Here is a 72,089-nt window from a genome sequence, read left to right as displayed (position 1 = left end):
CAGTGACAATCCACTGGAAGATGCAGAACTCACGTTCTACACTGACGGTAGTTGTCATAGACAGTCAGACTCGGGAGACTTGTGTACTGGATACGCAGTCGTAGATGACCAAGACACCATAGAAGCGGAACCGCTAGGTCCACCTCACTCAGCCCAGGTTGCTGAACTGGTCGCCCTAACCAGAGCATGTGAATTGGCTAAGGGTAAGTCAGCCAATATCTACACCGATTCTAGATACGCCTTCGGGGTAGTACATGATTTCGGAGCCCTATGGCGCCTCAGAAATTTCATGACGGCAGCTGGTACACCGATAGCGCATGCAGCATATATAAAAAGGCTTCTAACAGCGATACAGGAACCCGACAGAGTGGCTGTTATCAAATGTAAAGCACATACATATAGTCAAGACCCAGTGTCACTTGGTAACAGCCGAGCAGACGAAGCAGCTAAGCTTGCAGCTGCTACCCCCATACAGACAGACACCACACAACTGATGGTATTTAATACCATCAACACACAGAAGTTGTGTGAGATGCAGAATTTGTGTTCCACACAGGAAAGAGCAGTCTGGAAGGCAAAGGGATATGGCCAGGAGTCCTCAGGGCTCTGGACGGATGGACATGGTAAACCAGTGGCCCCCAGAGCATATCTTCCATGTCTGGCTGAGGCAGCTCATGGGTTGACTCATCTAGGCAAGGAGGGAATGTGCAAATTGGTAAGAGCATACTGGTGCGCCCCAGGATTCTCCTCTCATGCGGGTAAAAGAGCAATGTCATGCCTTACCTGTCTGAGAAAGAATATTGGAAAAGCAATACCTACAGAACCATCCCATATCCCACCTGCCGGCGGCCCTTTCCAGGTAATACAAATTGACTTCATTCAATTACCCCCATGTCGAAATTTGAAATATGTACTTGTTTGTATAGATGTTTTCTCGAATTGGGTCGAAGCATTTCCAGCAGCTACAAATACCGCTATGTTTACAGCTAAGAAAATTGTGCAGGAATTTGTATGTAGATATGGTATCCCTAGAATCATTGAAAGTGATAGGGGTACCCATTTTACCGGTGATGTCTTTCAAGGAATGTGTAAATTAATGGGTATTGATAGCAAGCTGCACACTCCGTACCGTCCACAGGCGAGTGCGAAGGTCGAAAGAGTGAACAGCACTATTAAAAATAAATTGAGTAAAGTAATGGCAGAGACAGGATTGACGTGGCCAGAAGCTTTACCCATTGTTTTGTATAGCATCAGAACCACTCCCAGGTCCCCTCTTAACCTGTCCCCTTTTGAAATTCTGTTTGGTCGACAACCGCATGTCATGATTAACCCTCAGGATGATTTGAAATGTAACAATGAAGTAACTGTAAAGTACTTGATTAACATGAGTAAGCAGTTGAGGAATCAAAATGATAATCTGAAGTTGGTGATTCCTGATTTACCAGATAGTAATTGTCATGACATTGAACCTGGGGATTATGTAATGATACGAAATTTTCTACGCTCAGGTTGTCTTATTGATAGATGGGAAGGACCATACCAGGTCTTATTGACTAGCACCACAGCATTGAAGGTTGCTGAGAGAGAGACTTGGGTCCATTCATCCCACTGCAAAAAGGTTGCTGATCCAGAGAGGTCCCGTGATAAGGAACAGACGGTAGAGGTTGTATCACTGGAGTGTCTGTTCCAGGAGGACTGAGGCGGCACCTGAGCCTTGAAGACCGAAAGCAGTTGTTGACTCCCTTCCCCCTTTTATTGTTTTTCTCCACTTCCCATCCCCTCTCCCTTAAAATTTATTTTTCCCCCTTCTCATTCTTCTCTATTTCCTCCTCGAAGATGGACTTGCCCCAAGAGACTGTGATCCGGATTTTGATGTTAACCATGATGTTGACCAGAGCAGTCTGTTCCGGCGAGAGTACCATAGAGGTCGAGAGAGGTTCTGGAATGGGTTCCGATTATGATGATGGAGGCGTAGTTTTCCAAGATCAACCAAACCAACAAGCAAAGGCGAGTATCAGAAAACGATCCGATAGAAGAAATTGTGATGGATTGTTAGCTGAAGAAAACTGTATCTGTAGGCTCTGTGACAATTTGATTGAGGATGGGTGCATAAAGAAATGCCAATCCAGTTTTAATATCCATATGGACCGGCATCCATTGAGTGACTATCACTCCTTAGTGGGTAACGTATTAAACCAAACAGATTGTTGGGTATGCTCTCAAGTACCTCAGGGTCATAGCAAATCAGGGCTAGTACCATTTCCTTTAACGTTAGGGGAGGTACTTGAGCTAAGTGGTGGGAGACCGGTGGACCGGAGGTTTAACATCTCCAGCCCTCCTAGTTTGAAGCTCCACCAATACCATGTGGATAGGTCCCTCTTATGTTTTAATATCTCCAATCCCCGTAAGCCGGGAAATTGGGAAGTGTCATGGAGCAACCTTACCATGACCTTCTCACACAGAGCAGATAGAATGCCTACAGATACAGAGCTTGTACGCCACATAGCCAGTAGAGGAAAATCTTTCCGGTATAGATACACCCTAGGAAATAGAATTACTAGAGTTGGAGAAGTATCACCAGGATACTGTGCACATATCGTACAGTCTGATACGTGCATTAAGCAGATGGAAGAATTAGGGTCAGGAGATTTCACATGGAAGGTTTGTAATATGGTAATGTCCTTCTCCGTCCCATATGTTCTCCCCGATGATGCATATTTCATATGCGGGAGAAAGGCGTACAAGTGGCTTGCCCCAAACTCTGAAGGATTGTGTTATATTGGAAAGGTATTGCCTGAAGTGATGACTGTTACACATGACAAAATGAAGGACATACACCGTAGTGCCCAAGCTCCTTATACTCACACTCATTACGAGCACCGAGTTAAAAGACAACTGTCAGAAAGGTTAGAGCATCCGGCCTCTGATCTTATCCATGAATCCACCGGGATTCAGGTTCTGGTAGCGTTAGATTTCACTCGCACCGCTCGGGGAGTGATGAATTATAGATACATTTCCGCACTCGCCAATTTGTTAGATAACATCACTGAAATGTATGATGACACGTTCAGATACACTGGAAGAGAACTTCAAGCTTATAAAACAGAACTAGTTCAGCATAGGATGGTTCTTAATTATCTTACAGCAGTAACAGGCGGATATTGTGTTACACTGGCAACACAGTACGGCATAAAGTGTTGCACGTATATCACAAATAGCACCGAGGATCCGGTAGAGGTCATAGACCAAAAGATGGACGATATTCTCCAATTGAAGTGGGAATTTCGTCGAAAACACAATCTCACCCTTGCTGCTGTAGGTAATGAGCTGACTAGTTGGGTGTCATGGTTGAACCCGCGAAATTGGTTCTCCGGTTTAGGAGACTGGGCTCAAGGAGTCATAATGGATGTTGGAAAGTTTCTCCTATGTATTTTAGGTGTTGTTATATCGATTGGATTGATATTTAGATGCGGGCAGGCTTTAATGAGGTGCAAACAAAGTACAAGAGTGATGAGCTTGAGGAGTGAGGAAACTGTAATTAACCTGGATTTGATTTATGACCCAATGATAGAAACCAGGATGTGATGAAAAATGCGATTATACGGTCCGTTTCTTTCACCTGTTTTTCTGCTTTCTTCCAAGATACAAAGACCCCCTTGGACGAGGAAGTTGACGAGACGCTATACAGACAACAGACAAGCACCAAAGATGAAGTTTTGATAACCTATGATATGGACACTTGATGAACTTTGCCATGGATCCCCAGTTTCCCTAGTATTTTTAAACTCACGCTAGCCCAACATTTTTGTAAATCTGATGGCACTGACAAAGCTATTTGCTCATGCCCAAGGAGCAATACAGCGCAAAGAAGACGACTCTCAACAGATACCGAACAAAACTTCAACGACAGATGTACATTTACCTGACATAGAATATCATTGCATTTTCCATAAGTGTTCTTCATCCTCATCTCTACAACCCTCAGGTAATAACACACATAGTATAGGGAATACAGGCACAGATATCAGCAATCACATATTCCCCCATTCATGTATCATCAACTAAAATGTGCTCCCCATTTTGTTCAAAAGCCGAAAAGAGCTCGGTAAAGTTTGACAGCCCATCCACAGACCTGTACCACGGGATAAGAAGGAATTCAAATGTATACTTCGCAATACCTCGAAGCTTGATTTACCACACGTACGGCACGATGATACATGACCCTCCAAACATGGACTCATACACACATGCTTCTGCTTTCTCACTAGGTCATACCCTCTTCACACCTACTCCTCTCTTCTTCCTTACCCAACCATGGAAATGAATTAACCCCTGACTTATATTTTTCTCCCTTTTTGTTTTGAAGATGGCAGTTATTATTGACTGCCAAAGGGTGGACTGTCAAAGTCAGAAAAATATCCCTATACACGCTGCCATATTTGCACCTCACGCTGGTCCGCGCTGCGCATGCGTGCGCTTTCCCGTGATAGCGCATACCCGCTGATGCGTGCACCCGCTCGCATCGGTATGCGTATTTACGGTAAGGAGTATGTAGTCGTAGCGTGCGACCCAATCGTTACATATTTTCACAATTAATGTAGTTTGTAGACCATGATCCCTTTGATAGAGTCTGAAAGTTTGGTTAATATGGAATGTCCCTGAGCGGAGGAATCCCTCTTTGTATTGTGCTAAGGGTCTAACAGGAATCATACAGCAGTGTTTGGTACCCATCGGAAGAGTATTTAAATAGCAATATTCCGGTGTTGGTTTGGAGCGTATTAAATCGCTCGTGCGGATAGTTATGGACATAAGAAGTTTATGTCCATTTCTATTATTTACTCATACTCAGGTATGCGGCGGGAAACCTAGTTTCCCACCCACCTGAGCCGTTTGAAATCGTCACAGCCCACCTGTATGAATCACCCTATGACCTTTTGTTATAGTACGAAGCCGAATTCCTGCGTCCAATGGACAATGAGGTTGTAGGGACCATTAGATTGCATTGTGTGAGTAGCATAAAAGACGGGCCTGTGGCATCCAGCTTTCACTTCTCATCAAACGGTTCTCATTGCTGATAATCGGGAAGCTGGATGTCCAGAAGCGCATGCGATCATACCCTTTTGTGCGTAAGTTTTTCTCCGTAATCATATTGTCTTACTGTGAGCCAATCTCTCTCTCTCTCCGTCTCTCTCTATCTCTCTCTCTCCATTCTCTTTCTCTCGTATCTCCCATTGACTAGTATTGTATTGTATTAGATTGGTATTGTATTGTATTTCTAGTGTAGCTATTTTGGTTAGGAAGTCTCTGTTATATTGTAGTGTATCATTTGTACTGTGATTCTTTTTGCAAGTATAATAGTTATAATACAGATAATAGGCTTTGGACCCTAAACCAGTATCTGTGTATTTCCTATAGTTTTAAGTGTTCACTTGAGCGTCGGTGACGCTCAAGCAGCTTTGTAGTTAGTCAGGTTACACAAGGTTGCACTTACACCCTGTATTCACATTAAGGTATTCTGTGTATTTCATTGATAAAAGGTTTAGACATAAAGGTATAGCGTTGTGAGCGTCTGCGCCGCTGGTGATCTCCTCGTGGTCTCGAGCGTCCGCTACGCCATAGCGAATCATTACTCTAGTCATCACCAATAACGTGTTGTCCTGTGATCACTGGGCCGTGAGCGAACGTGACGCTTGAGCGTCTCGCCTTCGGCTGAGCGATCGTTACGCAACCAGCGTACCCTTACGGTACTTCTTAAGTAAACAGCGTACAGTGTTCTTAGACCTCATAAAGGGTTGTTTATACGACAAAGGAATTTAACATTGTCAATTGGATCAGCAATCAGGCTGAGCTCAGCAGGACTGTAGATTGGTAGAAACAGTATCACATGATCAAATCCAACATGGCTGCGCCCATGCTGATTCTTGGAGGGAAACCTGGCTTGTGATTCTATATGGAACTTTCACAGTAATGGCGGCAGCGGCCGCAGGACCCTGAGAATGTCAAGACTGCACAGCATCTTTCAGCGCCAGCGACAGAAGCCTCAGCGGGCGGGAGGCGCCGCACGGACCTGCAGTGCTTTACATAGTAATCGCGGAAGGAGGCCGCGGCTGACAGGAGACGCCACACAGATCCATCCACACGCTGGAAGCACAGCAAAGGCGGCATAGGCCGCAACTGTCAGGGGATGCCATGCAGAGCCGTCCAAATGCTGAGAGTCCGGTAATGGCGGCGGAGGCCGCAATGAGCTTGAAACGCCATTCCATTGAGAGTTCCCTGCAATAGCACCTGCAGACTAATAGGGAGGAAATATAAAGTAAGGACATTAACAACATGACTGAGACCCGGCCCTGGAACAGTGAGCCAGCCTCAGAAGACACCTGAAAGGTAAAAAACAATGTCCAGTAGTCCGGATCGTGACACAGTCAATTAGAAACAAATTATCCAAAACAGAACTTCAATTAGTCAAAATTGGTATAGCTGCACACTGATGTTGGAAGCTGCGTTTTAGTGAGACAATAAATCTCAATGTGATGCGGTGGAGAAGGTGCTTTAATGAAAGTAATTTACCAGGACTGTTAGGGTAGAAGAACGTTATGGCTTTATATTATATCACTCACACTGATGGAAGAAACGGTTAGCCTCCAATTCCAGTTCCTTATATATCAGGATCAGCACTGCGGCTGGGAGCGGACCCCGCAGTGAATGCCGGCGGTTAATCCCAAGATGTATAGCTCAAACTCCATGCATTTTGGAGTGTGGAGGCCGGCAAAGACCGCGGCTGTCAGTCATGCTCTGGTGCAGTATCGAGTAGCAGCCCGCCAGGTATTGCTCTGAGTATAAGCCAGAGAGATGTAAATGCTTCGGCGGGGGGCAGGCACTGATGACCGTGGCAGTACTGGTTCCCAGAGGGCACACTGCAGGGTCCAGACTCTCCTGTTAGTTTCAAGCGGCTCAATGGAGAGAATAGTTACTCACGCTCTGTGCCGCTGGGAGAGAGCAGCCCGTCGGGTGTTTCTCTCAGTATTGCAGCCAAACAGGCACCAGAGTGGCCACACTGGTGGTAGTGAGTGATTTCCATCCACTGGGAGTTGGTTTGCGACAAGCCTCTATCCTTAACACGTATCAACGCACAGCAGATGTAATTTATCCAAAGGCAGGTATATTAACACTGTATTGCAATAGACCTATTCAATCACACATTGTTGTGACAATTCTAAATACTTTTGTCGTATAAACAACCCTTTATGAAGTCTAAGAACACTGTACGCTGTTTGCTTAAGAAGTACCGTAAGGGTACGCTATTTGCGTAACGATCGCTCCGCCGTAGGCGAGACGCTCAAGCGTCACGTTCGCTCACGGCCCAGTGATCACAGGACACGTTATTGGTTATGACTAGAGTAATGATTCGCTATGGCGTAGCATACGCTCGAGACCACGAGGAGGTCACCAGCGGCGCAGACGCTCACAACGCTATACCTTTATGTTTAAACCTTATACCAATGAAATACACAGAATAACTTAATGTGAATACAGGGTGTAAGTGCAACCTTGTGTAACCTGACTAACTACAAAGCTGCTTGAGCGTCACCGACGCTCAAGTGAACACTTAACACTATAGAAAATACACAGATACTGGTTTAGGTTCCAAAGCCTATTAACTGTATTATATCTAATATTTGTAAAAGGGGATAACAGTACAAATGATACACTACAATATAACAGAGACTTCCTAACCACAGAACTAAACAATAAATACAAAAAGACAATACTACACTGACCTAAATGCAATACAATACAATACTATCTAATACAATACAATACTAGCCTAGTCTAGGGGAGATATGAGAGAACAGAACAGGGAGAGAGAGAGAGAGAGAGAGAGAGATGAGAGAAATTGGCTCACAGAAAGACAATGATTACGGAGAGAAACTTACGCACAAAGGGTATGATCGCCTGCGCCTCGATATCCAGCTCCCGGCTATCAGCAGATAACCGTTGATGAGAGAGTGAGCTGGATGTGGTCGGCCTGCCTATTTATGCCCCACACACAATGCAATCTCCTGGTCCTACAATCCCATTGTCCATTGGCCGAAGGAATTCGGCCCTGCATCATAACAAAAGGTCATAGGGTGATTCATACAGGTGGGCTGTGACGATTTCCAACAGCTCAGGTGGGTGGGAAACTGGGTTTCCCGCCGCATACCTGAGTATGTGTAAATAATAGAAATGGACATAAACTTCTTATGTCCATAACTATTCGCACGAGCGATTAATACGCTCCAAACCAACACCGGAATATTACTAATTAAATACTCTTCCGATGGGTACCAAACACTGCTGTATGATTCCTGTCAGACCCTTCGTACAATACAAAGAGGGATTCCTTTAACCAGGGACCTTCTATTTTAACCAAACTTTCAGAATCTATCAAGGGGACCATGATCTACAAACTACATTAATTGTGAACATTTGTAACGAATGAGTCGCACGCTACGACTACATAAACTCTACCGTAAATACGCATACCGCGCCTGCGAGTGCACGCTATCGCGGGTATGCGCCTTCACGGGAGAGCGTACGCATGCGCAGCGCGGACCAGTGTGCGGTGCAAATATGGCAACGTGCATAGAGACATTTTTCTGACTTTGACAGTCCACCCTTTGGCAGTCAATAATAACTGCCACCTTCTAAAATATTTAAGGAGAAAAATGTAAGTCAGGGGTTAATTGATTTCCATGGTTGGGTAGGGGAGAAGAGTGGAGTAGGTGTGAAGAGGGTATGACCTAGTGAGAAAGCAGAAGCATGTGTGTATGAGTCCATGTTTGGAGGGTCATGTATCATCGTGCCGTACGTGTGGTAAATCAAGCTTCGAGGTATTGCGAAGTATACATTTGAATTCCTTCTTATCCTGTGGTACAGGTCTGTGGATGGGCTGTCAAACTCTACCGAGCTCATTTCGGCTGTGGTTGTAACAAAATGGGGATGCACATTTTAGTTGATGATACATGAATGGGGGAGGTATGTGGTTGCTGATATCTGTGCCTGTATTCCCTATCGTCTATGTGTGTCGTTACCTGAGGGTTGTAGGGATGAAGATAAAGAACACTTACGAAAAATGCAATGATATTCTATGTCAGGGAAATGTACATCTGTTGTTGAAGTTGTGTTCGGTATCTGTTGAGAGTCGTCTTCTTTGCGCTGTTTTGCTCCTTAGGCATGAGCAACAAGCTTTGTCAGTGCCATCAGATTTACAAAAATGTTGGGCTAGCGTGAGTTTAAAAATACTAGGGAAACTGGGGATCCATGGCAAAGTTCATCAAGTGTCCATATTTAAAGTTGTCAAATCTTCTTCTTTGATGCTTGTCTGTTGTCTGTATAGCGTCTCGTCAACTTCCTCGTCCAAGGGGGTCTTTGTATCTTGGGGAAAAGCAGAAAAACAGGTGAAAGAAACGGACCGTATAATCGCATTTTCATCACATTCTGGTTTCTATCATTGGGTCATAAATCAAATCCAGGTTAATTACAGTTTCCTCGCTCCTCAAGCTCATCACTCTTGTACTTTGTTTGCACCTCATTAAAGCCTGCCCGCATCTAAATATCAATCCAATCGATATAATGACACCCAAGATACATAGTAGAAACTTTCCAACATCCATTATGACTCCTTGAGCCCAGTCTCCTAAACCGGAGAACCAATTTCGCGGGTTCAACCATGACACCCAACCAGTCAGCTCATTACCTACAGCAGCAAGGGTGAGATTGTGTTTTCGACGAAATTCCCACTTCAATTGGAGAATATCATCCATCTTTTGGTCTATGACCTCTACCGGATCCTCGGTGCTATTTGTGATATACGTGCAACACTTTATGCCGTACTGTGTTGCCAATGTAACACAATATCCGCCTGTTACTGCTGTAAGATAATTAAGAACCATCCTATGCTGAACTAGTTCTGTTTTGTAAGCTTGAAGTTCTCTTCCAGTGTATCTAAACGTGTCATCATACATTTCAGTGATATTATCTAACAAATTGGCGAGTGCGGAAATGTATCTATAATTCATCACACCTCGAGCGGTACGAGTGAAATCTAACGCTACCAGAACCTGAATCCCGGTGGATTCATGGATAAGATCAGAGGCCGGATGCTCTAACCTTTCTGACAGTTGTCTTTTAACTCGGTGCTCGTAATGAGTGTGAGTATAAGGAGCTTGGGCACCACGGTGTATGTCCTTCATTTTGTCATGTGTAACAGTCATCACTTCAGGCAATACTTTTCCAATATAACACAATCCTTCAGAGTTTGGGGCAAGCCACTTGTACGCCTTTCTCCCGCATATGAAATATGCGTCATCGGGGAGAACATAAGGGACGGAGAAGGACATGACCATGTTACAAACCTTCCAGGTGAAATCTCCTGACCCTAATTCTTCCATCTGCTTAATGCACGTATCAGTTTGTACGATATGTGCACAGTATCCTGGTGATACCTCTCCAACTCTAGTAATCCTATTTCCTAAGGTATATCGATACCGAAAAGATTTTCCTCTACTGGCTATATGGCGTACGAGCTCTGTATCTGTAGGCATTCTATCTGCTCTGTGTGAAAAGGTCATGGTGTGGTTACTCCATGACACTTCCCAATTTCCCGGTTTTCTGGGATTGGAGATGTTAAAACATATGAGGGACCTATCCACATGGTATTGGTGGAGCTTCAAACTAGGAGGGCTGGAGATGTTAAACCTCCGGTCCACCGGTCTCCCACCACTTAGCTCAAGTACCTCCCCTAACGTTAAAGGAAATGGTACTAGCCCTGATTTGCTGTGACCCTGAGGTACTTGAGAGCATACCCAACAATCTGTTTGGTTTAACACGTTACCCACTAAGGAGTGATAGTCACTCAATGGATGCTGGTCCATATGGATATTAAAACTAGATTGGCATTTCTTTATGCACCCATCTTCAACCAGATTATCACAGAGCCTACAGATACAATTTTCTTCAGCTAACAATCCATCACAATTTCTTCTATCGGATCGTTTTCTGATACTCGCCTTTGCTTGTTGGTTTGGTTGATCTTGGAAAACTACGCCTCCATCATCATAATCGGAACCCATTCCAGAACCTCTTTCGACCTCTATGGTACTCTCGCCGGAACAGACTGCTCTGGTCAACATCATGGTTAACATCAAAATCCGGATCACAGTCTCTTGGGGCAAGTCCATCTTTGAGGAGGAAATAGAGAAGAATGAGAAGGGGGAAAAAGAAATTCTAAGGGAGAGGGGATGGGAAGTGGAGAAAAACAATAAAAGGGAGAAGGGAGTCGACAACTGCTTTCGGTCTTCAAGGCTCAGGTGCCGCCTCAGTCCTCCTGGAACAGACACTCCAGTGATACAACCTCTACCGTCTGTTCCTTATCACGGGACTTCTCTGGATCGGCAACCTTTTTGCAGTGGGATGAATGGACCCAAGTCTCTCTCTCAGCAACCTTCAATGCTGTGGTGCTAGTCAATAAGACCTGGTATGGTCCTTCCCATCTATCAATAAGACAACCTGAGCGTAGAAAATTTCGTATCATTACATAATCCCCAGGTTCAATGTCATGACAATTACTATCTGGTAAATCAGGAATCACCAACTTCAGATTATCATTTTGACTCCTCAACTGCTTACCCATGTTAATCAAGTACTTTACAGTTACTTCATTGTTACATTTCAAATCATCCTGAGGGTTAATCATGACATGCGGTTGTCGACCAAACAAGATTTCAAAAGGAGACAGATTAAGGGGGGACCTGGGAGTGGTTCTGATGCTATACAAAACAATGGGTAAAGCTTCTGGCCACGTCAATCCTGTCTCTGTCATTACTTTACTCAATTTATTTTTAATAGTGCTGTTCACTCTTTCGACCTTCGCACTCGCCTGTGGACGGCACGGAGTGTGCAGCTTGCTATCAATACCCATTAATTTACACATTCCTTGAAAGACATCACCTGTAAAATGGGTACCCCTATCACTTTCAATGATTCTAGGGATACCATATCTACATACAAATTCCTGCACAATTTTCTTAGCTGTAAACATAGCGGTATTTGTAGCTGCTGGAAAAGCTTCGACCCAATTCGAGAAAACATCTATACAAACAAGTACATATTTCAAATTTCGACATGGGGGTAATTGAATGAAGTCAATTTGTATTACCTGGAAAGGGCCGCCGGCAGGTGGGATATGGGATGGTTCTGTAGGTATTGCTTTTCCAACATTCTTTCTCAGACAGGTAAGGCATGACATTGCTCTTTTACTCGCATGAGAGGAGAATCCTGGGGCGCACCAGTATGCTCTTACCAATTTGCACATCCCCTCCTTGCCTAGATGAGTCAGCCCGTGAGCTGCTTCAGCCAGACATGGAAGGTATGCCCTGGGGGCCACCGGTTTACCATGTCCATCCGTCCAGAGCCCTGAGGACTCCTGGCCATATCCCTTTGCCTTCCAGACTGCTCTCTCCTGTGTGGAACACAAATTCTGCATCTCACACAACTTTTGTGTGTTGATGGTATTAAATACCATCAATTGTGTGGTGTCTGTCTGTATGGGGGTAGCAGCTGCAAGCTTTGCGGCTTCGTCTGCTCGGCTGTTACCAAGGGATACTGGGTCTTGGCTATATGTATGTGCTTTACATTTGATAACAGCCACTCTGTCGGGTTCCTGTATCGCTGTTAGAAGCCTTTTTATATGAGCTGCATGCGCTATCGGTGTGCCAGCTGCCGTCATGAAATTTCTGAGCCGCCATAGGGCTCCGAAATCATGGACTACCCCGAACGCGTATCTGGAATCGGTGTAGATATTGGCTGACTTACCCTTAGCCAATTCACATGCTCTGGTTAGGGCGACCAGTTCAGCAACCTGGGCTGAGTGAGGTGGGCCTAGCGGTTCCGCTTCTATGGTGTCTTGGTCATCTACGACTGCGTATCCAGTACACAAGTCTCCCGAGTCTGACTGTCTGTGACAACTACCGTCCGTGTAGAACGTGAGTTCTGCATCTTCCAGTGGATTGTCACTGATGTCAGGCCTTGCGGTAAAATTTTGGGTCAAATATTCCATACAATCATGTGTATCTTCCTTTGCATTAAATCCTCCTTCCCCATCACTCTCACCTTCCACCCTTTGTGTCTGACCAGGCACACCTGGGAGAAATGTTGCAGGGTTTAATGCACTGCATCTCCTTATGGTGATGTTTACTGGGGCCATTAATGCCAATTCCCATCTCGTAAACCTTGCTGATGAGACGTGTCTGGTTTGGGCAGAATTCAATAAGGCAGATACCGCATGCGGTGTATGGATTGTGAGGTTGTGGCCTAGCACGACATCTTCGCTTTTTGTCACTAGCAATGCTATCGCCGCAACGCTACGCAAGCATGTGCGGAGGGATCGCGCTACCGTATCTAGCTGAGCGCTGTAATATGCAACTGGCCTGCTGGCATCACCGTGTTTTTGTGTTAGTACACCTGCTGCGCACCCAGCACTTTCTGTTCCGTATAGTTCAAAGGGTTTCCCATAGTCTGGCATACCTAGTGCTGGTGCCTGCGTTAGACACTGTTTGAGTCTCTCAAATGCTGTTTCGGATTCGTCTGTATGCGAAATCCGATCAGGTTTGTTTGAGGAGACCATTTCCTGCAAAGGTAGCGCCAATATGGAAAACCCTGGGATCCAATTACGGCAATACCCACACATTCCTAGAAACGTCCTGATCTGTTGTTGGGTTTGTGGCAGTGTCATGTCTCTAATGGCTTGGATTCTATCAGCGGTCAGGTGTCTCAGTCCTTGTGTTAGACAGTGTCCCAAATATTTTACCTTAGTTTGGCATAATTGTAACTTGTCTTTGGAAACCTTGTGACCTGTGTCTGAAAGATGAAACAGGAGCTGTTTCGTATCCTTCAGGGATGCCTCCAATGAATCAGAACACAGTAGTAGATCATCCACGTACTGTATCAACACTGATCCACTCTCCGGTTGGAAAGACTGTAAACAATCATGCAAAGCCTGAGAAAATATACTTGGACTATCTATGAAACCTTGGGGTAACCGAGTCCACGTGTATTGGACTCCTCTGTATGTGAATGCAAACAAATATTGGCTGTCAGGGTGCAGAGGTACCGAAAAGAATGCGGAGCAGAGGTCAATAACAGTGAAAAATTTGGCAGTGGGAGGAATTTGCATTAGGATGACAGCTGGATTAGGCACTACGGGGAACTGACTCTCAACTATTTTGTTAATCCCCCTTAGATCCTGCACTAGCCTGTAACCCCTCCCCCCACTCTTTTTAACAGGGAAGATGGGACTATTTGCTGTGCTGGACGTTCTTACTAGAATGCCCTGTTGTAGCAAGCGCTCTATTACTGGGAAAACTCCTAACTCCACCTCTGGCTTCAGAGGATACTGTGGGATTTTTGGAGCTATCCTACCATCTTTTACTTGTACAACTACTGGAGCTACGTTTGCCATTAATCCAGTGTCCTGTCCATCTTTTGTCCAAAGTGACTCTGGTATCTGAGATGTCATCTCTTCTACTTGGGATGGGTTCCTATTTGTCATAATGGAATGTGACATTAATTTTGATGGGGAGTCTAACATGTCTCGTACTTCCTGAGCGTGATTCTCAGGGATGTCCAAGAATACACCTTCAGGAGTACAATAAATGACGCAACCCATTTTACATAGTAAGTCTCTTCCCAGGAGATTAGTTGGTGCCGATGCAGCCAGCAAAAAGGAATGCTTGGTATGCAAAGGCCCTATTGTAATCTCGGCTGGTTTGCTAACAGGGTAGTGCTGGACTACTCCTGTTACTCCCATGGCTGGAATTGTCCTACCAGTGGTTCTCATGCCCATTGTCGAATTTATCACTGACTTGGCCGCCCCTGTGTCTACAAGAAAGTTTAAAGTTTTACCAGCTACATTGATTGCAATTTCTGGTTCGCTTCCAAGACTAGCAATCAACTTAACTGGGTGCAGATTACAGGTATGGCCACACCCCTATTGGGTATGCTGACCTCCCTGAATCCTGCTGGCAGCGACTATTTGTGCGGGGGTTAGCTGGGAACTACCAGAGGCATGCCAATCTCTGTTCGGGGGATATCTTTTTGTTTCCCCTGTATGTGGCTCAACACTCCGCCTCTGTGGACCCTGCTCCCATTGTCGTGTGTTGTGTTGTTGTCTAGGGGGTTGAAAAGATCTTTGTACATTCTTTGTTCTACATTCTCGTGCATAGTGTCCCGGTCTGTTACAAGAAAAACATGTTATTACACTTGCCTTACCCACAGGATTCGGTGGTACATACGCAGGCTGCCTTGTGGTCAGCGCCTGTATACTTACGGACATCAACTTATCACTTTGCGATTCCCTGTGCCTAGTGATGTTTCTGTCGTGATCAATAGCAGCCTCTCTCAATGTGGACACTGACAGACCTCGCCAGCATGGTTGCGTGGTCTGTACCCTAGCTTTTAATGTTTCTTTCAAACCATCCATCAGTACAGATACTGCTACTTCTCGATGGTTTGGGTTGGTCTTAATGTCTTCTATACCAGTGTACTTTGCTATTTCTAATAGTGCCCGGTGAAAATATTCTGTTGCCGTTTCGGACTCCTTTTGCTTAATGGAAAATATTTTATTCCATTTAACAACGGCAGGGAAATACTCCTTTAGCTGTAAATTTATCCTTTTTACATTATCCTTGTTGTACACGTCTGTAAGCGGTACATCTTTATCCAATGCACAGTCAGCTAAAAATTGAGTTGCGTCAACATTGGAAGGTAAACAAGCTCTTAGCAGTATCTGCCAATCCTTGTTGTTGGGTTCTACAGTGTTACCTAGATCCCTGATGTATTTTTGGCTAGCAACTAAATCCTTCCTGGGGTCAGGAAATTCGGACACTATTGTTCTTAATTCCATTCTGGAAAATGGAGTGTACATGGCAATGTTCCTTATGGGAGTGGCTCCAGACACATCTGTTTTTCCATTGGGAACTGCTATTACCCTTACAGGAGCAATTCTAACAGCCTCTTCCTGTGTAGATTCTACTGCTTGTTGTGGTACAATTGTTTCAGTGTAGTGCATGGTGCCGTACTTACCCGTTGACACGACCTCACCTATCCCTCCGCTAGGGGCTTTCACTAATCTCGTGGGTGTCGCTGTGCCTACTGTGGTCTCTGCTATGGTGGCTGCAAGAGAGAGAGCTGAAATTGTTGCTGAATCGTCTTCTTGATCACACTCCTGAGGAAGGTTCAAAACAGGGTACATCTTGCACGGGTTAATACTTGCATGAGTTATTTGGTTAACATCATTAACATTTACAGGGTTACTAAGAGTTTGTGTTTTACAACCCAGTGCGTTTCTCTCCGCAATCAACTTCTCTCCTGCAATGTATGGTGGAGGAGGAGCTGTGGCTATCAGCTTCCTGACTGCCCCAGATCCTGCCGCCAGAGCCAAACCTCTCTGTATCTCACCTTCCTGGTGCCATAACTGTAAATAATCATGATGTTGAATTCGTCTCTTTGCTGATTTTACGAGACATATCCTCCTCCTTAAATTTTGTAACACTTCTGGACTAAAGCTACCTATTCTTGGGAATTTGTCCCTGTCTTGTACAGTCATTCTCTCCCATTCATCACATAAAGATTCGGTGTGACTTCCATATTTTTCACACATTACATATCGTGCCGACCCAACTGGTCGGTTCACAGAATCAACCTGAACCAGGGTTGATCGCCCCCTACCTGAGCAACTGGCCCCCATAGTCTGCAGGTGTTGCTTAGTCCTCCTTGGATCTCTGTATCAAGGTTTTCAGCAAGCCTTTTCAGACAACCAAATTACTCCACAGTAGGCCGGCGGTGGCGGTTTACCGAGTACCCCACTCACTCGCCCACCTCGACCAATACGACCTGATCACACCGACGTGGTGCTGGCGTACTCGATACAGGGCCCCTATGGAACCTTCAGTTTACTGGAACATATGAGGGTTACCCGCAGGACACTTACTCTTTCCAGTAAAGTTGGGGTTGTTAGATAGTTCCTGAGTGACCAGCGAACTTCCCTTCCAAAAATAAAAAATTACACAAATCACGTCAGAATGTACAAATAGCGTTTGTGACCACTTTACTCTAATGGTATTAGGTCAGATTACTAACTACTGCACACAATTACGTGCGGTCCAATCGTTCAGTACACAAGCACTACTTGTTATGTACTGAAAGATCAATGGAATCGATGTTTCCGGCCGCGATTCCTTCAGCAAGAGCTTATGGCCTATATGGGTTCTGCACCAACACCCCAGGCGTTGTGCCACTGGACTTTTATAGCGGACCTTTTAGTACCTTGTGACCTCCTGGTCTTGTTACCTTATGGTCCGCTATACTCTAATGCTCAAATATTATTTAACCAGGGATGCCTCCCTAGCCACCGTATATGTCACTTACACGTATGTCCCTTGACGAGTACCCGGCTTTCCTTTTGGTTCCACCTTAAAGTTGTATAAACTTATGTATACAAAACCACACTCACTCAACACATGTACACTTTGTTTCTATATCTATTTCTGCGCAGAAATTTTTCTTCAGGCCAGCAGTGTTACCAATTAGGAGCAGGATCTGTTAAACTAAATGTCAGATTTTTTCAAAAAATAGATTTGCGTTATTTACCGCTTCGCGTTATCTACCGCTGTGCGTTACTTATCGCCTTTGCGCTAATTCAACTTTTCGTGATTTTGAGCTACGTGGGCGTAACCAGACGCTACGTTGCGTAATGTACGCTGCGTGCGTCTGCCTTTGGATTGCGTACGCTAGTCTTTGTTATAGACACGTGTACGCAATATAAAGATCCACCGTAACACAATTTCTATTTTTATCAATGTAAATGATCCCTGATCATCTACCGCAATCCACACTGACTGCCTTGTATCTCAGACAAGCCGTGTGTTTGTTCTATACTTTAACTATCACCTCTACTATGAAATAACAGCAAATCTCTTTTTAGCACTTTCTATCAACTATAAAAATTGGCAAACAGGAATAGTGATATACGAAATTGAAACAGAAAATGCAGATATATGTATGCGTGCGTGTATACGCAAGACAGAAGAGAAATAAAACAGTTTTAAAAGACACAAGCGTTTTGTTCTTACTTCCGGTTCCCGGATTCCTTCAGCACTCTTTATCTAAGCGAAGCAGACGCTTATCCCGTCAGCACTGGGAGACAACCTCCCACCCTTTGCTGGGGGGATAATGTCTGCTGATCTACCTAGTGCAGATATGAGAAGGATAGGATGAGCCCCCAATTGACAATTCTAAATACTTTTGTCGTATAAACAACCCTTTATGAAGTCTAAGAACACTGTACGCTGTTTGCTTAAGAAGTACCGTAAGGGTACGCTATTTGCGTAACGATCGCTCCGCCGTAGGCGAGACGCTCAAGCGTCACGTTCGCTCACGGCCCAGTGATCACAGGACACGTTATTGGTTATGACTAGAGTAATGATTCGCTATGGCGTAGCATACGCTCGAGACCACGAGGAGGTCACCAGCGGCGCAGACGCTCACAACGCTATACCTTTATGTTTAAACCTTATACCAATGAAATACACAGAATAACTTAATGTGAATACAGGGTGTAAGTGCAACCTTGTGTAACCTGACTAACTACAAAGCTGCTTGAGCGTCACCGACGCTCAAGTGAACACTTAACACTATAGAAAATACACAGATACTGGTTTAGGTTCCAAAGCCTATTAACTGTATTATATCTAATATTTGTAAAAGGGGATAACAGTACAAATGATACACTACAATATAACAGAGACTTCCTAACCACAGAACTAAACAATAAATACAAAAAGACAATACTACACTGACCTAAATGCAATACAATACAATACTATCTAATACAATACAATACTAGCCTAGTCTAGGGGAGATATGAGAGAACAGAACAGGGAGAGAGAGAGAGAGAGAGAGAGAGATGAGAGAAATTGGCTCACAGAAAGACAATGATTACGGAGAGAAACTTACGCACAAAGGGTATGATCGCCTGCGCCTCGATATCCAGCTCCCGGCTATCAGCAGATAACCGTTGATGAGAGAGTGAGCTGGATGTGGTCGGCCTGCCTATTTATGCCCCACACACAATGCAATCTCCTGGTCCTACAATCCCATTGTCCATTGGCCGAAGGAATTCGGCCCTGCATCATAACAAAAGGTCATAGGGTGATTCATACAGGTGGGCTGTGACGATTTCCAACAGCTCAGGTGGGTGGGAAACTGGGTTTCCCGCCGCATACCTGAGTATGTGTAAATAATAGAAATGGACATAAACTTCTTATGTCCATAACTATTCGCACGAGCGATTAATACGCTCCAAACCAACACCGGAATATTACTAATTAAATACTCTTCCGATGGGTACCAAACACTGCTGTATGATTCCTGTCAGACCCTTCGTACAATACAAAGAGGGATTCCTTTAACCAGGGACCTTCTATTTTAACCAAACTTTCAGAATCTATCAAGGGGACCATGATCTACAAACTACATTAATTGTGAACATTTGTAACGAATGAGTCGCACGCTACGACTACATAAACTCTACCGTAAATACGCATACCGCGCCTGCGAGTGCACGCTATCGCGGGTATGCGCCTTCACGGGAGAGCGTACGCATGCGCAGCGCGGACCAGTGTGCGGTGCAAATATGGCAACGTGCATAGAGACATTTTTCTGACTTTGACAGTTGATATACCTATACAAGTGATGGGTGTTGTATGTTCTTTTACCATAAAAATGTGGACATGCAGCATGTCGATATCTTTAGCATACAGTACACAGAAAGGAGAGGTGCTGGTATCCCCCAGCACACTAATACCTATAACAATACTTGAATCTTCATGGTAATAGAATTTCAGAGATGTTTGTTACATGAATTTGCATATACATGGGAAGCTGCTGAGCCACAAGAAGGCTTCTCTAGTGTCAGCAGTCCTACACTACCTAATAGCAGTGCACACATAGGGCCATGTGATTTGTCTACAGTAAGGCCTCCTGATAAAGGCTCATACAAAAATACATCCAGATTTAGGGCTAGCTTACCTGAGAGCCACCCCTAAGATCTCCGATTAGCACTACAAAGACCAGCATGCCTTCCAAATGCTGCTCCCATTCAATGCCTTCTCATACATGCAAACAGTGGTAGCAGCTCAATCACTCTAGATATACTTATCAGGTGCTAGAAAAGGGGAGTGGTCACAGCAAACAGAATGGGGGTGCACTCCCCCCCCCCCCCCTCTCCCCCCGGTATCTCACCAGCACACTAATACCTGTAACAATACTTGATCAAAAGATTTTGACATACATGTTAATAATGACCACGTTGGAATTCACCATGTGAACACTGACAAAATGTCAACATAGTTAGTATGTTGACAACACCAGGGACGTGCAGTCAGGGGAGGCAGTGCCTCCCCTATCATCAATGATTAAAATAATACAAAAATATACATATGACACATATTCAGTGTCACATGTATCTTCTTTATATTATTCTAATCATTTTAGATTCTTAAACTAGTTTGGGAGGCACTGATAGCTAGTGCCTCCCGCTGACAGTGGGAACAGGGACAGAGCGGGGGGGCGGGGCCAAACACTGGGCTGTAAAATCCCATTTAAAAAAACACTGCCCCTGCCAGCCCCTGCCAGCAAAGCACATGTGATTGTACAGCGGATCCAGTGCTGGATCAGCTGGTCCAATCACAGAGCGGGACAAGGAAGGGACTCAGAGCTCTCCCTTCCACCACTGAGCACCCGGTGACAACATCCGCCTCCTCGCCTCTCCCTGTTTACCGCCTGCACACCCCGGCTGAGTTGCGGCTCCCGGCACTGGAAAGCTTTGTCCTATCCCCCTGCTGCGGGATCCACCGGCCGCTCCGCTCGTTAGCAGTACTCATTATCAGGTACGGTATCTCTCTCTCTCCTTTCCCCCCTCCTGTGGATTACTTCATTTGTATCATTTTAATTTTTTACAGGTACCCCTATTGGATTCTACAGGACAAGTGGAGGTGATCGGCGTGGGATGTAGGTAAGTAATCTCTCATTTTTACAGGTACCCCTATTGGATTCTACATGAACAAGTGGACGTGATTCCCGGCGTTGGATGTAGGTAAGTATGTGTAAGTGTGTTTGAATACATTTTTACTATCACGGTGTGTGTGGTGTGTTTTTATGTGGGTATTTTTTTGTTGTTGTAGAACTACAGGTACCTGCTGGCCCGTTATTTTCCCGCATGCTAGTACTTGAGGTTCTCCAAGTACCAGCAAGCGGGGGAGGCTTGCTTGGCCTTGTAGTTCCACAACAAAAAAAATAAGAATTTACTTACCGATAATTCTATTTCTCGGAGTCCGTAGTGGATGCTGGGGTTCCTGAAAGGACCATGGGGAATAGCGGCTCCGCAGGAGACAGGGCACAAAAAGTAAAACTTTAGGATCAGGTGGTGTGCACTGGCTCCTCCCCCTATGACCCTCCTCCAAGCCTCAGTTAGGTACTGTGCCCGGACGAGCGTACACAATAAGGAAGGATTTATGAATCCCTGGTAAGACTCATACCAGCCACACCAATCACACTGTACAACCTGTGATCTGAACCCAGTTAACAGTATGATAACAGCGGAGCCTCTGAAAGGATGGCTCACAACAATAATAACCCGATTTTTGTAACTATGTACAAGTAATGCAGATAATCCGCACTTGGGATGGGCGCCCAGCATCCACTACGGACTCCGAGAAATAGAATTATCGGTAAGTAAATTCTTATTTTCTCTATCGTCCTAGTGGATGCTGGGGTTCCTGAAAGGACCATGGGGATTATACCAAAGCTCCCAAACGGGCGGGAGAGTGCGGATGACTCTGCAGCACCGAATGAGAGAACTCCAGGTCCTCCTTAGCCAGGGTATCAAATTTGTAGGATTTTACAAACGTGTTTGACCCTGACTAAATAGCCGCTCGGCAAAGTTGTAAAGCCGAGACCCCTCGGGCAGCCGCCCAAGATGAGCCCACCTTCCTTGTGGAATGGGCATTTACATATTTTGGCTGTGGCAGGCCTGCCACAGAATGTGCAAGCTGAATTGTATTACACATCCAACTAGCAAAAGTCTGCTTAAAAGCAAGAGCACCCAGTTTGTTGGGTGCATACAGGATAACAGCAAGTCAGTTTTCCTGACTCCAGCCGTCCTGGAACCTATATTTTCAGGGCCCTGACCACATCTAGCAACTTGGAGTCCTCCAAGTCCCTAGTAGGCGCAAGACACCCCAATAAGCTGGTTCAGGTGAAACACTGACACCACCTTAGGGAGAGAACTGGGGACGAGTCCGCAGCTCTGCCCTGTCCGAATGGACAAACAGATATGGGCTTTTTTGAGAAAAAAACCCACCAATTTGACACTCGCCTGGTCCAGGCCAGGTCCAAGAGCATGTTCACTTTTCATGTGAGATGCTTCAAATCCACAGATTTGACTGGTTTTAAACCAATGTGTTTTGAGGAATCCCAGAACTACGTTGAGATCCCACAGTGCCACTGGAGGCACAAAAGGGGGTTGTATATGCAATACTCCCTTGACAAACTTCTGGACTTCAGGAACTGAAGCCAATTCTTTCTGGAAGAAAAATCGACAGGGCCGAAATTTGAACCTTAATGGACCCCAATTTGAGGCCCATAGACACTCCTGTTTGCAAGAAATGCAGGAATCGACCGAGTTGAAATTTCTTCGTGGGGCCTTCCTGGCCTCACACCACGCAACATATTTTCGCCACATGTGGTGATAATGTTGTGCGGTCACCTCCTTTCTGGCTTTGACCAGGGTAGGAATGACCTCTTCCTGAATGCCTTTTCCCTTAGGATCCGGCGTTCCACCGCCATGCCGTCAAACGCAGCTGCGGTAAGTCTTGGAACAGACATGGTACTTGCTGAAACAAGTCCCTTCTTAGCGGCAGAGGCCATAAGTCCTCTGTGAGCATCTCTTGAAGTTCCGGGTACCAAGTCCTTCTTGGCCAATCCGGAGCCATGAGTATAGTTCTTACTCCTCTACGTCTTATAATTCTCAGTACCTTAGGTATGAAAAGCAGAGGATGGAACACATACACCGACTGGTACACCCACGGTGTTACCAGAACGTCCACAGCTATTGCCTGAGGGTCTCTTAACCTGGCGCAATACCTGTCCCGTTTTTTGTTCAGACGGGACGCCATCATGTCCACCTTTGGTAATTCCCAACGGTTTACAATCATGTGGAAAACTTCCCCATGAAGTTCCCACTCTGCCGGGTTGAGGTCGTGCCTACTGAGGAAGTCTGCTTCCCAGTTTCCATTCCCGGAATGAAACACTGCTGACAGTGCTATCACATGATTTTCCGCCCAGCGAAAAATCCTTGCAGTTTTTGCCACTGCCCTCCTGCTTCTTGTGCCGCCCTGTCTATTTACGTGGGCGACTGCCGTGATGTTTTATCCCACTGGATCAATACCGGCTGACCTTGAAGCAGAGGTCTTGCTAAGCTTAGAGCATTATAATTTTACCCTTAGCTATATTTATGTGGAGAAAAATCTCCAGACTTGATCACACTCCCTGGAAATTTTTTCCTTGTGTGACTGCTCCCCAGCCTCTCGGGCTGGCCTCCGTGGTCACCAACATCCAAAACTGAATGCCGAATCTGCGGCCCTCTAGAAGATGAGCACTCTGTAACCACCACAGGAGAGACACCCTTGTCCTTGGATATAGGGTTATCCGCTGATGCATCTGAAGATGCCATCCGGACCATTTGTCCAGCAGATCCCACTGAAAAGTTCTTGCATGAAATCTGCCGACTGGAATTGCTTCGAAGGAAGTCACCATTTTTTTACCATGGCCCTTGTGCAATGATGCACTGATTTTAGGAGGTTCCTGACTAGCTCGGATAACTCCCTGGCTTTCTCTTCCGGGAGAAACACCTTTTTCTGGACTGTGTCCAGAATCATCCCTAAGCACAGGAGACTTGTTGTCGGGATCAGCTGCGATTTTGGAATATTTAGAATCCACCCCTGCTGTTGTAACAGTATCCGAGATAGTGCTACTCCGACCTCCAACTGTTCCCTGGACTTTGCCCTTATCAGGAGATCGTCCAAGTAAGGGATAATTAAGACGCCTTTTCTTCGAAGAAGAACCATCATTTCGGCCATTACCTTGGTAAAGACCCGGGGTGCCGTAGACAATCCAAACGGCAGCGTCTGAAACTGATAGTTCTGTACCACGAACCTGAGGTACCCTTAGTGATAAGAGCAAATTTGGGACATGGAGGTAAGCATCCCTGATGTCTCGGGACACCAGATAGTCCCCTTCTTCCCGGTTCGTTATCACTGCTCTGAGTGACTCCATCTTGATTTGAACCTTTGTAAGTGTTCAAATTTTTTTAGATTTAGAATAGGTCTCACCTAGCCTTCTGGCTTCAGTACCACAATATAGTGTGGAATAATACCCCTTTTCTTGTTGTAGGAGGGGTAATTTAATTATCACCTGCTGGGAATACAGCTCGTGAATTTTTTCCCATACTGCCTCCTTGTCGGAGGGAGACCTTGGTAAAGCAGACTTCAGGAGCCTGCGCAGGGGAAACGTCTCGACATTCCAAACTGTACCCCTGGGATACTACTTGTAGGATCCAGGGGTCCTGTACGGTCTCAGCGTCATGCTGAGAGCTTGTCAGAAGCGGTGGAACGCTTCTGTTCCTGGGAATGGGCTGCCTGCTGCAGTCTTCTTCCCTTTCCTCTATCCCTGGGCAGATATGACTCTTATAGGGACGAAAGGACTGAAGCTGAAAAGACGGTGTCTTTTTCTGCAGAGATGTGACTTAGGGTAAAAACGGTGGATTTTCCAGCAGTTGCCGTGGCCACCAGGTCCGATGGACCGACCCCAAATAACTCCTCTTCCTTTATACGGCAATACACCTTTGTGCCGTTTGGAATCTGCATCACCTGACCACTGTCGTGTCCATAAACATCTTCTGGCAGATATGGACATCGCACTTACTCTTGATGCCAGAGTGCAAATATCCCTCTGTGCATCTCGCATATATACAAATACATCCTTTAAATGCTCTATAGTCAATAAAATACTGTCCCTGTCAAGGGTATCAATATTTTTAGTCAGGGAATCCGACCAAGCCACCCCAGCTCTGCACATCCAGGCTGAGGCGATCGCTGGTCGCAGTATAACACCAGTATGTGTGTATATACTTTTTATGATATTTTTCCAGCCTCCTGTCAGCTGGCTCCTTGAGGACGGCCCTATCTATAGACGGTACCGCCACTTGTTCTGATAAGCGTGTGAGCGCCTTATCCACCCTAAGGGGTGTTTCCCAACGCGCCCTAACTTCTGGCGGGAAAGGGTATACCGCCCATATTTTCTATCGGGGGGAACCCACGCATCATCACACACTTCATTTAATTTATCTGATTCAGGAAAAACTACGGTAGTTTTTTCACATCCCACATAATACCCTCTTTTGTGGTACTTGTAGTATCAGAAATATGTAACACCTCCTTCATTGCCCTTAACGTGTGGCCCTAATAAGGAATACGTTTGTTTATTCACCGTCGACACTGGATTCAGTGTCCCTGTCTGTTTCTGTGTCGACCGACTAAAGTAAACGGGCGTTTTAAAACCCCTGACGGTGTTTTTGAGACGTCTGGACCGGTACTAATTGTTTGTCGGCCGTCTCATGTCGTCAACCGACCTTGGCGCGTGTTGACATTATCACGTAATTCCCTAAATAAGCCATCCATTCCGGTGTCGACTCCCTAGAGAGTGACATCACCATTACAGGCAATTGCTCCGCCTCCTCACCAACATCGTCCTCATACATGTCGACACACACGTACCGACACACAGCACACACACAGGGAATGCTCTGATAGAGGACAGGACCTACTAGCCCTTTGGAGAGACAGAGGGAGAGTTTGCCAGCACACACCAAAAACGCTATAATTATATAGGGACAACCTTATATAAGTGTTTTCCCTTATAGCATCTTTTTTATATATTTCTAACGCCAAATTAGTGCCCCCCCCTCTCTGTTTTAACCCTGTTTCTGTAGTGCAGTGCAGGGGAGAGCCTGGGAGCCTTCCCTCCAGCCTTTCTGTGAGGGAAAATGGCGCTGTGTGCTGAGGAGATAGGCCCCGCCCCTTTTTCGGCGGCCTCGTCTCCCGCTCTTAACGGATTCTGGCAGGGGTTAAATATCTCCATATAGCCCCCGGAGGCTATATGTGAGGTATTTTTAGCCAAAAAAGGTTTTCATTTGCCTCCCAGGGCGCCCCCCTCCCAGCGCCCTGCACCCTCAGTGACTGCCGTGTGAAGTGTGCTGAGAGGAAATGGCGCACAGCTGCAGTGCTGTGCGCTACCTTAAGAAGACTGAGGAGTCTTCTGCCGCCGATTCTGGACCTCTTCTCGTTTCAGCATCTGCAAGGGGGCCGGCGGCGAGGCTCCGGTGACCATCCAGGCTGTACCTGTGATCGTCCCTCTGGAGCTAATGTCCAGTAGCCAAAGAAGCCAATCCATCCTGCACGCAGGTGAGTTCACTTCTTCTCCCCTAAGTCCCTCGTTGCAGTGATCCTGTTGCCAGCAGGACTCACTGTAAAATAAAAAACCTAAGCTAAACTTTTCTAAGCAGCTCAGGAGAGCCACCTAGATTGCACCCTTCTCGGCCGGGCACAAAAATCTAACTGAGGCTTGGAGGAGGGTCATAGGGGGAGGAGCCAGTGCACACCACCTGATCCTAAAGTTTTACTTTTTGTGCCCTGTCTCCTGCGGAGCCGCTATTCCCCATGGTCCTTTCAGGAACCCCAGCATCCACTAGGACGATAGAGAAACTATGTTTTTTTACACACTTATGGCTATCAGCCTGGCACCCACTGCCCAGGGGTGCTGGGGACAGTCTCGGGCTTCACCCCTGGCCCTTGGGTGCTTGGAGGGGGTCCCCACTCCTCCAGGGAACCCCAGCCAGGGGTGACTAGTTGGGGGGGGGGGGGGTAATGCCACGGCCGCAGGGACCTACATAAATGCGTCCCCCGGCTGTGGCATTATGTCCCTGGCTAGTGGAGCCCGGTGCTGGTTTTAAAAATAAGGGGGACCCCTACATCTTTTGTCCCCCGTATTTTTGGAACCAAGACTGGACTAAGAGCCCGGTGCTGGTTGTCTAAATATGGGGAACCCCTGTCCAATTTCCCCCCCAGTATTTAAACTACCAAAACAACCAGGACCGGCTGAAAGAGCCTGAGGCTGTTTATCCTTAGGAGGGGGGACCTCTCGCATTTTTTTTATTTTTTTTTAACCCATTCAGACCCTTCTCCATTAAGTTAATGGAAGCCCTGGACAACAAAATTGCATTTATGTCCTCCTCCCACTCCCTTCCCAGTCGCAAACAATATTTTTTTTTCTATAAAAATGTACAATATATCACAAGTATGATGAGCAGGCAGGCAGCAGGCATTGGCGGCATCGGACTGAGATGCAAATTAGTGGCGGAGGGCTGGGTCAGTTGATGGTGGGCGAGTTTGTAAGCCATTGGCGGTGGCAGCGGGCATCGGCTCAGAGGCAGTAGCGGGCATTGGTTCGGCGGCGGTAGGGGTCATCGGCAGGATTTGGCAGAAAGTATGGCTGTAGTGCCTTACCAGCCACTGACCTCACCGCACGCCACTGGACAACACATCCCTGGTAGTCTAGTGATGTCTTACCTGGTACGGCAGCTCATCGAATGGTGCTTTTGGTGGTGAGTAATATATATCTCTAATCGGGGCAGAAAGCCTGGCTGCTCCCAAGTACTTTTCAGGCCATGCAACCTTAGAAAAAAATACTGAAAAAATAGTACTTAAAGCGCCTCCATGGCCACACTGCAGCTCAGCACACAGCAGCTTGTGCTGGGCTGAGGAGAAAAGCTGTAGCTGCTGCCAGGTAAGGGAGTGGTGGTGGTGGTGGGGGGGGGGGGGCACTGGGCCCATCCATCAGACCTGGCTTGGGGTAATTAGTACCCTCCCCCTCTTGGCGCCACTGTCTCTAATCTCTATCACTCCCCTTAGTGCCTAACCCTAAACTACCTTCCTGCAACCTAATCCATGCCATGTCAACCTACTGATCATGTCAACTTAATGCATGTCGACCAATAGCGGTCGATCTAAAGACCGGATACCCCTGTAGCCCAACCGTAACCCTCCAGACCCGCAGACTAACATTCCTGTCCCTCCAGAATGTTGACACTTCACAAGTCAACACTGTAAATATGCTGACATTACGCAGGTGCCGATATGTTCAAATGATGTGTGAAATTATGTTTATGCAGCAGGGGGCGTCTTGTGTTTGGAACACACTTGCCTACCTGACCCTCTCCATGAGGGAGAAAATGCTCTGTTCCTGGACTTTCCTGGTAATGTATGATTGCCATCACCTGTGATGAGCTAGTTAATTGATAAGAAAGGTGTTTCACCACAGGTGATGGCAATCACACATTACCAGGAAAGTCCAGGAACAGAGCATTTTCTCCCTCATGGAGAGGGTCAGGTAAGCAAGTATGGTTTGGAAGGACATCGGAATGTGATGGTTTGAAACTATCAATGTTTTTTTATTTGATCATACCTCTCAACAAAATGCTGTTCCTGGACTTCATTCAATTTATGATTACCATCTCCTGTGGTGAAACACCTTTTTTTATCAATTAACTATTTCAACACAGGTGACAGCAATCTTAAATTAAGCGAGAAGTCCAGGAATATGGCATTTGGCCCTCCTGGAATGGGTTATGTTGGGAGGTATGCAGGGACAAGCTTTGCACTTAATATCACTTGCCTCCTGAATACACAATGCCTCATGAAAATGTTATAGTGGATGCAGTTCCGTTCTTACTTTCTAAGGAGTGTAAATGTTTTTTCCTTTTTTATTTCAGACGTTCAGTTATGCAGAGCTTTGCTTGGGATTTTTTTTATTTATTTTATTACCAAATGCTTTTAATGAAATAGTGTAATCTGTCGGCCTTGTCATCATGTCATTAAATTATTCTACAATGGTCCTTTCTGGGAATGTAGATAAACGTATAAAGACAGATAGATCACTTTTTACCACTATTATAATACACAAGTCAAGGTAACCTATAAACTCCTGTGAATTGTATCGATATGTTAAACGTTGTACTTGTTGATGTCTAGTCGATATAACGGCCACCATCATACATTGTTATGGATGTTAGAAGTCACTTTGGATCTCCATCCTGCCATCTCATTGACTTTTATTCAGTGCTAGTGTTTTTACCATTCGATAGCAGCATTCCGATGTTTGCTGCCATCGAATAGTAAACATTTTATGGTGGTCCAATGTTTACTCCGGGTCCCGCCCCCATTCCCATTTCCGGCCAGCCACGCTGCAGTGGTTTTGTGCATGCGCAAACAGGTTTTTTTGTGCATGCACAAATCATATGAATTTCTTTTTCAACCAAATTATTTTGATGTGATCGTTAGTCACCATCGCATCAATAGATTTGATGGTGGAAGCCCAGTGGTAGGCTTCCGATGTTTATTTATTTATTTACAGTTTCTTATATAGCGCAGCCAGGGGCGAATTTCCCATTAGGCACGTGCCTAGGGGTGGCACTTGTTTGGGGGCGGTACTTGGATGCTTGTGTTGGTACTGTCAGCTCAAAAAGTACCAGCACTGCAAAATATTTCCACTGTACTGTACCATATACCATCCTGAATGGAGTGCAAACAGGTAAGACATGCACATATTGCCCCTGCAAGCTGTTCTACTTAGGTAATATGTATTCATAATTGAAAAAAATAAATGTCATAGTATCTTTTTTATTATTCTATTAAATTGGCTATCATCAAATGAGAGCTTATAACCAATCAATAAAAATAATAAAAGTAGACAGGCACAGGGGGAGGCGTTACTGTTGTGCCTAGGGGCACCCTCACCCATAACTCCACCCCTGAGCGCAGCATATTCCATACCTCCCAACTTTTACTAGGAAGCAAGAGGCACCCCCGCGCAACCCGAAAAGGGGTGTGACAGTGTGGGATGAGCGTTGCCTCTGCCAAGTGGGCGAGGTTGAGCACCACAGACCCGTTGTCGGCATATTGGGGGCGTGCCCAGCGCTCCCTGAGCAGCTGGGCAGCCACCTGCTCCTCTCCCAGCATTGAATAGATGCCATGCGCGTGCGCACGGCATCTATTCAGTGATCACCGGCTGCTTTGCAGAGCAGCGGGTGATCAAAGCCTCCCCCAACTGCCCCCCCCCCCCCCCCGCCCACGGGACACTGCGATCCGCGGGATGGACAGCGGGACAGTGTCCGAATAGCGGGACTGTCCTGCTGAAATCGGGACAGTTGGGAGTAATGATATTCCGTTGCGCTTTACAATTGGAATCAACAGTGATAAGACAAACTGGTTAATAACAGACTGACATGTTTATTCCTAGTCTTGCGTAAATAGATTCCTCCTGACAGCTTCTATGATCCGCTGCTGCCCGCGATGGGCCTTCTGTGTCATCCGCATCACATTTTATCAGGCGGGGGCTTGGCATTGCAAGGAAGGCTGCGCTGGCGCTCTATTTGTATCATAAGTCAATAATTCAGAATAGAATAAAAATAAATACAGTGGTATAGTGTAGTTGGAAACTAAAGTGGGATCAATGCAGTGATGAAAAATACACCCTGATGACTACAGCTAGAAAAACTCCAATACACAGAGCAATAACGATACACTGACAATTACACCTCTCGCAACAATGTTACATCATGCCCACCACGAACTTGGCGACATAGCTCGGTCATGGCAACATGTTTTGTAAAAGAGACACTCGTCACGACATTACAAGTCTCTATGGTACAATGAGCCGACGTCAGAGAGCTCAACAGCGAATGAACGACGTTGCTTGCTAGTCACGTGCTTTGTTCTCTTCCTGGATCTCCTCTTTTCGACCTTCGCCGGTATCATGGAGGAGTACACCCGGGAACCCTGGTAAGCGAGGTTCCCTCCTGCCATGTGACCCCCGGCCAATTCCTTCTGCCAGCGGTAGGGGAAAGTGGGCAAAGCTTTTTACATGGGCACAGACAGTGACCGTGATCTAGGGGTGACTCCGCAGTGTCACCATTGGTGCAGTCCTAGGGCTCGCCGGTAATGTGCTGCTTGTGGGGGATGTCAGGCTGATGGCGATACATGTCTTTGTTACATGTCATTCGGTACATACATAGTTGCCAGGTTTAAAGCTTTTTCCCATGGAAACGTGAACAGCAGATACAGATAGTGCACCTGTCATGCTCTGGTTCCACTGCCAGTCTGTGTTATTTATATAAGCATTAGAACTACTAGTTATTCCTCCACTTCTTAAACATCTACAAATGTATTTTATATATTGTTGCCCTTATTTATCAATGAGTGATAAATTTCACTGTGAGTGATAAATTGAACCAGCCAATCAGCTCTAGACAGTTTGTTCGCAAAATGATAGGAGCGGATTGGCTGGTGAAATTTATCACTAATTTATAAATAAGGGCATGCATTTCTTTCTGAGTGCTTCTCTGGGCAATGGTGGAACTAGTGAGTGGTGGGCCCAGGTGCAACAAAATGCTTTGCCCCCCAACTCCCCTGTGGTGGGTCCAATACTAACAGAACAATGGCGTACTCTAATAAATAAAACTAGAAGCCTCCAGCTTCTGAGCCAAGTGCGATGATGCTCACAGATGCCGTCATCACCTGTCAGTAGCCGTGGCTACAATACAACAAACAATACATATATAAAACATACAATAATCTATCAAAATAAACAAAAATACAATATTGCAAAATGATAAATAATGACGTCCAAAGAATACCTAGTAACATCTATAATAAGAATATGTAATGATGATACAGTATAATAGATGTTTCTATGATATGCTGCATGTTTTTTAGGCATTATCTATATAATTATAACAATGTATTATTATTTATTATTATTATTATGGATGGATGATTATTATGGATTTTTTGGGATGTCATTATGTATCATTTTGTGAGATCAGTGTTTGCAATTTTTATATCTTGACGACGAGGTATTAAAACATCGAAACTTTGATATCAATCGCTTTGTTCTGATTTTCTTTATTCATCTGAGTGCCGACATTGTGATGGGTGTATATATGTGTGTGTGTGTGTGTGTGTGTATATACATATATATATATAATATAAAATGTGTGTGTGTAGCGGACCACTTGTGATTTCCTATATAGTTTATTAATAAATATTATATGCGCACATACATATGTCTGTATGTATGTGTGTGTGTGTAATAAATATATAAATTATATATATTTACAGTGTATATAGACAGATGGGTGTGGTTCATCAAATCGACAGTGTCTAGGTCGACAATGTTTAGGTCGACCACTATAGGTCGACAGTCACTAGGTCGACATGGATGGAAGGTCGACAGGGTTTCTAGGTCGACATGTGCTAGGTCGACAGGAGGATTTTTTTTTGTGTTGGTGTCGTTTTCTTCGTAGAGTGACCGGGATCCCAAATTAGTGCACCGCGTCCCCTCGCATGGCTCGCTTCGCTCGCCATGCTTCGGTCATGGTGCCTTCGCTCCGCTACCGCTTCGCTCGGCACACTTTACCGTTCCAATCGTAGTCCACGTGGATCGTTAAGTATGAAAAAATTCAAAAAAAATGTGAAAAACTCATGTCGACCTGTCGACCTAGCACATGTCGACCTAGAAACCCTGTCGACCTTCCATCCATGTCGACCTAGTGACTGTCGACCTAAACATTGTCGACCTAGACACTGTCGACCTTCAGACCGGATCCCAGACAGATATAGATAAAGATGTACAGTAGATAGCTAAATAGATATAGTCGGATTTACATTACATAAGATAGATATGCAGTAGGTAGGTAGATAGCTATAGATATACATTAGGTAGGTAGATAGAGATAGACATACAGCAGATAGATAAGTGTGACATGAGAGTTACATATTGTTACTAATCCCCCTTTTCCACCACTGTAGCACGGGTCGCAGCCGTGTTGCCTGACACGGCTGCGACCCGTGCTACAGCCCCCTTCAGACAGCGCTTACCAACCCGGCAGGGGCGGCGCTGGGAGATCACATTATCTCCCAGCGCCGCCCTCCCATTCACTGTGAACGGCAGCCGTGTCGCCTCGACAAGGCTCCTGTTCACACTAGACAGCTTGCCGGGTTGAACACGTGTTCAACCCGGCTAGCTACCCGGGTAGGATTCCCGGATCAGTTGATCTGGGAATTTGCCGGGGGACCCTTTTCCACTAGGAAAAAACACGGGTAAATGCGCGCCCCCGCGCATTTACCCATGTTTTAAAAAGTTAGTGGAAAAGGGGTATTTCTGGCTCTCTCTTCACTGGCTCAGGCTCCTCCCTGCATCTGCTGGCTGCTCCCGTCTGCCCCTCCCTCTTCCCAGCATTTACAGCGGTCAGCCAACATGGAGCTAGAGGAACAGCTGCAGCGGTGCCGCCACCAATTACAGTGCACTGCTGCAGCTCCCGAGTCCCCCGCCCTCATCCTACTACCCTGCCGCCGTAGCTGAACCTCTGTTCCTCTTCTCGCTCTGGCATCAGGCGACTTGTAATGAGTCAGTCTCTAGATCTATCTAGATAGATTTACATACATAGAGATAGATATGCAGTAGGTAGATGCCGAATTATGTTCACTCTAGAAATAATAATAGGCAGGTCGCCGGACCCCGGGGGTGCATATTTGTGCGAAAGGAGGTGTGGCCATAAAACGTCATTTAAGTGGGTGGTGCGGCCCACAGTCGTTACTGTAGGGGGCGTGTGTGCTGGGATTCCCCCAAGGTTTCTCCCCTAGCGTGAATGAATGGCGTGCACATGCGCACGACATCTTTACACGCTGGGAGAGCAGTGAGCGGGCAGGCTGTTTTAGCAGGGCGCTGCAGAAAGAGCGGGCCGGATTTTTCCCTTAAAAAATCGGGCAGGGCGCGTCGCCCTGCTAAAACAGCCTAGCGTAACCACTACAAGCACTTTAGACTGTTTAGCGACTTTGCGGAGCTAGATCTGCACCTGTCAGGCATGTTAGCTACTAATAGGCGTCTCTCGGAGAAACAATTAAATAGCTCTGATAGGCGCCCATTTGTATAGACTCCCAACAGGGGGGCACGCGCCACAGTTGAATCACACCAAAACAGGCATTAACCCCTTCAGTGGTGAGTTTTTAATTTAAAAACACACCCTTGCGGGGATCGCCAGCCCCAGCGCTGATTCCCAGCTGCTTTGCGGAGCCCGGGAATCAGCATAAGCCATTTTACATCTAAGCCCGCCCACCGGCCAATTGGAGTCCGGGGGGCAGGCTAAACTCCATAAGGGAGTATGCTGATTCCCAGGCGTGCTGCAGGCTCTCCCCAGGGAATCAGGAGGTAGTATGCACGGAAATCTTCCAGGGTAGCCAGCGCTGGCTAGCCTGGAAGATTTCTGTGCATACCACCGAAGGGGGTTAAAGCTAATCTTGGATATTAATTAGTATACAGAAGCCATTAGATAGTGATATTGGGAAATGGCTGTTAATGGTATAACTAATTCTGCAGTAGAGTATGTAGTAAGTTTGATATTAATTACATATTTGGGTGCCAAGGCTTGTAGTTCAGGTATATTAAACTATTATAAATATCCTAAAATGTATTTGTCGTAAGAATGTTATGTTTTCTCTATGTGCCATATTCTGTGTTTAAAACATTTTTTTTTAAATGTATGATTAAAACTGTATAACGACCCATTAGAGCAGGGATGGGGATCCTTCGGACCTTCAGCTGTTGTTGAACTACACATCCCAGCATGCCCTGCAACAGTTTTAGCATGGCCAAATAGCAAAACTGTAGCAAGGCATGCTGGTATGTGTAGTTCAACAGGTGGCGAGCCAAAGGTTCCCCACCCCTGCATTAGAGAAATGTTTGCCTGGGAGCCTTTTTATTTCATCTTGTTTGAGCATTTCCAATGAAAGTTATGAGCCCGAGTTTCCTGAATGATGCTGTATGTCCATATATAAGTATGTTGAATAGATTTTCTCTCTTTCCAGTCCCTGGAGGATTGTAGATGACTGTGGTGGAGCCTTCACTATGGGTATCATCGGAGGGGGCATTTTTCAGGCCATCAAGGGCTTTAGAAACTCCCCTCAAGTAAGTATAATGGTGTGGATTTGCATTCACACATAAAAGTGGGGTAGATCGTCAAGTCAACAGGGGTTCCAAACCAATTTACAGGTTTATACATACAAATTGTCAAAAATGTTAATTAAAATACTATGATTATGAGTGCCTGACCTAAAAGCTAGGGAGGTAGAAAAAAAATCTTAATACATAAAAATATGTAAAATGTGGAGTGCAGAATTTTCCTAAAATCTATTTTAAATTGACGCTTTGGCCTACAAATTCCAATCTATTTTACATAGCATCACATCTGGTTTGTCATATGACCCAATTTCTTACTTTCTGTGCAGTTTCTTCCCTTACTGTTTAATGTGAAATGGGTTAAATCATGGAAGTAAAAGTAGATTGTACTGTATATAATCATGCCCACTAAAGGGGGGGGGGGGGGGGGTACTCACGGAGTGATAATCTAAGCAATCTGACTAGATTGCTTAGATTTTAAGCATGATCGCTCCGTGTGTAACCTACACAGCGATAGCGATGCGCAGCCTCGCGCATCGCTATCGCTAGATTGGCCTGCATGCAGGCCAATCTAGCAGGTCGCTCATTTCACCCAGCGGGTGAAATGAGCTCCTCCCCCCGCACGCTCAGCACACATTGCGCTGTGCTGAGCAGCGGGAGAGATGTGTGTTGAGCGGTTCGCTCAGCACACCTCTCCCACATCGGCCCGTGAATATGGGCCTTTAGGGCTAATCTTGTTTAGATTTGGATATACGTCTTCATTTTTCTTTTCTGCATAAGATAAGCACATTTTGTACTGAGCAGAGGCATCAGAAGTATGGGGGTAATTCCAAGTTGATCGCAGCAAGATTTTTGATAGCAACTGGGCAAAACCATGTGCACTGCAGGGGAGGCAGATATAACATGTGCAGAGAGAGTTAGATTTGGGTAGGGTGTGTTCAATCTGCAATCTAATTTGCAGTGTAAAAATAAAGCAGCCAGTATTTACCCTGCACAGAAACAATATAACCCACCCAAATCTAACTCTTTCTGCACATGTTATACCTGCCTCCCCTGCAGTGCACATAGTTTTGCCCAGGTGCTATCAAAAATCCTGCTGCGATCAACTTGGAATTACCCCCTATGATTGTATACAGCTGTATATGTTTTTGGCATATCATTGATTTGTATCCACTTAAGCATTGACAACAGAGGAAGCAAAGTGCAGGTATGTGTGGGCCATGGGCCTAATTCAGACCTTATGGCAGCAGCAAAGGGGCAGATATAACGTGCAGATAGAGTTAGATTTGGGTTCAAACTGAAATCTAAATTGCAGTGTAAAAATAAAGCAGCCAGTATTTACCTTGCACAGAAACAAAATAACCCACCCAAATCTAACTCTGCAAATGTTTTATCTGCCACACCTGCAGTGCACACGGTTTTGCCCATTTGCTATCAAATTTGCTGCTGCGATCAGGTCTGAATTAGGCCCCATGTGCAGTAGTGATGTTCTTACATAAGGGTGACTGAATTAGATCCCATCATGCAGATACTCCTATCAGGAGGTGTTTCTATTGTGGGTGCGGAAGGGCTGGTGCAAATATATGTGATTACTACTATCAGTAGCACTACCTAGCTGTTTCTGACTGATGTATACACACCATTGCCCTTTTTTCTTTGCTAGTATTATTTCCTAAATAAAAATGCAAATGCATCAAACTATAAAAAATGTGCCCCTAAGTATCACAGTCCCTTTATAACCCCCTTATTTATACTGGCTTGCATAAATATTATATATAAATTACTATATCTCATTGTAATGTTCATAGGGATCATGGTTAAGTTGGCAGCTGTGTACATGGTCATCCTTTGGCCCTATCTTTCAGTGGCAGCTTGTGTCCACTGTTGGATTCCTGCTTGTTGATCCTAGCCCTATCATTTCTGCATTCAGAGCAATGCAGTGTGGTGAATGCTGATGGAAGTTATCTTTCCAGTAAGGCAACCCCTAAGCCGAAGGAAGCAAATGAATTAGCTTCTGTTCTAGATTGTAGCTGTCTAGTGCTGCCAAATGTATACCATAATACTGTAGTCAGGGGTGTCACAACCTTTTTGGTTGGGGGTGGGGGGTTTAGAAGATATAATTTAATTTTAGAACCCCTAAATCGCTGAATGTAGCCCTCTCAAGGGCAGCTGGACTTACCCGCCACACTATCTATATCTGTCTGTCTATCCATCCATCCATCCCGCTTGGATGCGGGCAGGGCACAGAAGTGCTGGGGGCCGGCCGGGGAGGGTGGTGTGGCCCTGCCGGTTTCGCTGTTGGGGGCAGTGCAGCCCTCTTAAAGTTCCTAATGGAGGCGTGTCCCAGACATCAGCATCTTTTATGGGGGCTGGGCTTCCCCCCAGCTCTCTCTTTATCTTTATCTATTCACATTGTAGCAGCACTGCACCGGGCTGGCTGTTTTATTAGGACGCTGCTAAAGGGGCAGGGCGTATTTTGCCCTCTAAATATCGGGCAGGGGCTTAAACAGCTTCTTGTGAACTCTATCTATCTATCTATCTATCTATCTATCTATCTATCTATCTATCTATCTATCTATCTATCTATCTATACATACAAACACATATGCACACATTTAGGTAAAAAATAGCATATAGGACGCTATGAGGAATGCAGGTAATAATGTATAGGAAGAAACATACATCATTAAAGAGTTCATTTACTATTTATTGAGGTTAGACTCAATAAGTAGAATTTCTTACTGATACTATTCGGCAATAAGAAATTCATTTTCACCCAGTTGCATTTAAAATCACAATCAGGGACAAGCTCTCCTGACAGGCGTTCATCCCAGTAATGTGTAAGCTAAAATGATTGCATTGGGGATCACTTTACTTTATGCTGCGGACCTACTGGGCATGGGTGGTCAGTAGACGGGGCATACACTAGGGCTGTTACTGGGGAGGGAACCGGACAATTCCTCTCCCTGTAAATTGTGCCATATGTAGCACATAGACTACAATGGCTAATGCCATGGCTATTTTAATGGGAAGCAGAATCTCTGTAATAATTTCAGGGAATACTTACATTTTAAGGGCATCACAATTTTTCGGTTAATTTACCACAACATGTTTATAATAAATAGGCCCCTAACACATGACTGTAACATGTGAGTGACTCTATGTAGAAGACAAAGAAACAGGCTCCACTCATAGCTCCAACCCTGGCTGAGGCTGTGCATGGAAAGTAATGAGACTTTACAGGGTACATTTTCAGCTGAACCCGGTTGGAATTGGCTAGAGGTCAGGGTATACCGTGAGGGACGAGGATGGGAGGAGCTGGGGGGAGAGGTGAGGAACATACGAAGTGGAAGGTGAGAAGGGCACAGGGCTGGTCCCAGAGGAGAGGCCAGCCCACAGTCACTAGCCACACACTGTAGGAGCTGGGTGCAGGGGGGAAGTAGTGCCCTGGAGGCAGGCGGAGAAGGACTGTGGGGAGAGAGGAAGTGGAGCAGCCGGAAAAGAGGATTATCTCCATCCTGACACTGCCCGTATTAATTGTAGTTGGTGGCCGCATTGCACCCTGTGATCCAGTACTTTGACTGGTGCATCTCAAATATATTTTTTTGGGGGGGGAGAGCCCTCCCTGTTCTAGCGCCTATGGCTGTATACAATCTACCATGCTTGCTTACAATGGTTGATTACAGAGTTTTAACTACTAATTATTTTTTGTTGTAGGGTATGAAGCACCGAATGAAGGGCAGCTTTGTTGCTATACGCACCCGGGCTCCACAGCTGGGAGGTAATACTAATAATAATTTCCTGTGGAGGTTTTTATATTTTAATTTTTTCCCCCTTATATTTCAACTTAAAAATCCATCAGGGATGGGCTAATTTTACTTGCCAAGTTATTAGAAAATTTGCCATGGTCACTGGAATAAGTTTCCCTTTTGTTTTTTTGTGGTCTACCCTTTTCCTGCACTGTGACAGAAAGGTGATAATTGTTCCATCTCCAGTGCCGGGACCTCTAGTTTCAGATTGTGATATATAACCCTAACAGACTTGATGTCATGTTGAATATAATATTACAGAGTATGTGCCACTGCTTACTGACATTCAGTGCTTGCATGTTGAGTTAAATGCATGTTGAAATGCAACATTAAATCTACTCAACGCAAACTAGAAAACCTTATGAGCACCTATGGCTGATATCCCATCCACTTGCAGCTGTCACAGAGGACTGTATCACAACTAAGTCACAAAAGGAGAAAGGTGCAGTATATCTGCACACTACCGGGATTAGTGATGATTTATCACAATTGAAAGAAGAAATCACATGTTTATTTTTTAATCACAGAATTTGATTATGGGGGTGCAACCCTGATTCAACCAAGTTGAACTATGATATAGGGAAGAGAAACAGAAGGTTATTGCTAATGGGTGCACAATGAGTCATTTCTTTTTGTAAAACGTAGCTTTTATTGCAGCTTTATAAAAAAAAGTATTCAAATTTGTGGGCAAAGTCACAGTGAAATATAGAGGGTAAAAATTAGTGATGAGCGGGTTCGGATCCTCGGGATCCGAACCCGCCCGAACTTCACCTTTTTTTTCACGGGTCCGAGCGACTCGGATCCTCCCGCCTTGCTCGGTTAACCCGAGCGCGCCCGAACGTCGTCATCCCGCTGTCGGATTCTCGCGAGATTCGGATTCTATATAAGGAGCCGCGCGTCGCCGCCATTTTCACACGTGCATTGAGATTGATAGGGAGAGGACGTGGCTGGCGTCCTCTCCGTTATAGTAGAAGAAAAGAGTAAAGAGACTGAGTGACTTATAATTGTGGGGAGGATTGGGGACGGGGAGCAGCTGTTGGAGTACAGTGCAGGGTTTTGCTTATACCACCAGTGAGTTTAATCCTTTGTTTCTCTGCCTGAAAAAAACGCTCCACCATATCTGTGCTCACTCAGTGTGCTGCACTGCTGCATATATCTGTGCTGAGTGCACTGCTCACACTGCCTAATTGTGGGGACTGGGGAGCAGTTATAGCAGGAGTACAGTGCACAGTTTTGCTGACAGTGACCACCAGTCCAGTATACGTTTGTCTGCCTGAAAAACACTCCTGTGGTGGCTTTTTTCTTCTTCATACTAGTTTAGCAGTCTGCTGACAGTGTCCACCAGGTCCGTTATTATTATACAGTATAATATATATATATATATATATATATATATATATAGATAGCAGTACGGTAGGCCACGGCTGTACCTACCTCTGTGTCGTCAGTGCACTCGTCGTCCATAAGTAATATAATACCATACTATCCATCCATCTACATTGTATACCTGTGGTGGCTTTTTTTTTCTTCATACTAGTTTAGCAGTCTGCTGACAGTGTCCACCAGGTCCGTTATTATATTATACAGTATATTATATATATATATAGCAGTACGGTAGGCCACGGCTGTACCTACCTCCGTGTCGTCAGTCGTCGTCCATAAGTAATATAATACTATACTATCCATCCATCTACATTGTATACCTGTGGTGGCTTTTAGTTGTGCGCATTAAAATATGGAGAACAAAAATGTGGAGGTTAAAAAAATAGGGAAAGATCAAGATCCACTTCCACCTCGTGCTGAAGCTGCTGCCACTAGTCATGGCCGAGACGATGAAATGCTATCAACGCCAAGGCTGATGCCCAATGTCATAGTACAGAGCATGTAAAATCCAAAACACAAAAGATCAGTAAAATGACCCAAAAATCAAAATTAAAAGCGTCTGAGGAGAAGCGTAAACTTGCCAATATGCCATTTACGACACGGAGTGGCAAGGAACGGCTGTTCATGGTTAGTGGTTCAGCTTCACATGAGGATGGAAGCACTCATCCTCTCGCTAGAAAAAAGAAAAGACTTAAGCTGGCAAAAGCACAGCAAAGAACTGTGCGTTCTTCGAAATCCCAAATCCCAAAGGAGAGTCCAATTGTGTCGGTTGCGATGCCTGACCTTCCCAACACTGGACGGGAAGAGCTTGCGCCTTCCACCATTTGCACGCCCCCTGCAAGTGCTGGAAGGAGCACCCGCAGTCCAGTTCCTGATAGTGAAATTGAAGATGTCAGTGTTGAAGTACACCAGGATGAGGATATGGGTGTTGCTGGCGCTGGGGAGGAAATTGACAAGGAGGATTCTGATGGTGAGGTGGTTTGTTTAAGTCAGGCACCCGGGGAGACACTTGTTGTCCGTGGGAGGAATATGGCCATTGACATGCCTGGTCAAAATACAAAAAAAATCAGCTCTTCAGTGTGGAATTATTTCAACAGAAATGCGGACAACTGGTGTCAAGCTGTAATAAGTAGGGGTAAGGACGTTAACCACCTCGGAACATCCTCCCTTATACGTCACCTGCAGCGCATTCATAATAAGTCAGTGACAAGTTCAAAAACGTTGGGCGACAGCGGAAGCAGTCCACTGACTAGTAAATCCCTTCCTCTTGTAACCAAGCTCGCGCAAACCACACCACCAACTCCCTCAGTGTCAATTTCCTCCTTACCCAGGAAAGCCAATAGTCCTGCAGGCCATGTCACTGGCAAGTCTGACGAGTCCTCTCCTGCCTGGGATTCCTCCAATGCATCCTTGAGTGTAACGCCTACTGCTGCTGGCGCTGCTATTGTTGCTGCTGGGAGTCGATCGTCATCCCAGAGGGGAAGTCGGAAGACCACTTGTACTACTTCCAGTAAGCAATTGACTGTCCAACAGTCCTTTGCGAGGAAGATGAAATATCACAGCAGTCATCCTGTTGCAAAGCGGATAACTCAGGCCTTGACAATTATGTTGGTGTTAGACGTGCGTCCAGTATCCGCCGTTAGTTCACGGGGAACTAGACAATTGCTTGAGGTAGTGTGCCCCCGTTACCAAATACCATCTAGGTTCCACTTCTCTAGGCAGGCGATACCGAGAATGTACACGGACGTCAGAAAAAGACTCACCAGTGTCCTAAAAAATGCAGTTGTACCCAATGTCCACTTAACCACGGACATGTGGACAAGTGGAGCAGGGCAGACTCAGGACTACATGACTGTGACAGCCCACTGGGTAGATGTATTGCCTTCCGCTGCAAGAACAGCAGCGGCGGCACCAGTAGCAGCATCTCGCAAACGCCAACTCGTTCCTAGGCAGGCTACGCTTTGTATCACCGCTTTCCAGAATACGCACACAGCTGAAAACCTCTTACGGCAACTGAGGAAGATCATCGCAGAATGGCTTACCCCAATTAGACTCTCCTGGGGATTTGTGGCATCGGACAACGCCGGCAATATTGTGCGTGCATTACATCTGGGCAAATTCCAGCACGTCCCATGTTTTGCACATACCTTGAATTTGGTGGTGCAGAATTATTTAAAAAACGACAGGGGCGTGCAAGAGATGCTGTCGGTGGCCAGAAGAATTGCGGGCCACTTTCGGCGTACAGGCACCGCGTACAGAAGACTGGAGCACCACCAAAAACACCTGAACCTGCCCTGCCATCATCTGAAGCAAGAGGTGGTAACGAGGTGGAATTCAACCCTCTATATGCTTCAGAGGATGGAGGAGCAGCAAAAGGCCATTCAAGCCTATACATCTGCCCACGATATAGGCAAAGGAGGTGGAATGCACCTGTCTCAAGCGCAGTGGAGAATGATTTCAACGTTGTGCAAGGTTCTGCAACCTTTTGAACTTGCCACACGTGAAGTCAGTTCAGACACTGCCAGCCTGAGTCAGGTCATTCCCCTCATCAGGCTTTTGCAGAAGAAGCTGGAGGCATTGAAGGAGGAGCTAAAACAGAGCGATTCCGCTAGGCATGTGGGACTTGTGGATGGAGCCCTTCATTCGCTTAACCAGGATTCACGTGTGGTCAATCTGTTGAAATCAGAGCACTACATTTTGGCCACCGTGCTCGATCCTAGATTTAAAACCTACCTTGGATCTCTCTTTACGGCAGACACAAGTCTGCAGAGGTTCAAAGACCTGCTGGTGAGAAAATTGTCAAGTCAAGCGGAACGCGACCCGTCAACATCTCCTCCTTCACATTCTCCCGCAACTGGGGGTGCGAGGAAAAGGCTACGAATTCCGAGCCCACCCGCTGGCGGTGATGCAGGGCAGTCTGGAGCGACTGCTGATGCTGACATCTGGTCCGGACTGAAGGACCTGCCAACGATTACTGACATGTCGTCTACTGTCACTGCATATGATTCTCTCACCATTGAAAGAATGGTGGAGGATTATATGAGTGACCGCATCCAAGTAGGCACGTCAGACAGTCCGTACGTATACTGGCAGGAAAAAGAGGCAATTTGGAGGCCCTTGCACAAACTGGCTTTATTCTACCTAAGTTGCCCTCCCTACAGTGTGTACTCCGAAAGAGTGTTTAGTGCCGCCGCTCACCTTGTCAGCAATCAGCGTACGAGGTTACTTCCAGAAAATGCGGAGAAGATGATGTTCATTAAAATGAATTATAATCAATTCCTCCATGGAGACATTCACCAGCAGCAATTGCCTCCAGAAAGTACACGGGGACCTGAGATGGTGGATTCCAGTGGGGATGAATTAATAATCTGTGAGGAGGGGGATGTACACAGTGAAAGGGGTGATGAATCGGACGATGATGATGAGGTGGACATCTTGCCTCCGTAGAGCCAGTTTGTGCAAGGAGAGATTGATTGCTTCTTTTTTGGTGGGGGCCCAAACCAACCAGTCATTTCAGTCACAGTCGTGTGGCAGACCCTGTCGCTGAAATGATGGGTTCGTTAAAGTGTGCATGTCCTATTTTTACAACATAAGGGTGGGTGGGAGGGCCCAAGGACAATTCCATCTTGCACCTCTTTTTTCTTTCATTTTTCTTTGCGTCATGTGCTGTTTGGGGAGTATTTTTTTGAAGGGCCATCCTGCGTGACACTGCAGTGCCACTCCTAGATGGGCCAGGTGTTTGTGTCGGCCACTAGGGTCGCTTAGCTTAGTCACACAGCTACCTCATTGCGCCTCTTTCTTTCTTTGTGTCATGTGCTGTTTGGGGAGTATTTTTTTGAAGGGCCATCCTGCGTGACACTGCAGTGCCACTCCTAGATGGGCCAGGTGTTTGTGTCGGCCACTAGGGTCGCTTAGCTTAGCCATCCAGCGACCTCGGTGCAAATTTTAGGACTAAAAATAATATTGTGAGGTGTTCAGAATAGACTGAAAATGAGTGGAAATTATGGTTATTGAGGTTAATAATACTATGGGATCAAAATGACCCCCAAATTCTATGATTTAAGCTGTTTTTTAGGGTTTTTTGAAAAAAACACCCGAATCCAAAACACACCCGAATCCGACAAAAAAAATTCGGTGAGGTTTTGCCAAAACGCGTCCGAACCCAAAACACGGCCACGGAACCGAACCCAAAACCAAAACACAAAACCCGAAAAAATTTCAGGTGCACATCACTAGTAAAAATCAGAAGTGATTAACATATAAACATACATATGTGAGAAAGAAGTAAAGGTTTAATAAAAAAGCAAAATTCACTAATTCAGTCCCTTACAGTATTTAGGGGGAGATGTACTAAGCAGTGATAAAAGTGGAGAAGTGAGCCAGTTTAGAAGTTGCCCATGGCAACCAATCAGCATTGAAGTAACATTTATAATATAAAAGTATACAGAGCAGCTGATTGGTTGACATGGGCAACTTCACCACTGGCTCATTTCTCCACTTTTATCACTGCTTAGTACATGTCCCCCTTAGTGCTATATTGTGACCAGATTGATCTATGTAGGAAATCTATGTAATCCACAATATATGTATAGTTGTTCTCCACGAGACAGTGTAATATAGGTTCTGAACCAGCGGAGGGAAAAATCCTACCAGTGTGTATTTGTTAATAAATTCCATGGGAGTCAAATCAGCAAATTATGGCACCTTCTTAGAATTAGTTTTATTTGGGGATATTGTTGCCCCAAGGCATGGGTTTTCAACCTGCGGACCTCCAGCTGCTGTGAAACTACACATCCCAGCATGCCCTGCCACAGTTTTACTATAAAGGCTTGCTAAAATTGAGGCAGGGCATGCTGGGATGTGTAGTTCCACAGCATGCCCTGCTGGAGGGTCACAGGTTGAAGACCCAAGACCTAAGGGATATAATTCATGACTCCCATTATTGAAATGATAATAGGAGGGAAGCTCAATGTTCAGGTTGTAGAGATATAGTATTCCTATATTTCAAGAGACTCTATTCTCTACGGTAGTAGTCACAATTTAATATACAGGAGACAGCATAATTGTATTTCTAAGTAAGATGTGCTGTTACACTTCTCTGATGTAGTTACTACAGTGCCCATAATGCATTTATTGATTTTTAGATTAAGTTTTACCAAAAGAAATGACTCATTGTGCACCCATTACCAATAACCTTCTGTTCCTCTTCCCCATATCATGTATCACAACTAAACAAGAAGCAACAGAACAAATGAGACAGTGCTTTTAATATGTTTATTAAAAATAAATAAAATGTGGATATGTCTTTCAATTTTAAGGAACATGCAATACTGCAAACTGTATACATTTTTTTGTGTGAAATGCAGAACACAAAATTATATAATGTGCATCCAACCACAAGACTGGAAATTGTTTTACATTTACAATCCAAACATACCAATGCTGATCTGAGTGTGGACAAATCAGGAACAGACCTGTACCAAATGATAAATGCCATTTGTGGATCACAGGAAACAATGTACATGCCTGTATATCTGCATTGCACTGTAGATATTGGGTAACCCTGTTCCATTTGTATCTTGTGCATACATGGTTTTATATATCAGACAGACAGACAGACAGACAGATGGGGATTTGGTTCCAGATGGGGATTTGAGTATCTCAGAAAATACTGATCTCCTGTTATTTTATTGCACAATAGTCTCCAGAGTGTACAGAAAATGGTAAAGGGTCTGTTTCTGAGTCAGTGGAGCAATGCTTTTTGTTTGCGCATGCATTCCAAGTTTCTCTGACGTCCTAGTGGATGCTGGGAACTCCGTAAGGACCATGGGGGATAGCGGCTCCGCAGGAGACTGGGCACAAAAGTAAAGCTTTAGGACTACCTGGTGTGCACTGGCTCCTCCCCCTATGACCCTCCTCCAAGCCTCAGTTAGATTTTTGTGCCCGGCCGAGAAGGGTGCACACTAGGGGCTCTCCTGAGCTTCTTAGTGAAAGTTTAGTTTTAGGTTTTTTATTTTCAGTGAGACCTGCTGGCAACAGGCTCACTGCATCGAGGGACTAAGGGGAGAAGAAGCGAACTCACCTGCGTGCAGAGTGGATTGGGCTTCTTAGGCTACTGGACACCATTAGCTCCAGAGGGACCGAACACAGGCCCAGCCTCGGAGTCCGGTCCCAGAGCCGCGCCGCCGGCCCCCTTACAGAGCCAGAAGCAAGAAGAGGTCCGGAAAATCGGCGGCAGAAGACATCCTGTCTTCACCAAGGTAGCGCACAGCACTGCAGCTGTGCGCCATTGCTCCTCAGCACACTTCACACTTCGGTCACTGAGGGTGCAGGGCGCTAGGGGGGGGGCGCCCTGAGCAGCAATATAAACACCTTGGCTGGCGAAAATACATCACATATAGCCCCCAGGGCTATATGGATGAATTTTAACCCCTGCCAGATTCCACAGAAAAACGGGAGAAAAGGCCGCCGAGAAGGGGGCGGAGCCTATCTCCTCAGCACACTGGCGCCATTTTCTCTCACAGCTCCGTTGGAGGGAAGCTCCCTGGCTCTCCCCTGCAGTTACTACACTACAGAAAGGGGTTAAAAAAGAGAGGGGGGCACTAATTAGGCGCAGTATAATAATACAGCAGCTATAAGGGGAAAAACACTTATATAAGGTTATCCCTGTATATATATATAGCGCTCTGGTGTGTGCTGGCATACTCTCCCTCTGTCTCCCCAAAGGGCTAGTGGGGTCCTGTCCTCTATCAGAGCATTCCCTGTGTGTGTGCTGTGTGTCGGTACGTTGTGTCGACATGTATGAGGAGGAAAATGTGGTGGAGGCGGAGCAATTGCCTGTAACAGAAATGTCACCCCCTAGGGAGTCGACACCTGAGTGGATGAGCTTATGGAAGGAATTATGTGACAGTGTCAGCTCTTTACAAAAGATTGATGACATGAGACAGCCGGCGACTCAGCCTGTGCCTGTCCAGGTGTCTCAAAAGCCATCAGGGGCTCTAAAACGCCCGTTACCGCAGATGGCAGATACAGACGCCGACACGGATACTGACTCCAGTGTCGACGATTAAGAGACGAATGTGACTTCCAGTAGGGCCACACGTTACATGATTGAGGCTATGGAAAATGTTTTTACACATTTCTGATAATACCAGTACCACTAAAAAGGGTATTATGTTGGGTGAGAAAAAACTGCCTGTAGTTTCTCTAACGTCCTAGTGGATGCTGGGGACTCCGTCAGGACCATGGGGAATAGCGGCTCCGCAGGAGACAGGGCACATCTAAAGAAAGCTTTTAGGATCACATGGTGTGTACTGGCTCCTCCCCCTATGACCCTCCTCCAAGCCTCAGTTAGGTTTTTGTGCCCGTCCGAGCAGGGTGCAATCTAGGTGGCTCTCCTAAAGAGCTGCTTAGAAAAAGTTTTTTTAGGTTTTAAATCTCAGTGAGTCCTGCTGGCAACAGGCTCACTGCATCGAGGGACTTAGGGGAGAGATTTTCAACTCACCTGCGTGCAGGATGGATTGGAGTCTTAGGCTACTGGACATAGCTTCAGAGGGAGTCGGAACACAGGTCATCCTGGGGTTCGTCCCGGAGCCGCGCCGCCGACCCCCCTTACAGATGCTGAAGATCGGAGGTCCGGAAACAGGCGGCAGAAGACTCTTCAGTCTTCATGAAGGTAGCGCACAGCACGGCAGCTGTGCGCCATTGTTGCTACACACTTCTCACTGACCAGTCACGGAGGGTGCAGGGCGCTGCTGGGGGCGCCCTGGGCAGCAATATTAAATACCTTTAGTGGCAAAGAATACATCACATATAGCCATTAAGGCTATATGTATGTATTTAACCCAGGCCAGATTTCTCAAAACCCGGGAGAAAAGCCCGCCGAAAAGGGGGCGGAGCTTATTCTCCTCAGCACTCGGCGCCATTTTCCTGCTCAGCTCCGCTGTGAGGAAGGCTCCCAGGACTCTCCCCTGCACTGCACTACAGAAACAGGGTAACAAAGAGAAGGGGGGCATAAATTGGCGATATTTATATATTAAAAGCGCTTATAACAAAAACAACACCTTTTAGGGTTGTTTATATACATTTATAGCGCTTTTGGTGTGTGCTGGCAAACTCTCCCTCTGTCTCCCCAAAGGGCTAAGGGGGTCCTGTCTTCGATTAGAGCATTCCCTGTGTGGCTGCTGTGTGTCGGTACGTGTGTGTCGACATGTATGAGGACGATGTTGGTGTGGAGGCAGAGCAATTGCCGGTAATGGTGATGTCACCCCCTAGGGAGTCGACACCGGAATGGATGGCTTTAGTTATGGAATTACGTGATAATGTTAGTACATTACAAAAGTCAGTAGACGAAATGAGACGGCCGGAAAACCAGTCAGTACCGGCTCAGGCGTCTCAGACACCGTCAGGGGCTGTAAAACGTCCCTTACCTCAGTCAGTCGACACGGGTACCGACACAGATGAATCTAGTGTCGACGGTGAAGAAACAAACGTATTTTCCAACAGGGCCACACGTTATATGATCACGGCAATGAAGGAGGCTTTGCAGATCTCTGATACTGCTGGTACCTCAAAAAGGGGTATTATGTGGGGGGTGAAAAAACTACCTGTAGCTTTTCCAGAATCAGAGGAATTGAATGACGTGTGTGATGAAGCGTGGGTTAACCCAGATAGAAAACTGCTAATTTCTAAGAAGTTATTGGCATTATACCCTTTCCCACCAGAGGTTAGGACGCGCTGGGAAACACCCCCTAGGGTGGATAAGGCGCTCACACGTTTATCAAAGCAAGTGGCGTTGCCGTCTCCTGATACGGCCGCCCTCAAGGATCCAGCGGATAGGAGGCTGGAAACTACCCTGAAAAGTATATACACTCATACTGGTGTTATACTGCGACCGGCAATAGCCTCAGCCTGGATGTGCAGTGCTGGGGTAGTGTGGTTGGATTCCCTGACTGAAAATATTGATACCCTGGATAGGGACAGTATTTTATTGACTCTAGAGCAATTAAAGGATGCGTTTCTTTATATGCGAGATGCTCAGAGGGATATTTGTACTCTAGCATCAAGAGTAAGTGCGATGTCCATATCTGCCAGAAGAAGTTTATGGACGCAACAGTGGTCAGGTGATGCGGATTCCAAAAGGCATATGGAAGTATTGCCATATAAAGGAGAGGAATTATTTGGGGTCGGTCTATCGGATCTGGTGGCCACGGCAACTGCCGGCAAATCCACTTTTTTACCTCAGACCCCCTCCCAACAGAAAAAGACACCGTCTTTTCAGCCGCAGTCCTTTCGCTCCTATAAAAACAAGCGAGCAAAAGGACAGTCTTATCTGCCGCGAGGCAGAGGAAAGGGTAAGAGAGGGCAGCAAGCAGCCCCTGCCCAGGACCAGAAGCCCGCCCCGGGTTCTACAAAGCCATCAGCATGACGCTGGGGCTTTACAAGCGGACTCAGGAGCGGTGGGGGGTCGACTAAAGATTTTCAGCAATCAGTGGGCTCGCTCACAGGTGGACCCGTGGATCCTGCAGATAGTATCTCAGGGTTACATGTTGGAGTTCGAAAGGTCTCCCCCTCGCCGGTTCCTAAAGTCTGCTTTACCAACGTCTCCCTCAGAAAGGACGACGGTATTGGAAGCCATTCACAAGCTGTATTCTCAGCAGGTGATAGTCAAGGTACCCCTCCTACAACAGGGAAAGGGGTATTATTCCACACTATTTGTGGTACCGAAGCCGGACGGTTCGGTAAGACCTATTCTAAATCTGAAATCCTTGAACCTGTACATACAGAAATTCAAGTTCAAGATGGAGTCACTCAGAGCAGTGATAGCGAATCTGGAAGAAGGGGACTTCATGGTGTCCCTGGACATAAAAGATGCTTATCTGCATGTCCCAATTTACCCCTCACACCAAGGGTATCTCAGGTTCGTGATACAAGACTGTCATTATCAGTTTCAAACGCTGCCGTTTGGTTTGTCCACGGCCCCTCGGGTCTTTACCAAGGTAATGACCGAAATGATGGTTCTTCTACGAAGAAAAGGCGTATTAATTATCCCTTACTTGGACGATCTCCTGATAAGGGCAAAGTCCAGAGAACAGCTGGAAGTCGGTGTAGCACTAACCCAAGTAGTGCTTCAGCAACACGGGTGGATTCTGAATCTTCCAAAATCTCAATTGACCCCGACAACACGTCTGCTGTTCCTGGGAATGATTCTGGACACGGTTCAGAAAAAGGTGTTTCTCCCGGAGGAGAAAGCAAGGGAGTTATCCGAACTGGTCAGGAACCTCCTAAAACCAGGAACTGTGTCAGTACATCAATGCACAAGAGTCCTGGGAAAGATGGTGGCTTCTTACGAAGCAATTCCATTCGGCAGATTCCATGCACGAACATTTCAGTGGGATCTGCTGGACAAATGGTCCGGATCGCATCTGCACATGCATCAGCGGATAACACTGTCACCAAGAACAAGGTTGTCTCTCCTGTGGTGGTTGCAGAGTGCCCATCTGTTAGAGGGCCGCAGGTTCGGCATACAGGACTGGGTCCTGGTGACTACGGATGCCAGCCTACGGGGCTGGGGAGCAGTCACACAGGGAAGAAACTTCCAGGGTGTATGGTCAGACCTGGAGACGTCTCTTCACATAAATATACTGGAGCTAAGAGCGATATACAATGCTCTAAGCTTGGCAAAACCGCTGCTTCAGGGTCAGCCGGTGTTGATCCAGTCGGACAACATCACGGCAGTCGCCCACGTAAACAGACAAGGCGGCACGAGAAGCAGAAGAGCAATGACAGAAGCTGCAAGGATTCTTCGCTGGGCGGAAAATCATGTCATAGCACTGTCAGCAGTGTTCATCCCGGGAGTGGACAACTGGGAAGCAGACTTCCTCAGCAGACACGACCTTCACCCGGGAGAGTGGGGACTTCATCCGGAAGTTTTCCACATGATTGTGAACCGTTGGGAAAAACCAAAGGTGGATATGATGGCGTCTCGCCTCAACAAAAAACTGGACAGATATTGCGCCAGGTCAAGAGACCCTCAGGCAATAGCTGTGGACGCTCTGGTAACACCATGGGTGTACCAGTCAGTGTATGTGTTTCCTCCTCTGCCTCTCATACCAAAGGTACTGAGAATTATTCGGAAAAGGGGAGTAAGAACAATACTAGTGGCTCCGGATTGGCCAAGAAGAACTTGGTATCCGGAACTTCAAGAGATGCTCACGGAGGATCCGTAGCCTCTACCTCTAAGAAGGGATCTGCTTCAGCAGGGACCTTGTATGTTCCAAGACTTACCGCGACTGCGTTTGACGGCATGGCGGTTGAACGCCGGATTCTAAAAGAAAAGGGCATTCCAGAGGAAGTTATTCCTACCTTGATTAAGGCTAGGAAGGAAGTGACCGCACAACATTATCACCGCATTTGGAGAAAATATGTTGCGTGGTGTGAAGCCAAGAAGGCCCCAACGGAAGAATTTCAATTGGGTCGATTCTTACATTTCCTGCAGGCAGGATTGTCTATGGGCCTCAAATTGGGGTCTATTAAAGTTCAAATTTCGGCCTTATCAATCTTCTTCCAGAAGGAATTGGCTTCAGTGCCTGAAGTACAAACTTTTGTCAAGGGTGTACTACATATACAGCCCCCGATTGTGCCCCCAGTGGCACCGTGGGATCTAAACGTAGTTTTGGATTTTCTCAAATCTCATTGGTTTGAGCCTCTCAAATCTGTAGATTTGAAGTATCTTACATGGAAAGTAACCATGCTACTGGCCCTGGCTTCAGCCAGGAGAGTTTCAGAGTTGGCGGCTTTATCGTACAAAAGCCCATATCTGATTTTCCATTCGGACAGGGCAGAACTGCGGACACGTCCTCATTTTCTCCCTAAGGTGGTTTCGGCTTTTCACTTGAACCAGCCTATTGTGGTGCCTGCGGCTACTAGCGACTTGGAGGACTCCAAGTTACTGGACGTTGTCAGAGCATTAAAAATATATATTTCAAGGACAGCTGGAGTCAGAAAATCTGACTCGTTGTTTATATTCTATGCACCCAACAAGATGGGTGCTCCTGCGTCTAAGCAGACGATTGCGCGTTGGATCTGTAGCACAATCCAACTTGCACATTCTGTGGCAGGCCTGCCACAGCCTAAATCTGTAAAGGCCCACTCCACAAGGAAGGTGGGCTCATCTTGGGCGGCTGCCCGAGGGGTCTCGGCATTACAACTTTGCCGAGCAGCTACGTGGTCAGGGGAGAACACGTTTGTAAAATTTTACAAATTTGATACTCTGGCTAAGGAGGACCTGGAGTTCTCTCATTCGGTGCTGCAGAGTCATCCGCACTATCCCGCCCGTTTGGGAGCTTTGGTATAATCCCCATGGTCCTGACGGAGTCCCCAGCATCCACTAGGACGTTAGAGAAAATAAGAATTTACTTACCGATAATTCTATTTCTCATAGTCCGTAGTGGATGCTGGGCGCCCATCCCAAGTGCGGATTGTCTGCAATACTTGTACATAGTTATTGTTACAAAAATCGGGTTATTATTATTGTTGTGAGCCATCTGTTCAGAGGCTACTTCGTTTGTTATCATACTGTTAACTGGGTTCAGATCACAAGTTGTACGGTGTGATTGGTGTGGCTGGTATGAGTCTTACCCGGGATTCAAGATCCTTCCTTATTGTGTACGCTCGTCCGGGCACAGTACCTAACTGAGGCTTGGAGGAGGGTCATAGGGGGAGGAGCCAGTACACACCATGTGATCCTAAAAGCTTTCTTTAGATGTGCCCTGTCTCCTGCGGAGCCGCTATTCCCCATGGTCCTGACGGAGTCCCCAGCATCCACTACGGACTATGAGAAATAGAATTATCGGTAAGTAAATTCTTATTTTTTCCTGCATCTGAGGAATTAAATGAAGTGTGTGATGATGCGTGGGTTTCCCCCGATAAAAACTGTTAATTCCTAAAAAGTTATTAGCATCATACCCCTTCCCGCAGAGGATAGGGCACGTTGGGAAACACCCCCTAGGGTGAATAAAGCGCTCACACGCTTGTCTAAACAGGTGGCACTACCGTCCCCGGATACGGCCGCCCTTACGGAACCTGCTGACAGAAAGCAGTAAAATATCCTAAAATGTATATACACTCACACGGGTGTGATACTGCGACCAGCAATCGCCTCAGCCTGGATGTGCAGTGCTGGGGTGGCTTGGTCAGATTCCCTGACTGACAATATTGATACCCTAGATAGGGACAGTATATTACTGACTATAGAGCATTTAAAAGATGCATTTCTATATATGCGTGATGCACAGAGGGATATTTGCCGACTGGCATCAAGAGTAAGTGCGCTGTCCATTTCTGCCAGAAGAGGGTTATGGACAAGACAGTGGTCAGGTGATGCTGATTCCAAAGGCATATGGAAGTATCGCCTTATAAAAGGGAGGAGTTATTTGGGGTAGGTCTAACAGACCTGGTGGCTACGGCAACGGCTGGGAAATCCACATTTTTACCCCAGGTAGCCTCTCAACATAAGAAGACGCCGTATTATCAGGCGCAGTCCTTTGGGCCCCATAAGGGCAAGCGGGCAAAAGGCTCCTCATTTCTGCCCCGTGGCAGAGGGAGAGGAAAAAGGCTGCAGCAAACAGCCAGTTCCCAGGAACAGAAGCCCTCTCCCGTTTTCTGCCAAGTCCTCAGCATGACGCTGGGGCTTTACAAGCGGACTCAGGCACGGTGGGGGCTCGTCTCAAAAATTTCAGCGTGCAGTGGGCTCACTCACAGGTGGACCCCTGGATCCTTCAGGGAAAGGGGTATTATTCCACGCTGTTTGTGGTACCGAAGCCGGACGGCTCGGTGAGACCTAATTTAAATCTGAAATCCTTGAACACTTACATACAAAGGTTCAAATTCAAGATGGAGTCACTCAGAGCGGTGATGGCAAACCTGGAAGAAGGGGATTATATGGTGTCTCTGGACATCAAGGATGCTTATCTCCATGTCCCAATTTACCCTTCTCACCAAGGGTACCTCAGGTTTGTGGTACAGAACTTTTCACTATCAGTTTCAGACGCTGCCGTTTGGTTTGTCCACGGCACCCCGGGTCTTTACCAAAGTAATGGCCGAAATGATGATACTCCTTCGAAGGAAGAGAGTTTTAATTATCCCTTACTTGGACGATCTCCGGATAAGGGCAAGATCCAGGGAACAGTTGGTAGTCGGGGTAGCACTATCTCAAGTAGTGTTGCGGCAGCACGGTTGGATTCTTAATATTCCAAAATCGCAGCTGATTCCGACGACACGTCTTCTATTCCTAAGGATGATCCTGGACACAGTCCAGAAAAAGGTGTTTCTCCAGTAGGAGAAAGCTAGGGAGTTATCCGAACTAGTCGGAAACCTCCTAAAACCAGGCCAAGTGTCAGTGCATCAGTGCACAAGGGTCCTGGGAAAAATGGTGGCTTCCTACGAAGCAATTCCATTCGGCAGATTCCACGCAAGAACTTTCCAGTGGGACCTGCTGGAAAAATGGTCCGGATCGCATCTTCAGATGCATCAGCGGATAACCCTGTCACCAAAGACAAGGGTGTCTCTCCTGTGGTGGTTGCAGAGTGCTCATCTTCTAGAGGGCGCAGATTCGGCATTCAGGACTGGGTCCTGGTGACCACGGATGCCAGCCTGCGAGGCTGGGGAGCAGTCACACAGGGAAGAAATTTCCAGGGCTTGTGGTCAAGCCTGGAGACATCACTTCACATAAATATCTTGGAGCTAAGGGCCATTTACAATGCCCTAAGCCAAGCGAGACCTCTGCTTCAAGGTCAGCCGGTGCTGATCCAGTCGGACAACATCACGGCAGTCGCCCACGTAGACAGACAGGGCGGCACAAGAAGCAGGAGGGCAATGGCAGAAGCTGCAAGGATTTTTCGCTGGGCGGAAAATCATGTGATAGCATTGTCAGCAGTGTTCATTCCGGGAGTGGACAACTGGGAAACAGACTTCCTCAGCAGAAGTTTTCCACAGGATTGTAAACCGTTGGGAAAAACCAAAGATGGACATGATGGCGTCCCGCCTAAACAAAATATTGGACAGGTATTGCGCCAGGTCAAGGGACCCTCAGGCAATAGCTGTGGACGCTCTGGTAACACCGTGGGTGTACCAGTCAGTGTATGTGTTCCCTCCTCTTCCTCTCTTACCAAAAGTACTGAGAATTATGAGACGGAGGGGAGTAAGAACTATACTCGTGGCTCCGGATTGGCCAAGAAGGACTTGGTACCCGGAACTTCAAGAAATGCTCACGGAGGACCCGTGGCCTCTACCTCTAAGAAGGGACCTGCTCCATCAAGGACCCTATCTATTCCAAGACTTACCGCGGCTGCGTTTGACGGCAGGGCGGTTGAACGCCGGATCCTGAAGGAAAAAGGCATTCCGGATGAAGTCATCCCTACCCTGATCAAAGCCAGGAAGGATGTAACCGCAAAGCATTATCACCGCATTAGGCGAAAATATGTTGCGTGGTGCGAGGCCAGTAAGGCCCCGATGGAGGAATTTCAACTAGGTCGATTCCTGCATTTCCTGCAAACAGGAGTGTCTATGGGCCTAAAATTGGGGTCCATTGAGGTTCAAATTTCGGCCCTGTCAATTTTCTTCCAGAAAGAACTAGCTTCAGTTCCTGAAGTTCAGACGTTTGTAAAAGGGGTACTGCATACACAGCCTCCTTTTGTGCCTCCAGTGGCACCTTGGGATCTCAATGTAGTTTTGGGGTTCCGAAAGTCACAATGGTTTGAACCACTTGAATCTGTGGAGTTAAAATATCTCACATGGAAAGTGGTCATGCTGTTGGCCCTGGCCTCGGCCAGGCGCGTGTCAGAATTGGCGGCTTTATCCTGTAAAAGCCCTTATCTGATCTTCCATTCAGTCAGGGCGGAATTGAGGACTCATTTTCTCCCTAAGGTGGTTTCAGCGTTTCATCTGAACCAACCTATTGTGGTACCTGCGGCTACTAGTGACTTGGAGGACTCCAAGTTGTTGGACATAGTCAGGGCCCTGAAAATATATGTTTCCAGGACGGCTGGAGTCAGAAAATCTGACTCGCTGTTTATCCTGTATGCACCCAACAAGCTGGGTGCTCCTGCTTCTAAGCAGACTATTGCTCGTTGGATTTGTAATACAATTCAGCTTGCACATTCTGTGGCAGGCCTGCCACAGCCAAAATCTGTAAAAGCCCATTCCACAAGGAAGGTGGGCTCATCTTGGGCGGCTGCCCGAGGGGTCTCGGCTTTACAACTTTGCCGAGCAGCTATTTGGTCAGGGGCAAACACGTTTGCTAAATTCTACAAATTTGATACCCTGGCTGAGGAGGACCTGGAGTTCTCTCATTCGGTGCTGCAGAGTCATCCGCACTCTCCCGCCCGTTTGGGAGCTTTGGTATAATCCCCATGGTCCTTACGGAGTTCCCAGCATCCACTAGGACGTCAGAGAAAATAAGAATTTACTTACCGATAATTCTATTTCTCGTAGTCCGTAGTGGATGCTGGGCGCCCATCCCAAGTGCGGATTGTCTGCAATACTTGTACATAGTTATTGTTAACTAAATCGGGTTATTGTTGTTGTGAGCCATCTATCTAGAGGCTCCTCTGTTATCATGCTGTTAACTGGGTTCAGATCACAGGTTGTACGGTGTGATTGGTGTGGCTGGCATGAGTCTTACCCGGGATTCATAAATCCTTCCTTATTGTGTACGCTCGTCCGGGCACAGTATCCTAACTGAGGCTTGGAGGAGGGTCATAGGGGGAGGAGCCAGTGCACACCAGGTAGTCCTAAAGCTTTACTTTTGTGCCCAGTCTCCTGCGGAGCCGCTATCCCCCATGGTCCTTACGGAGTTCCCAGCATCCACTACGGACTACGAGAAATAGAATTATCGGTAAGTAAATTCTTATTTTATACATAGTCACAGTACAGATTTGAACGCACTGTAGAAGAAATGTGAGGTACTGGGGGTGGCTAAATATACGCCTGGACATGTTATGTTGGAGGCATGTTGCGGAAAGCAGTTGCCTACATAGACACTGGCCGCTCGTATAGGAGGCCATATTCGGGTGGAGAAAATGCACCTGCCATAGGGCTGGTGTGAGTTACGATGGTGAGACCAAAACACGGATCTGCTCCAAGGAAGGACTCTAGTGGTATTAGCATGCAGACCTGACTGTGGCAAACAACGCTGACACAACTGCTTCAGAATCAGTCCCAAACCCCTCCATTGAGTTGCAGTTCTGTGAGCAAATCCACTTTATTAAAGAGATCAGAGAGACGAGAATGAGCAGATTACTGCCAGCTAACAGGCAGGCGACAGTATCTAATACCCCTTTCAGACCGACCGCTGTGAACAAATGGGTTATTGGCACATGAGCTTGCATAACCCGTGTTCTTGTGCGGTCTGAAAGGTGCCAGGGGAAAAATACCAGGTTGAGCGACCCGGTATTTCACCCTGGTAGTGAGCAGGGTTGAACTCGTGTTCAGCCTGGCTCGCTGTGCGACCCGTTTCCCATTCACTGTGTGTGTATGGGCGGCGCTTGAAGATCATACCTTTTTTGGCCAGTCTACACATCTGAATACTTGCAGCAGGATAATGCGCCATGTTACAAAGCATTTTAAGATGGTTACATGAACATGCCAAGGAGTTCAGTATTTTTTCAGTAGTCGTTTGGCTTATCCAGTTGGTCTTTAGCAAACATAAGGCTCTATTCAATTCTGTGTGATGTTAGTAGCACTGGGAAGGAAGTCCCGGAGCTAATTAATTCATCGCACTGTTATTCCTGATTACAGGATTCCTGCTCGTATCCCTCCCAAGGTGTGAGCAGCAATTCAACGAAACTAGTGGCGTGATGCTGTTTTCTGCCTTCAGCGTGGCGCAAACAGCATTCTAAACACCCGGCTTTAGGTTTAGATAACCGGCATCTCCTGACTAGCGATGAGGACAACTGAATAGCTCCAGGACCTCCTTCCCGGTGTTATCAACATTGAAAATAATTAAATTGAGCCCATTAAACGTGCAGCATTTTTCTTATTGGAGAATAGTGGCTTTCCTAAGTGCTATCCTATCATTGGACCCTATTCAGCATCCGTTGCAGTTTTGCTAAATTAGCAAAACTGCAACTGCTTGTGATCACATGCTGTGGGCCGGCCAGCATGTTAATGATGGCCAGCGATGCAATCGCATCGCTGAATAAGGGAAACCCCCCTGCCCGTGCAACCTGGCTGCGAAAGAACTCGGGCCGCTGCCATTTTCTCCTTCACAGCGGCCGCGTGTGATGTCACACGGCCGGCCCTGCAACGGCGTGTGACCGCCCTGCAAATGCCTCTCTGTGTCAGTCAGGCAGAGGCATTCCCGGGCCCTGCGCAATGCGCATTGGGCTCTAGAACGGGGGAATGCGATTGCATCTCAGATGCGCATGAACCTGAATAAGGCCCATTGTTCAGTTTTGGCCTGTTGGTGACTGCAGCAAAGTTGTTGTTCACAGATCTGGGATCAAGGATTCAAATTCACCCAGGACCCTAGCTGTGTGGAGTTCGTAAGTTATTTGTTTACTTCTGGGTGCTCTAATGTCCTTCCACACTCCAAAAAGACAGGTTATTTGATTCCTGAGAAAAGATTAACCCTAGTGTTTGTGCCCATGTGGTAGGGAATATATATTATAAGCTCCACTAGTACAGACACTAATGTGAAAGACTATATTCTCTGTACATAATGTGTGTGCTATATAAATAACATTAAAAAACAAACCTTAATATATAAACAATGGTGTTGTAACACTGACATTAGCCAGCACAATACATGTCATGTAGGTAGCACAGTTGGCGGAGTGGATAGCTTTACTGCTTCATAGTACTGATGCCTTGGCTTCTCCTGTGTTTTTATGGGTTTTCTCCAGGTACTCCGGTTTCCTCCCACAATCCAAAAACATTCTGCTAGAATAATTGTATTCTGCACACATGTGAAAGGGAACACAGATTTTCTGATCCACTGGGGCATGGACGGATGTGACTGACTAAGGGGTATATTCAATTGAAGTCGGATCCATTCCGACATTCATTTGTCGGAATGGATCCAACCTAGGCTATTCAATGCATTCTCAATTTGAGTTTAAAAAAAGTCGAACTGAGATGCGGGAACTTAGACGGGGGAGAGGCGCAGGCAGATGGGGGAGCGCAGCGCTACAGCAGCGGCTATAGTAGCCGCTGCTGTAGCGCTGCTCTCCCCGTCTGCCTGCGGCTCATCCCCCCCCCTCCATCTCTCTGCCTCTCCCCGTCCCTCCTCTCCCCGCCCCTGCATCGAGGTCTCGCTTGCTGGAGCCGGGTGGACGCTGCTGTGAGCAGCGGCTGTGATACATCCCCTGGCGCTGCTCTCCCCGTCACTGCTCCCCGCATCTCACTTCAACTTTTTTTAAAGTTGAATTGAGATGGTCGAAAAGGGGGCCAAAACCGCAAGCACAGGGATCGGCAGCTATTCCACCGATCCACGTGCTTTTTCGACAAGTCGAATTCCTCGACTTGTCAAAAAATTGGGGGTTAGATTGAATAGGTCGGAACCCCTTCCGACCTAAAAAAGTCGAAAACTGCCGCTTTCGACTTCAATTGAATATACCCCTATATGTTAACTGTAAAGCACTGTGGAATATGTGAGCATTATATAAATGTTAATAAATAGACATCCTTTGATACTACTCTGGTGTTCTTTGTGATTCCCGGAATGTATTTATGCCTTGTCCTTGGAGTGACTATTTGATTATCAGCTCTGAGGGGTGGTCTTCTGTTTGCCGGCGGTCGGGCTCCCGGCGCTCAGTATACCGGCGCCGGGAGCCCGACCGCCGGCTTACCGACACTTATTTTCCCTCGTGGGGGTCCACGACCCCCATAGAGGGAGAATAAAATAGTGTGGCGCGCGTAGCGCGCCACCGTGCCCGTAGCGTGGCGAGCGCAGCGAGCCCGCAAGGGCTCATTTGCGCTCGCCAAGCTGTCGGTAAGCCGGCGGTCGGGCTCCCGGCGCCGGGATGCTGGTCGCCGGGAGCCCGACCGCCGGCCACCCGTAGTGAACCCGCTCTGAGGAGAGTGGCAGTGATGTTGAAATGACTTAATTTGTTTAGTATCTGCCTGACAGTGATTTGGTGAAGGTCAAAGTCTTTCTAGTTTCTACATCATTTTGTAACCTTTTCCAGCCTGATAAACATGAACAGATCTCATAAGATCGATGCATGGCATGGGTTCACATAAATAAGTGGTGTAGAGTAGACCAAGCTTTAACTATAGAATCTGTTTTTTTTTTTATGGGTCTTGCCAAATTCACACCTGATTGTCATCCCATTATTAATGAACTGACTAATTTTTTCCTGAGCTGAACTGATAATTCTGGAGGGTCACAAAAAGAAATGTAATGTTGGCTAATTCTAATCAATAAATGAAAAAGTTTATGCTTTGTATGTTACTTGATTTGAGTTTTTTGTAACTATTTTTGACGTTCTGTTTACATTAAGATCACATTGTATTCAGATACTCTATGAACTCTTTAGGATTTTATGACTCATTATTGCCTCTATCCATGCATTGTACAGAACTACAGATCCCAGCATACCTTATTAGTTATCTCTCAAAGAATGTTGGGGTTTGTAGTTTCATAGCTGGAGAGCCACATGATGTCCAGGCCTGATGCAGAGAATCACTACTCATTTTGCATAGCTACGACTTCTAATTCTTAAGGTCTATTGATACCTAAATGAGTCTGGGAACTTCTGTTAAAGCATAATCTCGTGGAGCCTGATTCAGAATCGCCGCGTTACAGTCTCTGAAATAATTGTGGATATCTGCCTGTATATAGAGTGCGCTGTATCTGTGCGCAGTGTCGGACTGGGGCATGAAGGGCCCACCGGGGGAATGCAGTTATAGGGGCCCATATTTAGGGGTGTGGTCAGCCTACAAAGGGGGTGTGGCCAACCCCCACTGAGGCTTGAAATACACAATAGACTTGTGCAGTGTAATGCAACATATCTACCATGTATAATACAAGTGCACAGTCTGGAACCTGATCCCTAGAGGAAGGAGTGGGGCCCACCGGTGGTTTCCCCTGTACCCCTGTGGGCCAGTCCGACCCTGTCTGTGCGGCTGCACCTTCCTCTATCCTTTTGCTTGTTAAAGTAGTGGTCATAACTATTGGTATGCATAGACTGACATGTAAATGCTCAGCTGCAAGCGGAGATGCATATAACCAAGTTATTTGTAGTTGCTTTTAGGTACGTAGGAACTTGCAATGTTTCACACTGCGAGCAGACTGCAAGATGGATTTACATGCAACTATTAGACAAGCCCTTATTGTTTAGGCATGTTGAAGGCACTAAGAACTGTAAAGTCTCTTTACATCTGAGTTTTAGTGCATCTTGGACCAATGGTCTCTGTGACTATGTGCCTCTATCTGTTAATAATAAAAAATCTGTGTTGGATAAGTGAACTAAAGATACTGTTAGGTCAGGTGCACAAGAGATCCTGGAAGCCATTTGATATTCTCATAGAATGTTAATAAACCAATCCTTTCCACAATGGTTTCTAAAATATAATTATTACATATGCAGTTTCTCTTACGTCCTAGAGGATGCTGGGGACACCGTAAGGACCATGGGGTATAGACGAGCTCCACAGGAGACATGGGCACTCTAAAGACTTTAGGATAGAATGGGTGTGCACTGGCTCCTCCCTCTATGCTCCTCCTCCAGACCTCAGTTAGATCCTGTGCCCAGAGGAGACTGGGTGCATTGCAGAGGAGCTCTCCTGAGTTTCTCTGAAAAAGACTTTTGTTAGGTTTTTTATTTTCAGGGAGCACTGCTGGCAACAGGCTCCCTGCATCGTGGGACTGAGGGGAGAGAAGCAGACCTACTTAAATGATAGGCTCTGCTTCTTAGGCTACTGGACACCATGAGCTCCAGAGGGTCGGAACACAGGTCTCATCCTCGTCGTTCGTCCCAGAGCCGCGCCGCCGTCCCCCTCACAGAGCCGGAAGATAGAAGCCGGGTGAGTATGAGAAGAAAGAAGACTTCAAAGGCGGCAGAAGACTTCAGATCTTCACTGAGGTAACGCTGCGCACCATTGCTCCCAACACACACACAGAAGGCACTGTACGGGTGCAGGGCGCAGGGGGGGCGCCCTGGGCAGCAATTATTACCTCATAAACAGCACTGGCACAGATATATATCTATATTGCCTCAGCAGTATCTAATATTATAAAACCCCTGCCAGTATAAAGAAATTGAGCGGGACCGAAGCCCGCCGTCGAGGGGGCGGGGCTTGTTCCTCCAGCACTAACCAGCACCATTTTTCTCCACAGCATGCTGCAGAGAAGTGCTCCCAGACTCTCCCCTGCTGAACAATAACAGGGGACAAAAACGAGGGGGGGGGGGGGCACATTTATTTGGTGCAGATTGTACATATATTTATATATATAAAGCGTTATTCAGGCTGGGACCGTGTTTTCAGCATATTGTGGCGCTGGGTGTGTGCTGGCATTCTCTCTCTGTCTCTCCAAAGGGCCTTATTGTGGGTCAGTCCCCATATTTATTTATCCCAGTGTGTGTGGGGGTGTCAGTACGTGCGTGTCGACATGTCTGAAGCGGAAGGCTCGTCTTGGGAGATAGCGGAGCAGATGGTGGTGGTGTCTCCGTCGGCACAGCCGACACCTGATTGGGTGGACATGTGGAATGTTTTTGAATGATAATGTGGCTTTATTACAGATTGGACAAAGCAGAGTGTAAAGACAAGCAGGGAATTAACCCATGGCTTTTACTGTGTCCCAGGACCCTTCAGGGTCCCATAAATGTCCCTTTACCCAGTTAGCAGACACTGATACCGACACGGATTCCGACTTCAGTGTCGACTAGGATGATGCAAGGTTGCACCCATGGGTCGCGACAGTATTCAATATAGGTTTATTGCAATAAACGTTGTTTTGCATATCAGAGGACTCCTCTGTCCCTGACACGAGGGTCTGCATATTTGAAGAAGAATAACCTAACTCATCTCATGAGCTGACCGTGTTATTTAAAACAGCTTGGGAGACTCCTGACATTAGACTGCAGGTTCCCAAGGGAATTATTATGGCGTATCCTTTCTCCTCAAAGGACAGATTACGGTGGGAATCCTCGCCCACGCTGGACAAGGCCCTAACGCCCTGGTCCGAGAAGGTAGCATTACCGTCCCCTGATATGGTGGCCCTATAGGATCCTGCGGATAGTAAGCAGGAATCTACCTTTAAAATAAATTTTATGCATCTGCTGGAGCCCTATTTAGACCTGCAGTAGCGTCGGCATGGGTAGGTAACGCAATTACTTGTCGTCTAAAATTGACACCCTAGATAAAGATAGTATGGTGTTGGCCTTAGGTCACATCAAGGACGCAGCACTATATATGAGAGAGGCTGCAAGAATTATTGGGTGTTTGGGTTCAAAGGTTAAGGCCATGGCAGGTTCTGCTAGTAGGTCCCTGCGGACCCGTCAATGGACAGGTGATGCTGACTCAGAGAGTCATATGCAAGCTTTACCCTGCAAGGGTGAAGTTTTATTTGGGGAGGGTCTCGCGGACCTGGTTTTCATAGCTACCGTGGGTAAGTCGTCTTTTTTTGCCTTATGCTCCCCCACAGCAAAAGGAAACCCCCTAATAACAGATGCAGTCCTTGCGGTCACGTAAGTTCAGAAAGGGGCGTGGCTTTATTTCCTCGCCAAAGGTAGAGGTAGAGGGAAAAGATCACCGGCTACGGCCAGTTCCCAGAAAAAGTGTCCACCCCGGCCTCTACCACATAAATCAAAGAGGTGCTTCCACAGCGATTTTCAAATCGACCTTGCCAGCTACTTCCCCAGGGAGGAAAGTAGTTTTGGCTGCCATACTAAAGCTGGGTCAACAGCAGGTGTTTATCATGGTTCCCCTAGTGCAACAGGAAAAAGGGTTTTATTCAACCCTATTTGTGGTCCCAGAGCCGGATGGCTCGGTCAGACCAATTCTGAATCTAAAATCCCTAAACCTACATTTAAAGAGGTTCAGATTCAAGATGGAATCTCTCAAGACAAGGATATCCAGCCTGGAAAGGGGGGGGATTTTATGGTGTCACTAGACATAAAGGATGCATACCTTCATGTCCCCATATATCATCCTCATCGGGCGTACCTAAGGTTCGCTGTACAGGATTGACATTACCAGTTTCAGACGTTGCCGTTGGGGCTTTCTACGGGCCCGAGAATTTCACCAAGGTAATGGCGGAAATAATGGTACTCCTGCACAAACAAGGGGTCACAAGTATCACATACTTGGACAATCTCCTGATAAAAGCGAGTTCAGGGGAACAGTTATTAAAGACAGTGTCTCTCTCCCTGAGAGTACTACAACAGCACAGCTGGATTCTAAATTTACCAAAGTAGCAGTGGGTTCCGACAACTCGGTTGTATTTTTTTGGGCATGATTCTGGATACAGAAAAACAGGAGTTTTTAGAGCCCAGGAACCCCAGAACATGATCAAAGACCTGTTAAAGCCTATAAGAGTGTCAGTCCATCAATGCACTCGAGTACTGGGAAAAATGGTGGCGACCTACGAGGCCATCCCCTTCGGCAGGTTTCATGCAAGGACTTTTCAGTGGGATCTTCTGGGCAAGTGGTCCGGGTCCAATCTTCAAATACATCAGAAAATAACCCTGTCCCCCAGGGCCAGGGTGTCTCTCCTGTGGTGGCTGCAGAGTGCTCACCTTCTAGAGGGTCGCAGGTTCGCCATTCACGACTGGGTTTTGGTGACCACGGACGCGAGCCTCTGAGGATGAGGAGCAGTCACACAAGGAAGGAATTTTCAGGGACTATGATCAAGCCAGGAGACTTGTCTACACATCAACATACTGGAATTGAGGGCCATATACAACGGCCTACGACAAGCGGAGAATCTTCTTCGTGACCTACCGGTTCTGATTCAATCAGACAACGTCACAGCCGTGGCTCATGTAAACCGCAAGGCGGGACAAGGAGCAGAGTGGCAATGGCGTAAGCTACCAGGATTCTGCGCTGGGCAGAAAATCACGTAAGCGCTCTGTCAGCGGTATTCACTCCGAGAGTGGACAACTGGGAAGTAGACTTCCTCAGCAGACACCATCTCCATCCAGGAGAGTGCGGGACTTCATCAAGAAGTTTTTGCAGAGATAACAAGTCTTTGGGGACTTCCTCAAATAGACATGATGGCGTCACGCCTCAACAAGAAGCTTCGGACGTATTGTGCCAGGTCAAGGGACCCGCAGGCAGTAGCGGTAGACGCCCTGGTGACACCATGGGTGTTTCAGTCGGTCTATGTGTTCCCTCCTCTTCCTCTCATCTCAAAAATATTGAGAATCATAAGACGAAAAAGAGTGCAGACAATACTCATTGTTCCAGATTGGCCTCGAAGGGCCTGGTATTCAGATATTCAGGAGATGCTCACAGAAGATCCTTGGCCTCTTCCTCTTAGGGAGGACCGGTTGCTGCAGGGGTCCTGCGTGTTCCAAGACTTACCGCGGTTACGTTTGACGGCATGGCGGTTGAACACCAAATCCTAGCTGGGAAGGGTATTCCGGAAGAAGTCATCCCTACTCTGATAAAGGCTAGGAAGGAGGTGACGGCGAAACATTATCACCGTATCTGGAGGAAGTATGTTTCTTGGTGTGAAGCCAAGAATGCGCCTACAGAAGACTTCTACTTGGGCCGGTTTCTCCACTTTCTACAGACTGGAGTGGAGATGGGCCTAAAGTTAGGCTCCATTAAGGTACAGATTTCGTCCTTTTCTATATTCTTCCAGAAAGAATCGGCTTCTCTCCCAGAAGTCCTGACTTTTGTAAAGGGAGTGCTGCACATCCAGCCTCCTTTTGTGCCCCCAGTGGCACCATGGGACCTTAACGTGGTGTTACAGTTCCTGAAATCTCACTGGTTTGAGCCTCTTCAAACTGTTGAGTTAAAATTTCTCACTTGGAAGGTGGTCATGTTGTTGGCCTTGGCATCTGCTAGGCGGGTGTCCAAATTGGCGGCCTTGTCTCATAAGAGCCCCTATCTTATTTTCCATGTGGATAGAGCAGAATTGAGGACTCGTCGTCAATTTTTGCCTAAGGTGGTGTCATTGTTTCATATGACCCAACCTATTGTGGTGCCTGTGGCTATGGGAGACTTGGAGGATTCCAAATCCCTTGATGTAGTCGGGGCCTTAAAAATTTACGTAGCCAGGACGGCTCAAATTAGGAAAACAGAAGCGCTGTTTGTCCTGTATGCAGCCAACAAGGTTGGCGCTCCTGCTTCTAAGCAGACTATTGCTCGCTGGATCTGTAACACAATTCAGCAGGCTCACTCTACGGCTGGTTGCCGGTACCAAATTTGGTAAAGGCCCATTCCACTAGGAAGGTGGGCTCTTCTTGGGTGGCTGCCTGAGGCGTCTCGGCTTTACAGCTTTGCCGAGCGGCTACTTGGTCGGGTTCAAACACTTTTGTTAAATTCTTCAAGTTTGATACCCTGGCTGATGAGGACCTCATGTTTGCTCAATCGGTGCTGCAGAGTCATCCGCACTCTCCCGCCCTGTTTGGAGCTTTGGTATAATCCCCATGGTCCTTACGGAGTCCCCAGCATCCTCTAGGACGTAAGGGAAAATAAGATTTTAAACCTACCGGTAAATCTTTTTCTCCAAGTCCGTAGAGGATGCTGGGCGCCCGTCCCAGTGCGGACATATTTTTGCATGACTTGTATATAGGTGTCGCTTACATAAGGGTTATGTTACAGTTAAGATCAGTCGTTGGCTGATACTGTTTTGTTCATACTGTTAACTGGTTGCATATATTCCAGGTTATACGGTGTGGATGGTGTGGGCTGGTATGTATCTTGCACTTAGATTAACAAAAATCCTTTCCTCGTACTGTCCGTCTCCTCTGGGCACAGTTTCTCTAACTGAGGTCTGGAGGAGGGGCATAGAGGGAGGAGCCAGTGCACACCCATTCTTTCCTAAAGTCTTTAGAGTGCCCATGTCTCCTGCGGAGCCCGTCTTTACCCCATGGTCCTTACGGAGTCCCCAGCATCCTCTACGGACTAGGAGAAAAAGATTTACTGGTAGGTTTAAAATCTTATTTTTTGTTACATTCAGTGAAAGGAATACGTATGTAATCCCAGCTGACGGGATGCTGGCTGTCCGTATCCCAGCTGTGAGGCAGCGAGTCCCCTCCTGAACGCCGGTATATTAACTGCATACCCAGTGAAACTGTATCATGACTCTCCCTTCTTCTCTTCAGGCAGCTTTGCAGTGTGGGGCGGTCTTTTCTCCATGATAGACTGCAGTATGGTAAAAATACGAGGAAAGGAGGATCCCTGGAACTCCATTACCAGTGGTGCTATGACTGGGGCCATCCTGGCTGCCAGAAGTAAGTATCTGTATGTATGAGTTTCACAAAGAACAAGGTTGAATGTTCCAGCTACAATCTGATTTTTGTTACTTTCCGCTACAATCTTTGTTAGTTTGCAGGCTGTGTAGTTACAAGTGTTTTTACTGTGGTATTTTACCAGATGGTGCCGTTGCCATGGTAGGCTCTGCAGCAATGGGTGGAATTCTGCTAGCCCTGATAGAAGGAGCTGGAATCTTATTGACGCGATTTGCTTCTTCACAGTTTGCAAATGGTGAGTTTATCCTGCAAGGCTTTTTTCATTTCAGACCAACTTTACATATTTATCTGGCTGCAGTATATTATGTCCAGGAAAAGGATGGCCCTTGTTAACAAGCAGAGCATTCTGGGTTTTTTTGTATGTGTGTAGTCTTTTACAGTAATTATTTCTAGATCATCTCCACTCTAGTTCTGCTGTTTTAACTTGCTGAAACATTCCCATCCTTATATAACAATATTTAATGCTCTTGTGTTCACCCTGTTCTGTTCATCATTTGCGTTAGTCAAGGTAAAAGCAAATGAGCTTTAATTGAAGTGTATTTACATCCAAATTGTTCATTTTTTTATGATGATGTTAGTTTATTCAATTACATTTGGGCCCCTGAAAATAAGGGACTGTGTATAAAAATAATTGCAGTAGCTAACCGTGTCATATGATATTTTTGTTCCCTTGCATTAAAGCTGAAAGTCTGCACTTCAATTACATCTCCATTGTTTACTTTCAAACCCACTGTGGTGGCATACAGAGCCCAAGTTAGGAAAATTCTCACAGTGCCCAAATATATTTCTGCAATATGCATCTGATGCTTATTCTGAAATGCTATTTAAGTCTGTGCTTTAAAACCATATTCATTGGGTGGTATCCTATTAGCTGCGGTGAGCTACCACCGCTAAAGGATTCCACCGGGGCTGTCCAGTTAGTTCTGAAAGCCGGCACTTATCGCTGATTATGCAAGGCACGCAAAGCAGAATCCCCAATAACCAGCCCCAGGAGACAGGTTATTGGACGGTAACACATGGGTCCGCAATCTTATCACAGATCCCATGTGTTATTGGGCAATAACTGGTGAGTTACCGCACGGTAAAAACGGGCTGTAATTGGATGGCCCAATTGCATTATTGGGCTATAAAGGTAAATCACCGCATATAATAGGATACTGCCCTTTATAAAACTGTAACATGAATATGTTTTGGTAAACGGCTAAAATAACAAATTGCGTCAGTGTCCAAATATATATGTATGTTGTTAATTAGGTCTGTCTGATCTTAATTCTGTTGCTACTGTTTGACTCTGACTATAGGCCTAAGGTTAAATCTGCCAATCATAATTACCAATATGTGAACAGAACTGAATGCTAAACTTGTACCGCTCAAACATGGAGCTAGCAGTGATTGTTTCTATTTTGTCTAGGTCCACCAATACCAGAGGACTCATCCCAGCTTGGCCCAGCCTCCCCCTTCACTGGCTACCAGCAATACCAGTAAAGGACTTAAGACACATTATCGTAAACAACTACCGCCATGTTCTGTTGCCTATTTGGATTTTTAGTGTCTGAATTAAGCTTTTGGGCATGGCTATACATGCATGGACTATGAAGGGCTCCTCCAATGTGGCAATATGTCAAGATGTTGGCAAAAAATTTCCAATAATTTCATTTACCTATGAATAAAATCCTGGATGGGGGTATAATTGGATGAGTTTATTTGGTTAAACCTTGCCCCACACATTATGTAACATTGGGCATTTATTTTCCCAATGATAAATAAAGACCCCCCCACATGCTGCAGCAGAATTTAGTACCCTTTCCATGCTGGTTTTCAGTATATCTTCCTATCCTGTTTGTAATCCTAACCTAATGCCCACATACAGTTGGGCAATTCTGTACACTCAGTATAATTTATATTTTGTATCCAATGGATATTGTGATGTACACGAATTCACGCATATTTTCAACTTTACATGGATGCTCTGTGTTCTGGTACTAAAATACCATGTTGGTGTTACAAGGTTCCTGTGTATCGTTATTTCACATGATGTAATGTGTACATTTCTTTATCTGAAGTTGGCTGTAGTTTAGTGAAAACAACACTGCTTACCATAACAATGTACATCACGGCCTTATCTTCAAGTACATAAGGTTATATTTCATCTGTGCAATATACTATATTTTCCTCCACACTGAGTCAACTTTTCATGTTAATACATTTTAGCAAATTCTCCTTTTAGCATACTGTACTCCTATTTAAATAATAAAAAAGGAACAGAAATGTGCTACCATAATTGCTGTTATGTGTGCAGCGCCGCCAACGGTCCGCATGTCATTGAATTGGCACCATAGAGTTTGTTTGTCCAATGCTGTCTCTTGTCGAGAGGTACCCTTATTTAATATGCCCTTTGAGTGACAGAAAATAGGAACCATCTGCTTCCGGTGTAAACCTAAAAGTAAGCCGTGTTATTTGTACAGCATCACTCTTTAGATACATAACTTTTTCATTGGTATTGAAAAGCTTGAAATAAAATTAAAAAACATATAAAATAAATATATAACACTTAGCTTATGACTGATCTTTCATTTTCATACCTTCTGAATACAAAGGTGCATTAGTGATCATTTATTATGTGGATTATAGAAAAGATATTTGGAAATTTATCAGGGGTAACCATTATTGCGTGTTACCAGGTGAACCTAGACCAAAGAGTAAAAAAAAAAAAAAAGAATTTGTCAACCTGTTTTATGAGATAAATGAATCTGAATCAGCTTTATTGGCCAGGTGTACTCACGTACACAAGATTTTTTTTTGCGGTACAATGCATCGCCAAGCAGCAACATGAAGGAGGAATACATAGCATAAGAAGGGGGAAGAACGTAGCATACATTACAAACATTACACGTATGAGTTCATACTGCACATTGCAACCGTACAATAGACTCGACATATTATACATGTAAAAACGAAGGCAGAATGTACACATCATTTGTGTCCTGGGAAATGCCTGTTTGGGCACTATTTCATCTGCCTGTACCTATAGCGGATCAAGGTGAAGACTCCAGATTCAGTCCCATTACAAATCCAGGGGTAAGTGTCTAGAACACTATCTGTATTTTATGCTGAAAACTGTTATTTATGGTACCAATGCTTCTGAGACCCACTTCAATATGAAAAAGGAACATATTTTTATTTCAATCAATGCACAATGTGTGTGGCATGTTTCATGCAGGTTGATCCAAGTGTGTCGATTCAATTGTTGGAGAGATTACTTTAATGGGCGTCTTTCAAATTATTCAAATGTTGCTCCAATCAAGCGCCCATTAGCTGCATCAGTCACGTTTCAGCTTGCACCTCCGGAGGCTGCTAGCTAAAATGTGTGAAAAGTAGTCTGTTTGGGCAACAAAACGGGACTTTTCTCCCATCGCAGCCATTAGTTTAGAAGGGTTTTGCGCTTTAAGCGGCTAAACCTGGTCTAACTGGGCGCCAAGAACAATTGAATAGTAATAATGAGCGCCCTTTAATTATCGCTAAAGAACAAACATTTGAATAGCCCCCAAGACGTTCTGAGCTCTATCGGATGGATTATTAATTTTAAGAAATTGAATCTGGTATCCTCTCAAACGTGTGTTTTTGAACATGATTTTAGATACTCCGTTCCAGATGGTATTTTCCTCCTGGAATTTTTTTTTTAAATCTCTATAAGCCATGGTTAATTTGAGTATCAGATAAAATAGATGCCTTTGAGGCAGTTTCCTTCTCCTTATTCCACTTGACAGAATTACAGATAGATCTACTCTCGAAGTGGGACAGGTAATACCTGTGTCCAATTCAGTACTTTTAAGCCCATGTAGTCTGTGAAATTGGCAGCCCTAATTTGGAAAAATAGGATTTTAATTACCTACCGGTAAATTCTTTTCTCGTAGTACATAAGGGATATTGGGAAGACTTAGTACGATGGGGTATAGACGGGGTCCAAAGGAGCTGGTGCACTTTAAATTTCTTCACTGGGTGTGCTGGCTCCTCCCCTCTATGCCCCCTCCCACAGGCTGTTACAGGTAAAACAGTGCCCGAAGGAGAAAGGACATAATACTGTATGAGAGAAGGAACATAACAACAAGGAGTGGTGAGATTTACACACCAGCACACCACTAACATACAACAATCAGCAACGGCTGGTAACCGCAACAGCTGAACAGGTAACCACATAACCGAGAACCTGCAGAAAAGTCAACGCACCAAGGTGGGCGCCCAATAT

General features: G+C 46.0%; 1 protein-coding gene across 1 annotated transcript; it reads left to right on the top strand.

The window, feature by feature from the left end:
* Positions 1-30,943: 30,943 nt before the first annotated feature.
* On the top strand, positions 30,944-70,397 carry TIMM17A (translocase of inner mitochondrial membrane 17A). The gene is made up of 6 exons (XM_063954810.1): positions 30,944-31,052; positions 35,136-35,235; positions 38,944-39,007; positions 67,697-67,825; positions 67,968-68,078; positions 69,255-70,397. Exons 1-6 carry the CDS (start codon positions 31,027-31,029, stop codon positions 69,326-69,328), a joined length of 504 nt encoding a protein of 167 aa, XP_063810880.1. The 5' UTR covers positions 30,944-31,026; the 3' UTR covers positions 69,329-70,397.
* Positions 70,398-72,089: the final 1,692 nt, after the last annotated feature.

This window comes from Pseudophryne corroboree, chromosome 2, assembly GCF_028390025.1.
Source record: "Pseudophryne corroboree isolate aPseCor3 chromosome 2, aPseCor3.hap2, whole genome shotgun sequence".
NCBI lineage: Eukaryota > Metazoa > Chordata > Amphibia > Anura > Myobatrachidae > Pseudophryne > Pseudophryne corroboree.
Note: the sequence above shows the minus strand (reverse complement) of the source record. Positions and strands in the feature narration are given on the sequence as shown.

Excerpts from the sequence above, each read along its gene's own strand:
- TIMM17A (XM_063954810.1), top strand. The coding sequence starts at position 31,027 with ATGGAGGAGTACACCCGGGAACCCTG. Across the intron at positions 31,053-35,135 it reads GAGTACACCCGGGAACCCTG|TCCCTGGAGGATTGTAGATG; the intron begins GTAAGCGAGGTT and ends CTCTCTTTCCAG. Across the intron at positions 39,008-67,696 it reads CCGGGCTCCACAGCTGGGAG|GCAGCTTTGCAGTGTGGGGC; the intron begins GTAATACTAATA and ends TCTTCTCTTCAG.